Source organism: Triticum urartu, chromosome 4 (assembly GCF_003073215.2).
Source record: "Triticum urartu cultivar G1812 chromosome 4, Tu2.1, whole genome shotgun sequence".
Classification (NCBI taxonomy): domain Eukaryota; kingdom Viridiplantae; phylum Streptophyta; class Magnoliopsida; order Poales; family Poaceae; genus Triticum; species Triticum urartu.
This window is the reverse complement of record NC_053025.1, coordinates 11,185,877-11,244,048: the sequence shown is the minus strand read 5'-3', so window position 1 is coordinate 11,244,048 and position 58,172 is coordinate 11,185,877. Positions and strand designations below refer to the sequence as shown.

At 44.0% G+C, this 58,172-nt stretch overlaps 4 protein-coding genes across 4 annotated transcripts; 2 read left to right on the top strand and 2 right to left on the bottom strand.

Annotated features, from left to right (window-relative positions):
- The first annotated feature begins 3,557 nt into the window (after positions 1–3,557).
- LOC125554503 (ankyrin-3-like) lies at positions 3,558–6,489 on the top strand. The gene is made up of 6 exons (XM_048718042.1): positions 3,558–3,880; positions 4,801–4,932; positions 5,376–5,515; positions 5,597–5,707; positions 5,843–5,968; positions 6,334–6,489. The coding sequence occupies exons 1-6, from the start codon at positions 3,766–3,768 to the stop codon at positions 6,487–6,489; spliced, it is 780 nt and encodes a 259-aa protein (XP_048573999.1). The 5' UTR covers positions 3,558–3,765.
- Positions 6,490–20,895: 14,406 nt separating this feature from the next.
- On the top strand, positions 20,896–36,611 carry LOC125553402 (poly [ADP-ribose] polymerase tankyrase-1-like). The gene is made up of 12 exons (XM_048717188.1): positions 20,896–21,072; positions 21,175–21,243; positions 21,865–22,029; positions 22,793–22,924; positions 23,812–23,951; positions 24,359–24,469; positions 24,629–24,754; positions 25,149–25,301; positions 26,916–27,023; positions 35,227–35,397; positions 35,487–35,566; positions 36,202–36,611. Exons 1-12 carry the CDS (start codon positions 20,991–20,993, stop codon positions 36,263–36,265), a joined length of 1,401 nt encoding a protein of 466 aa, XP_048573145.1. The 5' UTR covers positions 20,896–20,990; the 3' UTR covers positions 36,266–36,611.
- Positions 36,612–37,245: 634 nt separating this feature from the next.
- On the bottom strand, positions 37,246–37,979 carry LOC125553401. Its single transcript, XM_048717187.1, has one exon. It carries the CDS (start codon positions 37,892–37,894, stop codon positions 37,574–37,576), a length of 321 nt encoding a protein of 106 aa, XP_048573144.1. The 5' UTR covers positions 37,895–37,979; the 3' UTR covers positions 37,246–37,573.
- An 8,837-nt stretch (positions 37,980–46,816) lies between these two features.
- On the bottom strand, positions 46,817–48,484 carry LOC125553399 (myrosinase-binding protein 1-like). The gene is made up of 4 exons (XM_048717186.1): positions 48,097–48,484; positions 47,806–47,995; positions 47,435–47,638; positions 46,817–47,261 (listed from the first exon to the last, which is right to left on the bottom strand). Exons 1-4 carry the CDS (start codon positions 48,405–48,407, stop codon positions 47,007–47,009), a joined length of 960 nt encoding a protein of 319 aa, XP_048573143.1. The 5' UTR covers positions 48,408–48,484; the 3' UTR covers positions 46,817–47,006.
- Between the last annotated feature and the right edge of the window lie 9,688 nt (positions 48,485–58,172).

Below are 58,172 nucleotides of genomic sequence, written 5' to 3'. Positions count from 1 at the left end.
CGAGTGACGATCAGGGCCCTCGGCCGGCTCCTTCTCCGGTGCGTGGCGGCACTCCGCCTGCGCCGACGCGCCCGAGCAGCCAGCCTCCTCCTTCTCCGCCTCGTCAGCAAGGGCGGAAGAGACCTGCCGCCGCTCCAGCTGCTCCGGCGCATCGTAGTCCTTCTCCTCTGCCTCTTAAGAAAGTAAAGAAGACAACCGCTCCGTCTGCTCGGTCGGCGTCTAGCAGTACAACCAGAGGCGGGAGGACATACAGATTCGGTCCTTCTCTGAAGACTCCAGAGAAGTTACCATATGAGAGGACCCTAGAGGAGAACGCCGAGATCGCGCGAGAAGAAGTGAGGAACTTCTTTGAAGGGGTGAAAGCAAAGAAACATCCACCTCCGGAGGAGAAGGTAGATCGGGTGAAAGTGAAGCGCACTCTGGCTGCCCTGACAAAACCACTGAAGTCTGATCCGCCGAAAGGAAACTATGACCGCATTATTGGAAAGGAATTTGCCGAAGAGGAGCGGTCGGGAAGTACTGTCAGTGATCAAAGGCTGAAAGAACGACGAGCTGGGAAACAAATTGCCCAGCTCGGCGAACAAGCGAAGCAATCGTGCCCCCCGCTCAAGGTGCCTAGCCACAACGTCGCTAATGATCCGAGGATGGTGCCCGATTATAGCAATCTTGCAGATTACCTGCCCGACGAAGTACATTATGAACCCATGGACGTGCAGATACAAAGATACGAGTACGGGAAGCCTCTGGTCAAAGATGAAAGATCTCTATCAACGATGATGCGAAGATTGCATGATTGGTACATGAAAATCTGCAGAGACTCTGGGGGGAGGAGTACTTTGTATGTGAAAGTTAAAAAGGAGTATGACCTCGTTGGAATTGATCTGTTGCCTGTTCCATTTGAGGAGTTCTATCAGTTTTTCAATCAATTGGCCCTCGATAAAACAACGGTCGCCTGCTACTGTCTATAAGTAGTACTACTTCTGTCATTAAGTTTCTCTATATAGTTTAGCTCTTTCATTGCATGTATTTATAATCATCCTCACTATATTATGCAGATTGAAGATCGCCGAATTGAAGAAAAGACAAGTCGGTGATATTGGGTTCATTAACACATATCTCATAGATGCAACTCAAGTTAAACTTCATGCCGCAGCTACCGAGGCCAACTTGTTGCGATCGTTCATAATAAATCAAAACAAAGATATAATACTCTTTCCTTACAACTTCAGGTGAGTGTTACTGTCTTGTGCGTATTCGGTTTCCCTTATATATTAGTCAAGGTTATAGTAATGTAATTCATGAGTTATGCATGTGTGTGCAGTTTCCACTATATTCTCCTAGAGATTAAGCTTGAGCAGGGAGTAGTAACCGTCTTGGACTCTAAACGAAAAGATCCCCAGGAGTATGCGGACATGACTGAAATCCTCAAGAAGTAAGTTAAATCGATCATTATCCACCATATCAGCAACTTTGTTCATTTCCTGATATCAAGTAATTGTTTTCTTTGTCCGGCAGGGTTTGGAGAAAATTCACCAAAACAGTTCCGGGACTGCCGAAGGAGCTGGAATTTAGACACCCGAAAGTAAGTACTATAGTAGCATGTTCCGCACATCTCCTAGTGATTCAAGCGCTAGTTTCATCAATACCATTTAGCATTCTTGCTTATCAGTTTGATTGACCTCTATTTCTTGTAAAGTGGTTGTGGCAGGAACAAGGGAATGATTTCTGTGGATACTACATCTGCGAGTCCATCCGCCACACGACCTGTGAGCGGGGCGGGTACTCTAACGAACAATATGAAGTACGTAAATAACAACATTCACAATTTTATTTTATTACCATCATTTGTGTTGAGTTTCATTCATTTATATATATATATATATATGTATTGACCCCTTTCTTCAAATTAGATGTTTCGGAAGCGGGATGAACTCCTAGCACCAGCTCGCATGCGAGCAATTCAAGAGGAATTGGCGGCATTCTTTCTTGACCACGTGATCCCTGAAGACGGAGAATTCTATGTGGACCCTGAGTCCGTATGATTATATTTGTAAGAGATAATTATTATATATATGTAGCCGGTAGTGTCAGATAGATATACGAGAACTTGTTGTTCGACCAATCTCTCGGAGAAGGAGAGGTGGTCGATATCACTTCTCTCTGTATGCATATATGTTCATGACGATCTTCTGTTTCCTTCGTTTGCTTACTAGCTAGCTAGCGTGTCTAGTCCTCTCTATACGTATGTATAGTACGTAGCGTCGACCAAGCACGGACATAATAGAGGACACTTCTCTCTATTAATTATAGCTAGCTAACACAATATATGAAACACCTAAATTAACCCCCCAAAACCCCCAACCCCCCCCCCCCTTCCAAAAAAAAAAAAAAAAACCCCCCCCCCAGAAGTGCTGACGCGTGGATGCCTATTGGTCCCGGTTGGTGCCAACCGGAACCAAAGGGTCTCCTGACTGGGCTCTGCGCACTGCCCACGTGGAGGGCCTTTAGTCCCGGTTCTGGATTGAACCGGGACTAAAGGGGGGAGGTATTAGTAGGCCCTTACGAACCAGGACTATAGGCCCTTTTTCTACCAGTAAAAGGCCTTGTTTGTTTCAGCTTTGCTTGGATTTTAATCACATGTGGGTTCACTTCACTGGCGAATCTGATTCTAAGAATCAGCTTCACCATTGAAGTACACTTTGAGGTGCTTCAGGAAATTGCACTATAAATGGTCCAAATCCAGATTCGGATTCACCGGCAAAGCTGATTCCAAATAGCTGTTTGTTTCAGATTCCAGATTCGGCTTCACTGGCAAAGCTGAATCTACTCCCAGAATCCGAAACAAACAGAGCCAAAGTACAATGTTACATAATGGGGCCCACCAAGCTAAAATAATGGTTCAATGGGGAAAAAAAATCAAGATCCACATGAGCAAGTTTCATTTCACGACAAATGCGATGCTGTAGAAAGTATAACACACTAATTTAGTGGAAATCATATCACACTCCGCAATTCTCTGTGGCCCACGAAGTTCTCAAATTGACATATTTTACTTGTCATGTTTTAGGTGGTTTTCTTCACATTTCATACAAATAGACATTCAACTCAGCGCATTCTCCATTTTTGTACGAATAGCAAAGAAATCAGCAAGGCGTTGAATAATGGAGAATTTAGAATGGACACCAAGGTGTTGAAGGAAGTTAGCGCTCTCTGCCGCATCCCTGATTTATCTGCTCAATCACCAAAGTCTGGTCTTGCCACTGGTCGTAGCGGTGTCAATGGATTCGCCCCATGTTGAAGCTGCTGTATAGCATCATTCTGCTTGTTGTTTGTTACTCCCTCCGTTCCTAAATATAAGTCTTTGGAGAGATTTCACTATGGACCACATACGGAATAAAATGAATAAATCTACACTCTAAAATGCATCTATATACATCCGTATGTGGTTCATAGTGAAATCGCTACAAAGCCTTATATTTAGGAACGGAGGGAGTATTTTGCAATCTCGGGCTATCTAAGAGTGGATAGGTGGAGCTCATTGGGACCTTGAGGGAGAGAATGTAGGAAGGGTAGTTCGGGAGCAGGCTGGGAGCCTGGTACAAGCTCACGTCTTTGTCCAATTATTATTTTGGTGTATTTGTACATTATAGATATTACATAGTAACCCCTTTATTTTGCCAAAATAATGGCTGTCCTACAGTTGCTCCACCCACTATATTTGGTGGTGCGGATGGGGACCGCAGTGAGTTGAATGACTCTGTGAAGATGGAGGACATGGGGCCACTGCATGAGGCAGCATGCACGGGGAAAATTGAGACATGCCAATACTTGGTGGAGCAGCTTGGGTTTGACATCAATACTGAAGCTAATGATGATTCAGGTATCTGCAGTGTGTATTCTTGCTAGATTAAATGGTTCATTAATTTGTTTTTGTTGGTGAGGTAATGCAAGCTGTTATATATTACTCCCTCCGTTCCTAAATACTTGTCTTTCTAGGCATTTCAACAAGTGACTACATACGGAGCAAAATGAGTGAATCTACACTCTAAAATATGTCTACATACATCCGTATGTAGTAGTCATTTGAAATGTCTAGAAAGACAAATATTTAGGAACGGAAGGAGTATGATGTAAATGTGTCCCTTATACAATTCCTAAACTCCCTTTCTGAAAGAAAAAAAATACAATTCCTAAACTTGACCCTCTGGTTCTCGTACAGTATCGTTTGTTTACTATCCCGTAGTGTTGGCATGCTACCGTTATAAATGACATGCAAACACGGAAATTCAATTTGACTCCCGGGAGCACATGCTCCCTGGGCCAATTTTTTTTTCAAATGTCAAAAAAATTGTGACATTTTTTTGTGATCTTTGTCACATACAAATGCTACCTGTAAATTTTGAGGCAAAAAGGTTAAGCATTTTGGCCTGTGCAAAAAAGAAAAATCAAAGACCAAATGTCACCCCAAATTTGTTTTTTTCACTGATGAAATACCGCTGCTCCATTCCACATAAAAATTGTCAAGCATGCTTGCTACACCAACACAATCATCTACAAAAAAACATCAGATTTTTTTGAAAACACATACTATTTTTTTGGGGTACCGTAAACGTCGCTCCCATGCAAACACTGACAATGTGTTGAACACTTGAACTTTAGCTTGTTGTACTTTCAAGTTGTAATTGTGTTCTGTACACTATGATGTGTTTGCTGAACTTTATGCTTCACATTATACTGTGGTAGTCTGGTAAGTCATCTATGTAAGATCTGATTACATTGCTTAATTTTTACCATTGGTAGGCATGACACCTTTGGCTTGTGCGGTGTTGCGCGATAAATCAGTTACTATGGAGTATTTGCTTGACAAAGGTGCTAATCCCAATAAGCAAGATAACAAAAGATTTACTCCTCTGCACTACGCTACAAAAGAAGGTTCTCTTTCTGCACCTATTAACAACATAAATATATACTTACTATTTTTTGCTCACAAAAGGAAATTGTTAATGTTAGTGTCTCTTTATATTTAATGTCCTGATGATCTGATTGAATGACCATTGTCACTTTGTTTTTAGACTGCATATTTACATGTTTGTATTTAAAAGAGTGATAGTACATTATGTCTAACATGTGTAACATTCCTCATGGATTCAATTCTACCTCTTTGGCTCTTTGTACCCTCCAACATGACATTGAATTCAATCGTGTATTTGCGTGTTCTTACATAAAGTTTGGCATGTGCATTAGGGTATGTGGATATGTTGAACGAAACACACTATACTTGAATGATATAGTCCTGATCTATTTTTCTGTCCATTTGTTCTTAAATAACCGACTGAAATAAAATATTATTCTTCATGCCACTGCTTTTTACCTAGGGAATAACCGACTGGTACGACTCTTGCTGTCAAAAGGAGCTAGTGTTGATGTATTGTCTTCTGAAGGGACACCACTACATGTCGCTGCCTCTTATGGGAAGTCTGGCATCATACAGATTTTATTGCAGCACAATGCAGATGTAATAATAATTTAATTTAATATTTAGTAGTTTAGGAGCATCACTACCTGTCAATTGACCTCTTTCTCTAAAAACATGTAGCCAAACACAGTTTCGGCAGATTTAGGCACACCCATGGCTGCAGTTCTTTGTGTTGCTTCTGGAAGAATTACTGAGTCTGATGCTTTAAAGTGCATGAAGCTCCTTGTCAAGGTCTGGTGGACACTTCACCCTCCTTTTTTTATCTTATAAATGGTTCAGGAACCCAATAGGGATTTATTTACTGGATTCCTGTATTTTATGTGATCTGAAAATGTCCATACGCTCATTTATTATATTATTCCACAGGCTGGTGCCGATTTGAATTGTGCAAATCCTGATACTCCATTGGTGATAGCAACTAGCAAAGACTTATCTGAATGTGTTGAGTATTTGCTGGAGGTTGGCGCAGATGCCAATATTCCAAGCAATCAAGTAAGTTCATGATTCTTGCTATTACTGTTGTTAATTGATTTTTATGGTCATTGGTACCCCCTCCTAGGTTCACAAGGCCCGCACACATATTGATACTTAATTTGACCGCCAATTTGACTAATAAAATATTAATTATATTCCATAAAAGATATATCATTGAATTGGTATTCAGAAAATGTTTCCAATGATGTTGTGTTGCCAACTCTTGGAGCGCAAGGAAATGCTATATCTTGGTTATTGCTGCTTTGCTTTATCCTTTTGTTTTTAACATGCTAACCAGGTGGACCATAAGTTTTATGTTGACACATATTGTAATCATGGTATATAAATATCTCTGCCTTGTTCTGTTTTTTTTTACATAACAGGGCCGTATGATACCAATAGAAATGGCTGCAAACTCTGGAAGAAGAAAGCTTGTTGAGATTCTGTTTCCTTTCACTTTACCCATTCAATCTGTGTCAAACTGGAGTGTTGAAGGAATCATTGCCCATGAAAAGTTAAGACAATCTAACAAGGTATGAACTAAAGCCTAAGCTCAGTTACTTAGACACCACAATTTGTGGCACCTTATATTTTCCTGTTTCTGAGATTTAAGCGTGAAGTTGTTTGTTATCTGTTCTGTTTAGTCTTGACCATGTATGTTTTCCACTAAATTTTCCTAGCAGCTAAATAAAAATATATGTAGAAATATAAGTTCGGAAATATCATTTAATTACATTGTTACCTAATTTAGAAACAAACTTCAGGACGTGAACACAAAATTGGGTGAAACTGTGGCCAATACTCGATAGGGAACCCAATATTAAAACAGAATGCTAATATCTGCTTAAAAGAAGCCAGAACATAAATGGGTTGCTCATGGAGATTACATCCTGATATTTACTCATGCAAGCCTGCCAAATAAATTTTGCTGCAGATATTCACACCCATTTTTGGCTGGTTTTGAGGTGATGCCATTTCAAAAATTTGCGAAGCTATGGCTTGTAGAGGAAGTGCCACAATTAGGGCATTCCAATTGTTTATGTCTAAACTGCCCATGAGTTCAAGTGGAAAATGATTGTTGCTCTGAATAAAGTGCTTGAATTTTGCTAGTTTGAGTTTTTTAAAGCTGTCACTTAAGCTTCTTCATGTCTGTTGACTTGAATTTTTTATGTGTCATGGCGTGCCCAATATTGTGATTAAGGGTAAGCAAAGTGATAAAGACAGCAATGTTCAGCTGAAATTAAATGCAGAAGTAACAACCAATAAAGAAGACTCTGGTGCACCAAAGAAGCCCTGTGCCAAGGTAATATCATTGCACATCTTCCCTATTTTAAAGCTGATTGGTTCATAGTACCATTGTTTTTAAGGCATCCTGCCTTGGACGCTTAGGCGACGCTTAGGCGATAAGGCGCCCAGGCAGCGCTTTACAAATATGCCCGCCTTAGGCACTTAGGCGTCCGCCTTAGGCGCTAGAGCGGGTGGTGCTCGCCTTAGGTTGCCTTACCGCCTTAAAAACAATGCATAGTACTTAAGCACAAGGTGCATGCTGCTGATATGCATGTTTTTTTTATTGGTATAGGACAAGGGAGGTGATAAAGATAAGAAGGCTGAAATGAAATTACTCGGTGCAAAAGCAGTCGAGCGTAAGGACTACGCTGCTGCATTAAAATTCTACAGTGAGGTAGTATGTTACCAGAGCGCTCTGTTTCCATATCTGTAGTGCATTGTTAGCTATTCATCATGAATGAAAATGAATTATGATTGCTTACTTGATTCTGGGATGATGGATTGTGATTCTTCCTTTTTTTATACCCAAGTTGTGCTTGCCTTTTGAGAATTAACCATATGGTTTGTTTCGATGCAGGCAATCAAAGTGGATCCTGAAGATGCAACGCTTTATTCCAACAGGAGCCTTTGCCATCTAAAGAGCGGCGAGGCGCATGATGCTTTGGCTGATGCCATTGTATGTGTAAATCTGCAGCCTGATTGGGCGAAGGGTTACTATCGGAAGGGAGCTGCCCTCATGTCGCTGAAGGTGAGATAAAAATTGCAGTCTGACATTCTTTTGCTGCTTTACACGTCGCTCCGGCCCCATGTAGACAATCTGCTTCTTGTTTTTATCCTTCCTTCAGGAGAGTAAAGAAGCGTGTGATGCATTCCTGGCTGGAGGGAAACTGAATCCTGCAAGCGTGGAGATTCACGACGCATTTTGGTAGGCCTTCCATCTGCCGTCTTTGTTTTCTTGAACATCTGTTCTCGGGAGCAAGGGTTTGGTTAAATAGACTGCGATTTGATTCCAAACGTACCCTTTTCATTCATGTTATTATTATGCATATAATACTGGCCAGAGTTAAGCAAGTAAATCATGTCTGTTTGATCCCATTGTTTGTACGCCTTATCATTAACATATAATTGTTGTCAACTTCTTTATTTTGTTGCTGCAACACTGTTAAGCAGACATGTTGGTTGCCTTGGAGGCCTTAACAGTTGGTTATGCCTGACATTTTCAGGGAGGCGATCGAGGCAATGAAGAAGCAACATTCGGACCGACAAAGCGCAGGCCCGGTCTGATTAGAGCCTTCCCGGGCAAGTTCATGCATGGTTCGGTTCGGCGGTGCTCCTCTTGGGCTTCCCGTTTTTGTGTACGTGTGATGAAGTGGCGTTCTCCCTGCCTTTTGGTTCTAAACACATGGAGAAGTGGCGTTGAGCCGTGAATGCTCGGTTCTTTTAAAATATGTGTAACATCCCGTAGCACGTAGGTTTATAGATATCTAAAGTAGTGATTTAAGCACTCTTATATTTCTTTATGGAGGAAGTACTTGTGATGGACGAAGCGGTTTTCTCTTTATCGATACTCTAGGTTGTATGATGAAGGCATGACAAGTGCAAGTGTGTTCTGTTCCTCACAAACTTAAAAACGCAAACAAGCTGACGGTCATACAACTGCAGAATAGTAATAGACCATACTGAAGCCCTCCTTGACATGCGATGGGGAAATTCGCTGCCCAACAATTCCCTGCACCACAAACATCTCATGCCGTCCACACAAGTAAGATCATACGACAATAAAAAAACACAACCATAACCAATACACAAGTAAGAGTTTCTGTCGTTTTTTTTAATGTTGTGTCGTTTGTTGAGGATTCCTTTTTTTATGGTTATGAACATCTTTCGATCTAACGTATTTTTCAAAATAACAATTGTTCGGCAATTGTACGCACCTATGTTTGGTGTCCCCTCTCTCACATCCTCAACTTCTTTTTACTATTAGAACGTCCATGTGTTGTAACGGGCTTTTGAAGATAAATAAAACACTACTCACGGAGCTGAAATAACCCAGAACAAATGCCGCCTCAGTTAATACATATCTTTTTTTGACAATCAGGTAACACACATCATATTACCAAACAAATATCTATCGCTGGTCCAACGCTTACATTTTTTCTCATATTGTGTTTGCTAAGTTACTATTACTGCTACTGTTCCAATAATTACAAAACTGCTGATGTTAGTACTTGTCGTGGATATGGGACACGGGTATCCTCGTGGAGGTAGGCCACGACCCATCATGGGAGATGGCCCAGTAGGCTGACTTAAACAGTTTGAATAAGACCTGGATTGCTATCGTCTTGTAATAGAAAAGAGACTAGTCCTAATCCTATTAGGACTCTACATGTAGGCCGGCCCCTTCAACTTATATAAGGAGGGGGAAGGCTCCCCAAAAGATTGACAAGTTCCACAAGTTGGACAAGTTAGGTTTAGACAATAGCTCTCGAGATAGAGCACACTTGTAACCATGATCATCATCATCAATATCAATGAAGCAGGATGTAGGCTTTTACCACTAGTGCAGAACAAGGCAATAGCACCGGTTCGTAAAGCCCTTTAGTGCCGGTTTCGGAACCGGCACTAACATTTCGGCACTAAAGGCCCCCCCCTTTAGTACCGGTTCAGCACGAACCGGTGCTAAAGGGCAACCACGTGGCACGAGCCAGCTCCGGGGGCCGGGAGCCCTTTAGTACCGGTTGGTAACACCAATCGGTACTAAAATGTTTGGGGGATTTTTGGTTTTATGATTTCTTTTTCATTTAATTTTGTGTTTTCCATTTTAATTCTTTTTCGTTTGCTGGTATTTTACGGTACTACACATTGTACACGTTATGCATATATATATATATATAAAAGTAGAATTTCTAGTAGAGCCAATCATATATATATATCATCAATGTCTCACAAACCACCATATTAATTTATACATACACACATGTATAGCTATATACAATTTCTCCTACATATGCATGTTGCCTTCGGAGCCAGTGGCATTAGCCTAATTGGTGCCTTCGGAGCACGATGACAATTGGAAGTGGTTCATGACATGTTCGATGGGGGCGGTAGCGGGTAATAGTATTCTCCCTTCGGATTTATGACCTGGTCGAGCAAAAATCCCGCTATTTCCTCTTGAAGTGCTTCTACGCGCTCCGTTTCTAGGAGCTTGTCCCGCACCTCTTTGAACTGTTAAGAAGGAGATCAATATGCATGTGTATTAGTTGTGTGACTAGATATCGATAATGGTGTAAAAATTGTGAATAGTATTCTGACAAGCGTACCCATTCCTGTCTTTGAGATCTGCTCTTTTCGGACGCCATCATGCGAATGTTCTCGCAAACGCAGTATGCACACAGATTAGTCCCCTGCGCCTGCTTCAGGGCCTTTATTACGAGAATGGAATTTAATTTGATCAGATAATAATTAATCAAGCATGATAATTAAAGAGATGGCAGCTAGCTAGTACTACTTAATTACTTACCTTGGATCGAAACCATTTCAGCTGTGGTTTCCATTCGCCTTCCGTGACGCTGATGAACCTTGCCCAAGCCTTGCCCGCCGACAAAGAAAATGAATAGAGGGGTTATTAAATAGTTCATATCATGAAATGACGAACTAAAAAGGCCGAGATGTATAGTTAATAATGATTGAAATTACCTGTTGACTATCCCATACAAGATGTTGTAGTCACTATTTGCTTTGAGTAGCGAGTCCAGTATTTCAACTGTTTCGGCGTCAACTTTAATGATACACAAGATCCAGTGAAATCTGCATGCACACACGTTTGCATGTCTTAATTAAGCGGGCATATGTAAGCAAAAACATGTAGCTAGCTAGTAGGCAAAAACAGAGAATTTGTAGTACAAGAAAGTGTGACTCACTCGAAGTTGTAAGGAAGTAATATATCTTCATTGTATTTGAGGCACTTCAAGAACTCTAGCATGCTGTCCTCTACCTGCTTTTCATAATACTTGCTCATTTTCCATGTGTATTGATTAACGGTGTTTGGGTCAATGAACCCAATGCCATAGCGTCCACCTTTTCTTATTTCATACATCTTCATCCTGCATAATATCACAGAAAAGAATATAGTGAGGATAATTACAGGTAATGATTGATCAAAAGGATCACTACAGCTAGCTTGAGACTTAAATTACAGAAAGAAATCACTTACAGACAATAGCAACTGACGATAGATTTGTCGAGTGCGTCTTGATTGTATAACTGAAACAGTTCAGAATACTCAACGGCCACAGCTTTCTCATGGTAGTAATTATCCTTCTTGACATACACCATGAGGGACTCTCGATCGGATCTCTTGGTAATGTCCATGTACCATTGATGCAATTCATACATTCTCGTTGGGAGCTTCTTGACATCTTCTGGCTTGACCAAAGGTTGGCCCCGGACATATTTCCGTTTTATTTCCTCCTCTGTAATCACAGGCATGTCCTCGATCTCGAGGAGTTGTCCAACAGTGATCTTGAGTTCTTCAGCCTGCATTATATGCTCCTGGGTTATTACCACATCGCCCACCTCGGGAACGTAAACTGTTTGGCCACAATAATATTGGGCGCACGTACTGTCACGTGTTGTCGGCACAACAAGCGGGGGGGTCAATTGCGCCGCCTGTTCTCCCAGCTGGGCAACGGTTTTCCCGCATTTTTCGACAGCTGCTTGTTGTTTGCTCGAGCTCGAGCTCGCCTCCTTCTGTAGACGTTGTCGATGTAACTTCCTGATGTGGCGCTCATAGTCTGTGTCAACAGGCTTAGGAGCTGGTTGTTGAGCCATACGAATGAAGTGGTCAACTACTTCCATAGGCACTTTCTCCCTTGGCGGCGGTGGCGGTTTCGGTCCAAAATGGGCGTCGACTTCTGCCCGCACTATGGCATTGGTTTGCTCCTCGGTCCTGTCGTAAGCCCTCACAGGAAGAGGAGTAGTGAGGTTTGGACCATATTTATATCGCTTGCCTCCGCCTGTACTTCCTGTACTATGACCTCGACTGGTACCGCTACGCACCATAGCTGCGGGGTGTCTCTTCTGCGATTGCTGACGTGGCGGAGACGGCTGACGGGGCTGAGTTGGACGAGGAGGAGTGGCCTGAAGCTGTGCCGGACTTGGAGGAGGAGTGACCTGAGGTTGTGCCGGACTTGGAGGAGGAGTGGACGTCTGACGCTGTGTCGGACTTGGAGGAGGAGTGGCTTGACACTTTGCCGGACTTGGAGGAGGAGGAGTGGCCTCACGCGTTGGTGGACTTGGAGGAGCGGGAGTCTGCTGACTCGGTGGCGGACTTCGACGAGGAGTCGGGTGACGCGGTGTCGGTGGCCTTCGAAAAATGATGCAATCCTTTCTCCATAGGATGATACGATGTTTGGCATCTCCGAGTGTGTGCTCCTCATCACCTCCAGGAATGTCAAGCTCTAGCCCCGAATATTGGTCCACCACCTCATCAACCAAGACACGAGCATAGCCCGCTGGAATCGGGTTGCAATGGAAGGTTGCCTCGGGGGAATTTGAAAAAGCAACGGCGTCCGCCACCTTCATGGATATGTTCTTCATTTTGAAGTGTAGCTCGCAGTTAGTGTTCTCCGTGATGTCATCCACGGGGTATCTATCCAGCACTACTGCGTCGCCCGGGGCGGAACCCACGCTGCTTCTCGGCATGGATGGGGCGGTGGTATCCAATGCTGGATCATCCGCTAGCTGCTGCAGCTGCTGAGACCCCCTGAGGTGCGGGCGGTGGACACCTAAAGAGAAGGAACCATCACTGGATCATAGCTCGGGTGATCTCCCCAAAGAACCTGCCAGGTATTGGAGAACCTGACGTCCATAGCAGCCATGTAGCGATGGACGTGCTCGTCCTCCTCCCTGACACGGCGACGTGCCACCTCCGGCGGGGCCGGCTCCCTCCGCACCGAAAGTGGCCCACGTGAATGCCACCAAAGGAGATGAGGGTCGACGACGGGACCCGGGGTCGGGTTCCTCACCAAGCGTCGCGCCCCTGAAGGTAGCACCTCCCAGTGCCAGCCCGGCGGAGCCCAGTCCCGGACATGGGTCCTCTGAAGCAGGACGTCGTCGCGGACGTGTCGACGACGAGGATGCGGGCCGGGCATCGTCGACAACAAAATACTATATGCCGCAAAAGTAAAGTAACATTTTTTAAATGATGGATTGTGATGATTTCATATATGCAAATTCTAAATTTTATAACTAAAAATTATAAGAAACTAAAAAAACATCGATCATCGTCTAACAATTTGAAATTAATCTAATTCATCTAGCTAGCTAAAACTAACATTTCCAAAATTTCTAACATTTCTATATAACTAACATTTCTATAACATTTGACATTATATATATTATAACTAACATTTCTACATACTATTTGACATTAATCTAATCTAATTAATTAATTCATCTAAAACTTTGTATGAAAAACAGAAAAACAGAAAAAACTAAAAGCTAAAAACAGAAAAATTGTGTGTGTGTGCGCTTCTAGTGTGTGTGTAGTGTGTGTGTGTGTGCATGTAGTGTGTGTGTGCGGGCGCGCGTGTGTGTGCATGTAGTGTGTGTGTGCGCGCGCGCGTGTGTGTGCGCTACGATCGATTGGAGGGAGGAGAGGGGCCGGGGGAGGGGCTCACAGCGCGCGCGGGCAAGGTCGAGGCGACGGCGACGGCGAGGGCGAGGTCGATCCAAAGGCGACGGCGACGGCGAAGCGAGGGGATCGGCGACCGGGACGGCGACGGGGGTGCCGCGGAGTCGACGGGGACGACAGCGACGGGGGGCGGGACGGGGGCGGCGACGGCGCGACGGGCGGCGGCAGAGAGAAGTGGGAGATGAGAAACTGAAAATTTTCGAAGTGTTTCTTATATAGGGGACACCTTTAGTACCGGTTGGAGCCACCAACCGGTACTAAAGGCCTGTTTTGGCCAGGCCAAGCGGGGGGGGGGGGGGAGCACCCCCCTTTAGTACCGGTTCCTGGCTCCAACCGGTACTAAAGGCCCCCCCTTTAGTACCGGTTGGTGCCACGACCCGGTACTAAAGGGGGTGCGCTGCCAGGCGAGGGGCGCAGAAGTTTAGTCCCACCTCGCTAGCCGAAGGGCGCTCACACCTGCTTATAAGCCCCGCCGCCGCTGCTGTCTCGAGCTCCTCTCTAATGCAGGCCTTCTAGGCCTACCTCTGCTACTCTGCCCTGTGGGGCCTATTGGGCTTTCGGGCCTGCATCCTGGCCCAACAACAGGTTGGGTTTCTAGTCGTATGCAGGCCGCTGTGGCCTGGTAGGTGGGCTTTTTTCATTTAGTTTTTTCTTTTCTGCTTTATTTATTTTGTTTTATTTATTTTTAGTTGTTTTTTGCTGTATTTAGAGTTTCTTTGTGAATATTTTTGATAGTTTTTAGAAACTTTCAGTTAGTGCCGGTAGTTTTTAAATTTGAATAGTTTAAATTTTGAATTATTTGAAATTTGTGTGAATCACTAGTTTGTGAATAACTTAACTTTAAAAATACATTTTCCAGTGATTCTTTTTTCTTATGTTTAATATTAGTGTATTTTATCATTATATTCAATTTGGTAATGCTTAAGTTATTTAAAAATGAAATGCCTTTTTAACGGATGAGTTTTCGTCCAAAACCCCGATACTTCGAAACAGATTGTTCATTTTGTACACGAAGTGTATCCAGTTTTTGCGGTAACTCTCTCTACTTTTTTGCACATGCTATGTGGGTGAAATTATGATACATGCCAACTTTCATCCTTTTCTGAGTTCATTTGGAATGCTTTTCAATTTCAGGGGCATTTAGCTGAAAAAATCAATAAATGCATGAAAGAATTTGCTTGCACATAAAATTTCTTCGCGTTTCAAATGCCAAAACACATAACTAGCTACCCTAACTATTACAGAGATTCCCTCCTGGGTGTGAAACACAGAAGAAAGTGATGATAGCTAAGCCGATCACATCCCAGATCTTTGGGTGTGAAACTTTTTCTTCGCGTGTGTCCCTTTGCGTCGTAGCCATGGAAAATCTTCATCATTTAACGGGATGCTCGGGTCAATATTCACTGTGAATGGAGCAATTTCATCAAACTTTTCATAATCTTCTGACTTGTCTGTCTTGTCATCCACTCCCACGATGTTTCTCTTCCCAGAAAGAACTATGTGCCGCTTTGACTCATCGTACGATGCATTCGCTTCCTTATCTTTTCTTTTTCTTGGCTTTGTAGACATGTCCTTCACATAGAAAACCTGTGCCACATCATTGGCTAGGACGAATGGTTCGTCTGCATACGCAAGATTGTTGAGATCCACTGTTGTCATTCCGTACTGCGGGTCTTCCGTTACCCCGCCTCGTGTCATATTGACCCATTTGCACCGAAACAAAGGGACCTTCAAACCACGTCGATAGTCAAGTTCCCATATGTCCTGTATATAACCATAATATGTTTCCTTTCCCGTCTTGGTTTCTGCATCAAAGCGGACACCACTGTTTTGGTTGGTGCTCTTCTTATCTTGGGCGATCGTGTAAAATGTATTACCATTTATCTCGTACCCTTTGAAAGTCATTATATTCGAAGATGGTAACTGGGACAGCAAGTACAGTCATCTTCAATAGAGGTGTCATGCATGGTACGTGCTGCAACCAGCTGGCGAAACTCCTGGTTTGTTCACGTGTAATCCAGTCATCAGACCGCTCCGGGTGTTTGGAGCGTAGCAAATTCTTGTGTTCATCCATATACGGAGCCACCAAGGCGGAATTCTGTAGAACTGTGTAGTGTGCTTCAGTGAGAGAATGTCCGTCCATACATATTATTTGTTCCCCTCCTAGCGTGCCTTTTCCATCCAGTCTGCCCTTATGCCGCGATTCAGGAACACCAATCGGCTTAAGGTCAGGAATAAAGTCAATACAAAACTCAATGACCTCCTCATTTTGACGGCCCTTGGAGATGCTTCCTTCTGGCCTAGCACGGTTATGAACATATTTCTTTAAGACTCCCATGAACCTCTCAAAGGGGAACATATTGTGTAGAAATACAGGACCCAAAACGTTAATCTCTTCGCATAGGTGAACTAGGACGTGCGTCATGATGTTGAAGAAGGATGGTGGGAACACCAACTCGAAACTGACAAGACATTGCACCAAATCATTCTCTAACCTTGGTATGATTTCTGGATCGATTACCTTCTGAGAGATTGCATTGAGAATGCACATAGCTTCACAATGGCTAATCGAACATTTTCCGGTAGAAGCCCCCTCAATGCAACCGGAAGCAGTTGCGTCATAATCACGTGGCAGTCATGAGACTTTAGGTTCTGGAACTTTTTCTCTGCCATGTTTATTATTCCCTTTATATTCGACGAGAAGCCAGACGGTACCTTAATACTGAGCAGGCATTCAAAGAAGATTTCCTTCTCTTCTTTGGTAAGAGCGTAGCTTGCATGACCCTGATGTATGCCGTCTTTTCCGTGCATACGTTGCTGGTCCTCCCGTGCCTCAGGTGTATCTTTTGTCTTCCCATACACGCCCAAGAAGCCAAGCAGGGTCACACAAAGATTCTTCGTCACGTGCATCACGTCGATTGCGGAGCGGACCTCGAGGACTTTCCAATAGGGCAGGTCCCAAAATATAGATTTCTTCTTCCACATGGGTGCGCATCCGTCAGCGTCATTCGGAACAGGTTGTCCACCAGGACCCTTTCCAAAGACCACCTTCAAATCCTTGACCATATCATCTACATCAGCACCAGTACGGTGGCGAGGCTTCGTCCGGTGATCTGCGTCACCTTTGAAATGCTTGCCTTTCTTTCTTACGGGATGCCTGCTCGGAAGAAATCGACGATGTCCCAGGTACACATTCTTCTTACAATTAGCCAAATATATACTGTCGGTATCGTCCAAACAGTGCGTGCATGCGCGGTATCCCTTGTTTGTCTGTCCTGAAAGGTTACTGAGAGCAGGCCAATCATTAATGGTCACGAACAACAACGCCTTCAGGTCAAATTCTTCCCCCATGTGCTCATCCCACGCACGTACACCTGTTCCATTCCACAGTTGTAAGAGTTCTTCAACTAATGGCCTTAGGTACACATTAATGTCGTTGCCAGGTTGCTTAGGGCCTTGGATGAGCACTGGCATCATAATGAACTTCCGCTTCATGCACAACCAAGGAGGAAGGTTATACAAACATAGAGTCACAGGCCAAGTGCTATGGTTGCTGCTCTGCTCCCCAAAAGGATTAATGCCATCTGCGCTTAGACCAAACCATACGCTCCTTGCGTCATCTGCAAACTCCTTCCCGTACTTTCTTTCGATTTTTCTCCACTGCGACCCGTCAGCGGGTACTCTCAACTTTCCGTCTTTCTTACGGTCTTCTCTGTGCCATCGCATCGCCTTGGCATGCTCTTTGTTTTGGAACAAATGTTTCAACCGTGGTATTATAGGAGCATACCACATCACCTTGGCAGGAATCTTCTTCCTGGGGCGCCGGCCCTCGACATCACCAGGGTCATCACGGCAGATCTTATAGCGTAATGCACCACATACCGGGCAAGCGTTCAAATCCTCGTACTCACCGCGGTAGAGGATGCAATCATTAGGGCATGCATGTATCTTCTGCACCTCTAACCCTAGAGGGCAGACAACCTTCTTTGCTTCGTACGTACTCTCGGACAATTCGTTGTCCTTTGGAAGCATATCCTTTATCATTACCAGCAACTTTCCAAATCCCTTGTCAGATACACCATTCTCTGCCTTCCATTGCAGTAATTCCAGTGTGGTGCCCAGCTTTTTCTTGTCACCTACGCAATTCGGGTACAACAATTTTTTGTGATCCTCTAACATGCGCTGCAACTTCTTCTTCTCCAAATCACTTGCGCAGTTTCTCTTTGCATCGGCAATGGCCCGACCTAGATCATCAGGGCTCATCTGATGCCTCTTCTTCAGCTTCTTCCCGCATTGCCGGCTCAGCTTCTTCCGCATTACCGGCTCAGCTTCTTCCCCCATTGTTGTATCATCGTATTCAGGGAACCCATGGCCAGGATAGCTGTCGTCGTCCTCTTCTTCTTCATTGTCTTCCATCATAACCCCTCTTTCTCCGTGCTTGGTCCAAACATTATAATGGGGCATGAAACCGGTCTTAAACAGGTGGACGTGAATGGTTCTTGACGTAGAGTAATTGTGACCATTCTTACAGCGAGCACATGGACAAGGCATAAAACCATCCGCCCGCTTGTTTGCCTCAGCCGCAAGCAAAAAAGTACTCACGCCCTCAACGAACTGGGGAGAGCATCGGTCATCGTACATCCATTGCCGGCTCATCTTCATTACACAACACCGAATAGACCAAATTAATACAAGTTCATACATAAAGTTCATACAACACTTAAATGCAACAAACAAATAACTCTCTAGCTAAAGCATTTAAATGCAACAACAAATACGATCAAGATCGCAACTAAGGTAACAATGGATCCAACAGCATAATGATACCAAGCCTCACTATCGATGGCATATTTTCTAATCTTTCTAATCTTCAAGCGCATTTTCTCCATCTTGATCTTGTGATCATCGACGACATCGGCAACATGCAACTCCAATTCCATCTTCTCCCCCTCAATTCTTTTCAATTTTTCTTTCAAGTACTCGTTTTCTCTTTCAACTAAATTTAACCTCTCGGCAATAGGGTCGGTTGAAATTTCAGGTTCAGATACCTCCTAGAAAAAATTTCTATGTCAACTTGATGGGCATAATTTGTCATAAACACAAAATGCAACTAGTTTTAAAAGAGAATATACATACCACATCCGAATCATAACAAGGACTAGGGCCGACGGGGACGGATATCAAAACCATGGCACTATATGTATAACAAACAACGTACGGGTAAGATAATTATACGAGTAACTATATATCCAAATCACACACATCAATTTTTATATAAAATTTCATGAACAAGAGGCTCACCACAAGGTGGTGCCGGCGACGGGACGGTGCGGGCGATCGACGGTGGCTACGATGGAGATTTAGAAGGCACTAAGTAAACCACACCTACATATGCAAACTAAGTGTTATTTTTGACCTCAAATTGCATATAAATCAAATACTAGCACATATATATATATATATATATATCCTCCCAAATTACTAAACTCACTAATTAATCACTATATAAACCAATGCAAGAGCTAATCTAGCAATGAGAGATGAAAGGACAAAGTTGCTAACCTTTGTGATCATTTGAATGGATGAGGGCCTTCAAATCTTGACAAAATTTGGGCAAATTTTGTGATGAACTCGAGAGGAAGAAGGGAAGAATAGAGGAGAGGTCCGGAGAGGGGAAATGGGGAAGAACAGAGTACTGGTGGACGAAGGGTTTATATAGTATGACCTTTAGTACCGGTTCGTGCCAAGAACCGGTACTAAAGAGGCTGGAGGGGCGCCTGTCTGACAACATCCTGCCACCACTCTCATTAGTACCGGTTCGTGGCACGAACCGGTGCTAAAGGTTCGCCACGAACCGGTACTAATGAAAGCGGCCCGGCTAGCCGTTGGAACCGGCACTAATGTATATATTAGTGCCGGCTCAAATACAAACCGGCACTAATGTGCTTCACGATTGACTCTTTTTCTACTAGTGTACCTCCACCGTGAGGGGCCGAACCTGGGTAAAACATCGCGTCTCTCGTCCCGCTCAATCCCTCTCAAGCTACCACATAGATGCGTTGGCCTCGCGACTAAGTCCTGACATTAAGGACATCTGCCGTGACAATTCCACGACAGTACTGCTACTGTTATCAGTACTATCAAAACTATCAAATTACCGTGCTACTAAACACTTGCTGCAGAGAAATAACTTTCCAGGTGTGGTTGAATTGACAACTCAACTACTAAGGCTTATAAATATTGTTTGACTCCACTTGTGTCGAATCAATAAATTTGGATGAAACACTACCCTTCAAGACTGTTGCGACCCTCTGTACTTGTGGGTCATCATCGGGCCGCCTCGTCTCCGGTGGCCTTAGCGCAATGAGAGCGCGGTGGACCCCGGCCCTTGCCGGTGCGAGAGCTCCGTTTTTAGATGTGTTTGCGAGTTTTGTTAGAATTTTGAGTCTTGCTCAGGAAGGCGAGACAACGGTGACTCGGAATAAGATTTTCCCCACCTATTTCCGTTTCGGTGGTGCATTTAGCATAGGCGGTGGGCGTGTGGAGGTGTGTCTCCCGGCGGATCAGTCTCTGGTGGATTTTCTCGGATTTTTTATTCGTTTATTCACGTTCGTGTGTTTTCAGGTTGGATCCTTTCGATATACGCTACTATTCACCGGCGGCGGGCGCTGTTCTGGTGCGCTGATCCTATGAGGCCTTAGCACCACGACTTCTCAACCACCTACTACAACAAGTTTTGCCCGGCTTTGACGAGGAAGGCATGACGACGGCAGCACACTTTCGGTTCGTTTCAGTATTTGTAATCGTCGCTAGGTGATCTATGAATTTGAATGTAACTTTTATTATTTCTGCTATTTGTTGTACTGCCCTGATGAGCGAGGGTGCTAAAGGGGGTGGAAGTCAAATTTCCACTCGATAGCCCCCGGTGCCGCGTAGCCAATCCCACTCCCGGCCTCTCCCCATTCCCGCCCCTTTCCCTCCCACTTCCACCTTCCTTCCCCTCGAAGCCCCCGCCCAAGCCCATCGGCGCCGCCGCCCGCCGCCGCAGAAACCCTACAAATGGAGTCGTCGTCGTCGCCGCCGCCGCCGCGCCCCGTGGACAAGTCCTACTTCTACAACTGGCTGGAGCACCGCACCAACGGTATGCGCAGCACGCCTCCGCCACCGCCCCCCGAAACCCTAGTCCGCGTCGCGGCTTTCCCTGTCCAGCTGCCCCTAACTAACGTCCATCTGCTTCCTCCAGCCGACCCCGGCTCGCTGGAGAGCGAGCTGCTCGAGGCGATCCAGGACGGAGATGTGGACGGCCTCAAGGGTGAGTACGCACGCCTCTTCACCTCTGCCTGCGCCGCCGCCACGGCGCCAATCTCGCCCAACACGGGCGTGGTTTCGAATTTCGATGCGGCCGTGAGGTGGTGCACCTGCTCGCTACGAGGGTCTCGTTGCTTGCAGCAGTTCCTGTTTCGGTTCGCGCGATTTTGACTGTATTTCTCAGGGATGTGTATTGGGCATATATGCATCGTGATTGACACCATGGTACTAATTGCCCTGTGATGGATTCATGTTTAATCAGTCGTTTTCAGTCAGGTTTGGTTGCGTGATTCTGCTTAAGATACCCTTCATGCTTACTGACAATTCTTACCCAGATTTATGCCATCATTTCGAAACTGCAGTTATATTTTTCTTACAGTTGCGTTTTCTACGATTCATCTGTACATTTTTGGGTCTTGTAGATATGGTGAGTAGCATGGACAAACATGATAGTCGTTTTCAGTCAGATTTGCCCGTGTGATTCTGCTTAAGATACTACTGACCCTTCATGCTTAGTTGCAATTCCGAACCAGATTTATGCGATCATGTGGAAACTGCAGTTACATTTTTTTTTCTTACAGTTGCGTTTTACTATGATTCATCTGTACATTTTTGGGTCATGTAGATATGGTGAGTAGCATGGACAAACAGGACAGGGCAAAGCTTGCTGATATGCATATAGATGGCACGGGGTTACTACAATTGGCATCATTCCTTGCTGAATTGGAAGTGTGCAAGTACTTCGTGGAGGAGCTCGGGTTCGACGTCAATGCCGGTGACCTCACTGGTGGTGCGTACTTCTCGTGTGCTATATCAACTCCCTTTCCTTTTTGTCTTCTTGGCCTGCTTTCATAGTCTGTACCATTCAATCTGTTATCTGTTGCAACATGTTACATGCGTGTATAATGACTTTTCTTTGCTAGTCCTTCACAATTGTTGTATCGGATCGATTCAGGAAAGCGAAATTGGATGTGAAAAGTGATATTGTGCTGTAAAATTAGTACATTTTGATCCTTGTTCGTCTCTGTTCTGCACTTCTGTTATCTGGTGATTACCAGTACCAGCTATTGGCCTGCAACTAATCAGGCTTCAGTTTTTTTTTCTATATATGATATATACGGCACTTCTGGGAGTTAAATTTAATATACCGGTCAACTGAGAATGATACTGATGTAGGTTCTTTTGAGAAGTTTACATATAATATTTTTCATTTGTGGTACCCATAGCTTGAGTACAAGTTGCATTTTATATGATTTTGATTAAAATACATGCTACCTGGATATGCTTCTGTCACTTTTGGATGATCCAATATGTAGTTTCCACCACATCATTCCATATACCTACACAATATTAAGTAATAGGTAATTGTATGGAATATGATTTGTATGGCATACTTATACTCTAGGAATTCATCTGGTAGTTGCAGATGCATGTGAGCAATAAGCGTGGTATACGGTATACCATGCACTATTCTACAGTTAGTGTTTTCACCTTCTAGACTGGAGATCTGGGAGTGGTATTGATGATCTGACAGGGTACTTGTTTGTTTCCAGGTGTAACACCTCTGAGTTCTGCAGCATTGTTTGGAGAAGTTGCCGTTGCAAGATATCTTCTAGACAATGGAGCTGACCCAAATAAGCTAGATGAGAGAGGCTCTGTTGCTCTTCATAATGCTGCAAAAAGTGGTCTCTCTCTCTCTCTGTTGGCATATGTTAATTGATCTGTTAGTGGTTTTCATAAATGTTGTTGTGTTGCTAACAAGAACAATTGAATTCAAAATTGTAACCATAAAACCCACCAACTACATTTTTTTGTATCAAAAATTACTGCAAGTAATTTGGTCTGAGAAAATTGTATCGGAAGGAACTCCCTAAACTATCACCAACTTTCTCCTTGTCTCCCTTGGCTTGATTTTCTGTGCTGGGCTTCCCTGAACTTGTCCCCCTTACTCACATGGCTCCTTTTCAATCCTGGACTAACAGAAATGCATGAAGTGGCTCTGGCTCGTTTTGCCTTGTCAGCCTCACCTAACGGTATTTTTTTGCTAATGGTGAAGAGGAGCTAATGAGAAACATAGATAAGTTTAGTGCGGCCCGACACAGAAAACGCAAGTCTAGGAAATCAAGGGAGAAGGTGATAGTTTAGGAGGTTCCGATGCATTTTCCTCATTTATTAGTTTTCATCAGTAACTATTTGTTTCATGGTTATTATTTCTTCCACTTAAGTTGCCCTATATTTAGTATGCTGTACACTTGTTTTGTCTGGCCTCAGGATGCAATCTATAAACCTTCTGTGTATCCGAATATTACCTGTCAAAAAACATTTCTTGATCAATCTTCTTCGTGGAGCTATATATTGGTTGGATTAATTTTATAACTCGTCTAGCCTACCTCACTACTTGACCAGCCTTTGGAATCTTGTGGTTCTTTCTTGTCATGCTTTCAGACAATGGTGTCTGATCAACATATACCATTATAAGTTCATCTTGAATGTGCATCTTCGAGAAGCTTGCAACATTGGTTTATTACTGGGTCTTTATGACATTATCACGCGATTCATATATCTTATCCAGGGAACGGGGAAGTCGTGGATCTGTTGTTATCTAGAGGGGCCAGAGTTGATATAGCTGTTACTCATGGAACACCACTACATATTGCTGCTTCCTATGGGAACACCGGTGCTGTGAAGATTTTATTGGATCACCATGCAGATGTAATGTGTAACTTCCATACCTTTTCAGTTGACAAATTTTTTACCTGGTTGTTGCCGAGCTCTTCAATTTTTTAACCATATTTTGTGCTGACAAACCTAATAATTCGTTTATATATTTCTAGTCACCTCCAGTTCAAAACCATGTTAGAGATACTTAATTTTAAAGGCTAACTAAGTTTAAGTCGTTTATACAAGCAATGCCACCAAATTTAGGGTTTTTTGGTTTTTGGTAATCTTAGGTAATACAGAGTGCACGAATATGAGTTACATATTATGTTGCTGTATATAGTCAAAACGTGTGACCTGTGTATTATTATTTTCTTGTTGTATCTGTAGTTGTATTGCTGTGACCTGTTGAATTATGTCACTTTTGTGTAGGAAGTGATTTTGTTCTCTTAAATTTGTAGCCAAACAGGGTTTCAGAAGTTTCAGGCACCCCTCTAGTTACGGCTCTTCATTGTACTAAACATGGAGTGAGTGAATCTGATTCATTGGAATGTGTGAAGCTACTTGTGAAGGTCTGTTATCCTGTTTGCTTTGTTTCCTCACGTCTCGATGATTAGGCAGGACCCGATTAGTTATTGTAGAGTAATATAGGTTGTTTTGTTAGTTGATCCCTCTAGTTATATGATTTGCTGTGTGCAAGACATTTTGCTTTGCATAATATGGGTCCACAGGCTGGCGCTGATGTGAATTCTGCTCATCCAAGTACTCCCTTGGTGGTGGCAACTACGGTTGGTTTGGCTGACTGTATTAAGTACTTGCTGGAGGCTGGCGCGGATCCTAACATTCCGGATGAACAGGTGAACTTTTGTTCTTCCTAATTTCTTGCTGTTTTTACCTTGGTGGGAAATCTAATGCATATGGTATATTTTTTATGCACAGTGCACGGGTGCGTGCTTGTGGCATAGAGTTGCATGTGTATGATTATATCTGTCTACACATTGCGCACACACATGTTGGGTTCACATGGAATTGCTTGTTTTCACGATGATGTATTGTAGCTATGTTTTTTATTTTCTTTGTATGTTATAATCAGCACTTAGCAGAACTTCATAAATTCTCTTAATGAATATATTCCGATGGAAAATCCCTTCCACCATATTCTTGTTAATCAAGCTATTAAGTTTGCTGGTGTGGCATATTGAAATATGTTCTTTCCATTGAGTGTTTCTTCTTTGTTTTGTTACTTTACAGCAGGGCCGTATGCCAATACAAATTGCTGCAAGTTCTGGAAGAAGAAGCCATGTGGAGATTCTATTTCCTTTCACTTCTCCCATCAGAGCAGTGGCAAACTGGTCTGTTGAAGGAATTATTGGTCACGAGAAGTCAAGATGCTCAATTTCTAAGGTTCGACTTGACTTGAAAGTTCTCAAATCATTATATATTTCTATGATTGTTTATATGCATGGATGCCCTCCACCTTTATTACAAACTTCTGTGCATAGGCTTCAAATTGACAAAAATAGGGGGAGGGGGTGGGGGTGAATGTCACCATTGGTGCATGTCTCCCCCATGAACCTTGTGGATATTAATCAAAGATAGTGAAGATGAAAATAATATAGATGGACGAGAGATATGCTGGAACCGGGCGTTGGCATAGCAGCACCAGAGAAGAGTGGAGAATGGAGGAGAAAGGCGGGTGTGTGTGTGTGGGGGGGGGGGGGGGTTTTTTTTTCTGGGGGGGGGGGGGGGGGGGGGGGGGGGGGGGGGGGGGGGGGGGGGGGGGGGGGGGGCTATTATTTCTCGCGGGATGGGGTTTGGAGAAGGGATGAGCGCTGAAAATAAATCTGGAGGGCAGATGGGAAGGAAACTGAAAGAACGCATGGAGGGTGATCACTGAGGAGTAATAGGTGAGGTGAGAGCAAAGACATGATTGGAACTATGAACTATCTATGCAACTGTACTCTAAATTGTTATATAAGAACATAAGTTGGTGCATGTGTAGGTCCATTGTTACGAAACATCTCTTCTCAACCTCTCCAAACCAGCGCACTCCTAACAAAAATAATACTCCCTCCGTCCCAAAATAAGTGTCTCAACTTTATACTAACTTTAGTATAAAGTTGTACTAAGGTTGAGACACTTATTTTGGGACAGATGGAGTACATTCGTTTGACCAATGTCTTTGTACATCTCTTCACTCTATGTAGAAAAGGTCGATATTGTGAATATCCTAATACTATTATTCTTATCTAAGTTGATGCCGGATGTAGAGGAGGCATAATATGCTGTTCACACCGCACAAACGTTGTTAAAGTGTGCACTTGTCCACTTTATTACCCTTTTAAATTGATGCCAGTAGTTCGAGTCACATAGCTAAAGACAACTTGTCGTGCCCTTTATATATTTCTTTCATCACCCCGAAATACATGATATGATATCATTCACCTGTTGTAGCATATTTATTGTTCTGTAGCAATACATGGGCAACTTACTAGTTATGTTTATTTAGAGGTATAATATCACAAATTACACACTTGACTTGAAAATGACATTAAGAATTTCAACAAATCACACTCCCAGGGAATACTCCATTGCAGCACTTGATTCAAATAACTCCCTTATCCCAAAATCTGGTTGCATCCTCTGTTCCTGCCACAAACCGGTGATATCTTCACTTGTGCCCCTAGGCTGCCACTGGTTGGCCATGACAGCCTGTCCTAGTTGCCTGTCCTGACATTCAAAACGTTCAGAAGGCAAAGAGTATTTTTCACCTGCATGTGTGCTATTAAGTTTTTCATGACAACTGGTGTTGCCTGGTCTCAAGAAACAACGTCTCCTGGCATTAAATAAGTGAGAAACTCTCTTGCAGTCCTCTGCAAGCATTGAAAATATTCCAATGGCTGAAATCATTACTATTTTCAGTGATCTGCTGGTGTGCCATTTTTCCAGAATTGCTGCTCCTCGTATGTCATTTTGAAGTCTAACCTTATTTTCCCCTAATTTATGTTCATGATTTAGGAAGAGTCTTGTAACAAGATCGACGATAAAGTAGCCATGCTGAAATCTCAAGGAAAAGAGGCAGTTAAGAGAAAGGACTACCTTGGTGCTTCAAAGCTCTACACTAAGGTACGTGCTTGCATACTAACATTGATTCCATTTCTGTTGGGCTGTATATGTGTGAATCTGGCCCACATGGCCCATGTAAACCAGTATATGTATTGTACAGACTAGAGAGGAAGAGAGTTATCCAGAAATTTCCCAAACCCACCACACTTCATGGTGTCAGAGCACAGGCGGGAGGCGATGCTGGGTTCTGTAGGTCGCCGGCGGTGAATCGGCAGCGTGGGGCGGAGCTCCGGGCACCCAGGGTGATTGTTGGCGCGCGTGTGCTGCGCGGGGCACTGGAGGCGGGACCGGCGGCGGTAGAGGCGCGCCTGGAGAGGGCCGGCGGGCGCGGCTGCGTGCGAGCGCGCGGGCTGCCTGCGGAGCGCCTGGAGGGGATTGGAGGCTACAGGCGGCACTGCTCTCTCCCGTGAAGAGGTGCGCGCGCGCGAAGTGCTCCTGGTGCTGCGGGTGCTACTGTGTGGCAGAGGGCAGAGGAAGGAGGCGGCTGCGCCAGGGGAGAGGCCAAGTACTGGCTGGTTTGCTGCTTGTGCGGCTGGCTTGCTGCTGCTGGAGAAAGACTGAGAACGGTCTGCAGTTGCTGCTGCTTGCTGTTGGTGCGGCAGAGGGTGCTCTTTGCACTGCTGCTGCTTGTGGCTGCTGTGTGCTGGAACTGCTGTTGTTTGCAGAGGAGAAGGAGGAAGAGAACTGCTGTTGTGTGCTGGAACTGCTGTTGTTTGCAGACTGAGAACTACTGTTGTTGTTGCTTGCAAGTGCTGCTGCTGACTCTGTTGCTGCTGGTGGTGTACTACAGTGGAGTTAGCAGAGAAGAGGAGGTAAGAGCTCCTGGATTGATTTGGTGCTGCTGTGTGAGGGGCTGCTAGATAGCGTACTGAGGAAGAAGGAAAGTTCTTGCCTGCTGTGATTGAGGCAAGACATGGGAGAAAATCAGGGACTCGAGAAGGCAATTGAAAAATTGGCTGAGCTCCTAACAGCCAAGGTAGGAGCTGCAGCATCTCTAAATAATGCAATTGTTCCTCACATTGAGACAATTCAGAAAATTGACTTGATGCCAAATGAAATTAAGCTGGAAGGTGTTAAGAATTATTTGAGCTGGTCAAGAAGGGCGCTACTCATCTTGAGGACTAAAGGGCTTGAGGGCTTTGTCAGTGGTGAGGCAGAGGAGCCAGGAGACAAGAAAACTTCAGAATGGAGGACATGGAGCAGTACCAACTCTTTGATAGTGGCATGGTTGTTGAACTCCTTGTCTCCAACCATTGCTGCAACTGTTGAGACTATCTCAACTCCTACTGAGGTATGGAAAACCCTCTCAAAACTGTACTCAGGTGAAGGGAATGTGATGTTAATAGCTGAAACAGAGGAGAGAGTTGGTGAACTCAGACAAGGGGAAAATTCTGTGATGGAGTATGTTGCTGAACTGCAGCGTTTGTGGGCTGATTTAGATCACTATGATCCTCTGGATTTGCCACATGCAGATTGCATAGCAGCTGCTAGAAAATGGATTGAACGCAGACGAGTGATGCAGTTTCTCAAAGGATTGAACTCTGAATTTGAGGCGAGACGTGCTACTTTATTTCATCAACCTACTCTACCTGCCTTAGAGGATGCCATAGCAGCAATGGCACAGGAGGAGGTCCGATTAAAGTTGATGAAGAACAATACAATGACTCCATCTCATCCAGCCTTCATAGCAACCGACTATAAGAGCAGAGAGTGCTTCAACTGCGGTGAGAAGGGTCATTTGATTCGTTCTTGCACGGCTCCACGTAGGAACATGCGTGGAAGGGGGAGAGGATATAACCGAGGTGGATTAAGGGGAGGCCGAGGCCGGGGATACTCTGGTGGTCAAAGGGCAAATGTGGCAGTCTCAGAAGAAGGATCCTCACTCGCAACCCAAGAAGAATCAAAGAAAAGAACAGAAAGCACAGGTGATAAGGATCATGAGGATTGTAGTTACGGCAACTTTGCTCACTTTGTATCTACAGATGAAGGTAATTGTGCTCATGCATCTATTCTCTCACAAAGATCACATCCTGATTGGATATTAGATTCGGGGGCATCAAAGCATGTTGCCGGCACATCAATGGAATTTGAGTCATATATTCCATATCCACCCACATGTAAGGAGACTATCCAAACTGCTGATGGCACCTCACAACCCATTAAAGGCATTGGCACAATACAATGCACACCATCTATTAAACTTTCATCTGTTTTGCATGTTCCTGCCTTTCCAGTCAATCTTATGTCAATGAGTGCTTTGGTTGACGATGTGGATTGTTGAGTAATAGTTGACCGCTATTTATGTCTAATTCAGGAGAGGCAAACGGGGAAGAGGCTTGGGACTAGAACCAGGCGTAATGGGCTATGGTACATGGATCGCGAGGTGCCAAATAATGCGGTGTCTACGATGTTAGCAAAAATGATGGGAGAAAAGGAAACAAAGGTAATGCTTCACCATTGTAGAATGGGACATATGTCTTTTGAGAAGATGAGTAAAGTCTTTCCCGATGTAATGTGTGGGGTGGATAAGAACAAGCTTGTGTGTGATGCATGTGAGTTTGCTAAACACACAAGGACATCTTATGTGAGTAAGGGTCTTAGGAGTATTTCCCCTTTTATGCTTGTTCACTCAGATGTGTGGACATGTCTTGTTATCTCTCTAAGTGGAATGAAGTACTTTGTTACATTCATTGATTGCTATACTCGTATGACATGGGTGTATCTTATGAAGCATAAGGATGAGGTTTTTAAATGCTTTCAGTATTTCTATGCTTATGTGAAAAATCAGTTCAATACACAGATACAGATGATCAGGACAGATAATGGGACAGAGTATGTGAATAAGGAGTTTGTCACATTCCTATCAAGTCAAGGTATATTGCACCAAACATCCTGTCCGGGTACACCACCTCCAAAACGGAGTAGCTGAGAGGAAGAATCGCCATATTTTGGAGGTTGCTCGGTCACTAATGTATACAATGAACGTGCCAAAATTCTTGTGGAGTGAGGCTGTAATGACAGCTACATTCCTCATCAACCGGATGCCGTCAAGGGTGATTGGAATGAAGTCGCCATGTGAGATGTTACTAGGTGAGAACAAATTCTTAGTTCCTCCTAAGGTATTTGGATGCACCTGCTTTGTCCGGGATCATAGACCCTCAGTGGGAAAATTGGATCCACGAGCAGTAAAGTGCATCTTCATAGGTTACCCATCTGGTCAGAAGGGATACAAGTGTTGGAGTCCCAGCGAGCGGAGAACATTTGTGAGCATGGATGTGACATTCAGGGAGTCTGAACCGTTTTATGGAGAAAAAACGGATCTCAGCTCGTTATTTGACTTCGACTCTCCTAGCATGAGTGGTGCTAGTCGAGAGGGCGGGAGTGAACCACCAAGGACAAAGGAAGATGAACCACCGAGAGTTGTGGTTAGTTCAATTCCATGTCATGCAAGGGAAGAGAGATGGAGAAAGCCAAATGAGGAAGAAAATCTAAGGGTGTATACCAGGAGGCAACCTATGACTGAAGAGAAATGGAGAAAGCCAAATGAGGAAGAAAATTTAAGGGTCTATACCAGGAGGCAACTACAAGATGAGCAGCAACAACAACAATCTCCAATAGCAAGTGACACACATGTGCAGGGGGAGCAACAGGCTCCAACAAGTGTTGAAATTGTTGAATTGTCTGATGGTGAGACATGTGCCACTCCAACTCCATCTAATGTAAACGATTCAATGAACTTGCCTATTGCCTGGAGGAAAGGAACCCGAGTTGGAGCTGGAAAACCTCCAGAGAGGTATGGTTTTGAGCATGACATAGCTAATTACGTATCATATACATCTCTGTCTCCGAGATACAAAGCATTCATTGCATCATTGCAATCTGTGGTGACTCCAAGAGATTGGAAAATGGCAAAGCAGGATCCAAAGTGGTACGAGGCAATGTTGGAGGAAATGAGAGCACTTGAAAAGAACAAGACATGGGATATTGTACCTCTTCCAGCAGGAAAACGACCGGTTAGCTGTAAATGGGTGTATACTGTGAAGCAGACTCCTGAAGGAAGGGTAGAAAGATACAAGGCAAGGTTAGTGGCTAGGGGCTATAGTCAGACATACGGGATTGATTATGATGAGACTTTTGCACCTGTCGCAAAGATGGGCACAGTGAGAACCTTAATTTCTTGTGCCACTAACTTTGGTTGGGCTTTGCATCAGTTAGATGTAAAGAATGCATTCCTGCATGGTGATTTACATGAGGAAGTTTACATGGAGATTCCACCTGGTTTCTCAAAGCCCGAGACATCAAGAAAGGTATGCAAGTTAAGGAAGTCTTTGTATGGCCTTAAACAGTCTCCACGAGCATGGTTTGATAGATTCAGACGTGCTGTGTGCAATATGGGATATAAACAGTGCAATGGGGATTATACAGTATTCTACCGGCACTCAAATTGTCAGATTACAATCCTTGCGGTGTATGTGGATGATATTATAATCACCGGAGATGATGATGTGGAAATATCACGACTGAAGAAGAGCCTGAGCAAGGAGTTTGAGGTAAAGGATTTAGGCCAACTGAAGTACTTTCTTGGTAGATCCCCTAAAGGAATTGTTCTGTCACAACGGAAGTATGCTCTCGACTTGCTTAGTGATATAGGCATGCTTGGGTGTAGGCCTGCTTCAACACCTATTGACCAGAATCATAAGTTATGTGCTGAATCTGGGGAACCAGTGGATAAGGAGAAGTACCAGAGACTTGTTGGAAGGCTCATCTACCTATGTCATACACGACCCGATATCTCATATGCAGTGAGTGGTGAGCAGATACATGCATGATCCTACGAGTGGACACTTAGAGGCTGTCTATCGAATCCTCCGATATCTGAAGGGTAATCCAGGAAGGGGGCTATGGTTTAAGAAGAATGGGCATCTTAATATAGATGGGTACTGTGATGCAGACTGGGGAAGTTGTTTGGATGACAGAAGATCAACTTCTGGTTATTGTGTGTTTGTTGGGGGAAACTTGGTGTCATGGCGAAGTAAGAAGCAGCCAGTGGTGTCCAAATCAACAGCTAAAGCTGAATATAGAGCTATTTCACAAGGCTTGAGTGAGATGTTATGGGTAAGAAATCTTCTCTCTGAGTTAAAGGTAATAAGGAAGGATCCCCTAAGGTTATGGTGTGATAATAAATCAGCTATCAGCATTGCTAATAATCCAGTTCAGCATGACAGAACCAAGCATGTCGAGATAGACCGCTTCTTCATCAAGGAGAAGTTAGATGATGGCATAATCAGGATAAGTTACACTAGTAGAAAACGGACCATTAGTACCGGTTCGTAAGGGCCTTTAGTGCCGGTTATGGAACCGGCACTAAAGTTTCGGCACTAAAGGCCCCCCCCCCTTTAGTACCGGTTCGGCACGAACCGGCGCTAAAGTGTCACCACGTGGCGTGAGCTCGCGCCCTGGTACGGGGAACCGGCGCTAAAGGTTTTTTTTTTGAATTTTTTTTTGAAAATTTTGGATTATTTTTGTTTTTTAATTTTTCTGAATTATTTGATGATTTAGTCTCTAATCACCTTTCTTAACTGCTCAAGTGTGGATCACTCATTCCAAATCATCTAACTTCCCGACCGGTCACCCATCCCTCTCACTACTCCAGCCCGAGCACGCTTAACTTTCAGGTTCTATTCTCCTTCGTTTCCGAGTCTGCATTTGTTGTTTTCCTGACAATAGTAAGATGTCAATCCTATTAACCTTCAGGAATTTTGCTTGAGCATGAAGTGACACATTTCACTGTTTGAGTTTGAAACTATTGTTTTAAAAAACAATAATTATTTAGTAACACTAATATTTCTTGAATAATTAGTTTGACCATTGTTTGACCAGATTTGACCAAAATTGAAATAACTAAAATAATTATTTAGTAACACTAATATTCTAGAATAATTAGTTTGACCATTGTTTGACCACAGTTTGCCCACTGTTTGAATATTTTTCAATTTTTTCCACTCTAGATCTTAAAAGCCCCGTAACTTTTTTTCTATTAGGTTTTTGAGGATTTTGCAAATGTTTAACGGGGTTCCCCAGTTAAATTCGGATGTAACTTTTCGAGTAGATGATTTTTCATATAAAAAACTTTTTCATCCGAGTTAGTATGCAAAAGTTATGCCCATTTTTACAAATTTCAGAGAGATTTTGCAAATAAAGTCAAAATTCACATTTGCAAATTTTCCCAACAACTAGACCACATATCACATGAGAAACTTATTTTCTTTTATTTTTTTGACATTTCCATTATTTTCTTTTATTTTTTTTAAAACTGAAAAGGCGGTTCGTGGCACGAACCGGTACTATAGGTTAGACCCCTTTAGTACCGGTTCGTGCCACGAACCGGTACTAAAGGTGATCGTGGGGCCCCGGCCTGACGCCAGCCTGCCACCACCCCTTTAGTACCGGTTCGTGCCACGAACCGGTACTAAAGGTTCAACACGAACCGGCATTAATGCAAATCCGTTCGAACCGGCACTAATGGTACCATTAGTACCGGCTCAAATACAAACCGGCACTAATGTGCTTCACGTTTGACCCTTTTTCTACTAGTGTTATATGAGCTCTAGAGAACAAGTGGCTGATTGTTTAACTAAGGGTTTAAGTGTCAAGGAGCGTAATTCTGCGTGTGACAAGATGGGAATGATAGATATCTATCACCCATCTTGAGGGGGAGTGTTGGGCTGTATATGTGTGAATCTGGTCCACATGGCCCATGTAAACCAGTATATGTATTGTACAGACTAGAGAGGAAGAGAGTTATTCAGAAATTTCCCAAACCCACCACACTTCAATTTCAATGCTATTTTAGGTGTCTTATGAAGTCACACTGATGTTCCATATTCAGTGTTGGTGCAACCTATTTGGTCATGCTTTTCTTTTTCGAACCCATTGGCACTTGCACTGAGGTTGTTTTTCCATAAGCGAGCAGCCTACAAAGGCTAGGCCTCGGATGCAGCTGGTTGAGCACGCTGACGGTTGGTGGTACAGTTTGTGTTTTGCTGACCTTTTAGTTAACCGAGAATTGATGGCTGTGTAACTAATACGGCTCGGAACTAAAATAGCTAGCCGGATTATAAACATAGTAAATTATGCAAAACCACATGTGACACATAACCGTAGATGCTATGGTACTTATAGTTTCACCAAACCATATGTGGTTAAATTTATAAGCATGATGGCTTCAGTTGCCACCTGCTGGGCCATCCGATACCTCGTTCCTCCATCCCAGCATAAGAGCGTATTAGTCACTGTTTTGGACTATTCCATTCACTGTCGCTGCGTATTATTCCAGAAACCGACTGATCTGCCTCATGTTACGCACTGCCTGCTAAGAAGAGTTCTCCACCAGTCCACGCCTAATTATCCAATATACTATCTGATGGTATTAATACATGAACGAACCAATGGACTAGGACATATCTTCTTTCCTTGATTTTGGGCCATGTTCGTGCCAAGCAATCAAACTTGGGCAGTGTGACTGGCTCTTTGGCTGGGTTGGTGCAGTACCGAGTGGTGACGCTACGAGAGTACAAGTTTTCACTTTTGGGCAGGCACAGGAGTTGTTATGCTGGAGAGAATCTCTTGATCTGTATGCATGTAGGATGTAGCTATCTGAATTGCACTAATAACGTACTCCTACTATATTGGCACATCAGATTGCCTCCGTGCTAGGGAGAGGCAAACAACATGGTGGTGCCGCTGGGGCCACCTTATTACCCTTGTGCCATTAACCGAAGACCTTTACATCAAGATAATATAGCCTGGGGTTATATGTCACATGCCAAAATACTCAAGGTTTTCCGCAAGTACGACCACAGAATGAGGGTTTTCCAATATTTACTCTATTAATTTCCACTATGTAAACTACATGTTGGATCAACTCTAGGATGTCTTCCGGGTTTGTGTTAGAATAATTTCATGAGTAACCTACAAAGAATAGAGATAAATTAGAAGGAAAACTAGCTCTGCTGGTGAAATTTGCAAAGTAGCGCTGTCTGCCTTTTGTCCCAAAAAATTGCGATGTAATCTTCATTGCTGCATACTAGAGTACAGAAACTACCAAAGTTTAAAATGACCGCAAAGTAAAATCCTCTCTAGTCGATAGTTTTATTCTGGGGCATGACTCATATTATGTATTTTCGTCTTCAATTTAATGCAGGCACTTGAACTAAGGTATTTAGATGAAACATTGTATTCAAATAGGAGCCTTTGCTACCTGAAAATAGGCAAGCCACAGAAGGCTTTGCTGGATGCTAATCTTTGCATTGCAAGAAAACCCGAGTGGGTGAAAGGTTACTACCGGAAAGGAGCTGCTCATATGTCGCTCAAGGTCAGAAATCTCTGACAGTTTGGTAGTTATCTGTTGCCCTTTTTTACATTTGGCGTCGATTCATCTGTCCAACGTTCTGTTGTCGGCAGGAGTACGAGGAAGCATCCGAAGCTTTCCAAGATGGACTGGAACTGGATCCTGGGAACGATGACATAAAGAAAGCATTGCGGTAATGTGTCTATCTTTTATTCATCTAACACAAGGTTAGGACAAATCATTTGGATGCAGCCATCTCAGTAATGCATGCTGTGGCTGTTGCTTTCATACAATGACCAAGTCTTCATAAGTTTAGCTACTGCGGAAACACGAAACTGACAGTACTGAATAATTGCGGCAACCTTGTGGGGTGGTGGAACCATGTGGGTACTCCGAGGTGAGGGGAAATTCAGCAGGCTAGTCTTACACATCTGTGGGAACCTCATCAGTCGCTTTCAGGATTCCAGGAAAAAATCATAGCAACAGAGCTCATCACGACTAATTTTGTCTGGCGATGATGCTCCCTGTTCTGCCCAAAAGCTAGCACATCATTGATTGGTATCACATGACCATTACACACGTACAACGCATCACACACGCATACACCGCTGACTGATCTGTGCAGCATATATCCATGACAACATATATATCTTGCAGAAGCTTTGGAGTATATTTGTATCTATCACCATTTCTCATTCGCCTTTTTTCCCCCAAAAGAGGGATAACACCCTCGGCTTCTCATCACCGAGTGATGCATACAGCCCTCCATTATTCAATTTGAAGTTTCAATTTCTCATGCGTGTTTGATTGATACCCTTCTGTCCGCAGGGAGGCTTGGGAGGCGATGTCAAAGGATCAAGCCGCTGGAGGAAGCATCGAGTCCACAGATTAGGCCGGCATTGCTCTGCCTGCACATGCCTCGTTGCGTTCCTTCTGATTCCGTATCGGCGGTTTGATCGTAGTTTTCTAGTGGAACCTGTGTAGAGTTTTTTTTGAACACAGAATAGACGTAGATGCTCATACATACACATGGAACCTGTGTAGAGTTATTTTGTGCAGAACCACGACCCTGCGGTTGCATGTCTAGTGTATGGCGAGTCGAAGGGTCAAATGCAACTAGAGTTAATCTCAGACTCTCCGGTCTGACCGTTCTGGAAATGACTCTTTCTGCTAACGTGTTTGTGACCTATTTATGTGGTCTGCTCTCGAGGATAGGGTCGATTGATCCGGGACTGTTGTGATCTGAGATGTGATCCGGGACTAGTGCACGGTACTCTTTGAAATGTCAGTTTGATTTTCAAATGTGGAGTGCAATACCAATTAAGGCTGCGTTTGGTGCACAGGAATTATGCAGGTTCGATTTCCACGGGAATATTTTCCTGTAAGCCCATTCGCTCCACAGGAATCAGCACTGTTCATTTCACAGGAAAGTGCCCTCGATCTGTACTTTTCATGGGAAAGAGAACATCTACTCAGACCAAAGGAAACGCCCTGTTGAAAACCTATGGTTTGCACTGTTCACCCACCTTCACTTCCTATACTTTTATCCATTCCTTTGCTTTGCTCTCCTCCAGTCCCTAAAAGACTCCTTTTGAAAATCCCACAATTGCTTTTTTGTGTGATGAAAACATATATTAACTAACATAAACCATTAGAAGACCTTTATAGAAATTGTAAAATACATGCAAATTTTCAGGGGTGCTGAAGTCTTCTCTGTCTGAGCGGAGCAAACTTGTTTAAACCCAGAAACTTGTAGAAGCAGCCGTTGGGAAGTCGACAATGTAATCTTATCATATAAACTTGATCAAACGTAGAGAAGTTTGATTTAAAAAAATAACAATACACTTTATAGTAGTACTTCTGAACTGAGAGAGTATTTGTTCTTTTCACCTGCAAAGTTCGAATGAGTATTTGTTTCCCTGATTGGTAACGGGAATTATTGAGAAATACAACAGGAACATATGACGCAAGCACGGCCAGAACAAAAGAAAAACGAAGAAACTTATAAGATGGCTGGTGGTTAATTACAAGGGAAGTAGCCATACATATACTGATTTTACATCTTCCTTTTCTCATTTTGCGTCCAAACGAAACTAACGACAGCAAGGACGGAAATCAAGCAGAGTTTTGCGCATGCAAATGATGCCAAGATCACGGCCATCGGCCGGCTTCCCCTAAAAGCTCCGCCCGGCCGGCGGCCTCACAAGAAAGGCCGCGTGTTGGGGACGAAGACGAACGGCGTGGCGAAGCACGGCTCCACGCCGACCCACGCCGGGCACGACGCCGGCGGGCCTTTCAGCGCCGCCATGTAGATCGCGGCCAGCTTGCGGACGGCACGGCGGAGCCAGCGCAGGCGGAGGCGCCGCAGGAGCCCGCGGCAACGGCCACGGCCACCGCCTGCCCTGCCACTGCCGCCGCCGAGCCGGGCGACTTGGAGCTTACGGCGCCGGCCGAGGCCGAGGCCGCGCCACAGCACCCCCCGGCGCCGCGGCGTGAGGCTGCATGGCGCGCCCTCCCCCATTCCTCTCGTGCCTCTTCTCCCTTTCTCCTCGTACGTCTCGGTGGCTATGCCTCTATGCTATGGCCTGCAGCTGCCTCGTACGTCTTGGCGTGGTGCTTTAGGAGGAGTCAACTTTGGGAAGCAGCCAAAGGTCCAGGTACTGCTGGTGCTGTAGTTGGCGTCATGCAAAGCCATATCTATCTATCCATCCATCTATGGTCTATCTCCAGCAGCCCTAGCTATATCTCTAGGGGCATTGCCGTTGCGTGGCTCACCCTACGTTGGCCGGGTTCCAGTTCCAGTACTAGCTGGCCAGTGTCATCCCACCCGGCCACTTTGGCTTTGGAATGCTTTCCCTGTCGATCATGTCCACAAGGCGGCGGGTCATGGCGCGCACGCACTCTCGTACGTACGTGGTGCCGGAGCGGTCACCGATGGGACAACGCTACACCTAAGTAAATTCTTCTATCTATCTTACGAACAGGCTTATGTGGAAATGTTTGATTGGAAAAGAAAAAGGAGAGGGGGGATGGGAGGTTTTACTTAGCTTTTCGTAAAGCAATACGTATCGGATGCACATAGCAGGCAGGGTGATAAGTCTGGACAAAGTCACATTTTGAATGCCAACCCGCCTTGCGGAAGCAACTTCGTCGCCAATTGTGCTCATTGTGCTCAAAGTCGAGCGTGTGTCAGGTTTTGTTCATTCCAAGGAGCCATAAATAAGTCGTTTGAAAATTAAAGTCTGGCCAGGCGATTTTCTGGCCATTGATTGCTGCTCTAAGAGCATCTCCAACAGCTGCCCAATGCGTGGAGCCTAAAAAATGGGTTTACAGTGCGCAAGTAGTTTTTTTAGGGCGTTAGAAGACGTTTGCTTCAACAAGCGCTGTAAAATATGCAGCGCGTGAGTCCAGCGGTCCCAATCAAGCGATCCCATCTGCAGCAGCCCAGAGTTTGCAGCGCGCGCGACCGGGCGCACTAAATATGCTGCGCGCGATGCCTTTTTAATGCGCGCGCTGCATTAGTTATAGCGCATGCGTTTTTTGTGCGGCCGCTGGAGACTTCAAATCAGGTCCGCGCACGCTAAAAGCAACTTTTATACTGTGCGTCACTTATATAGCGCTTCTGTTGGAGATGCTCTAAGATTTGTGCTCTGTTTTGTATTTCTGTTATGTGGTGTGTCTTGTTTTAGACTCAATTTTCTTGACCCTTCCCATGTTTTGGGTCAGTCAATTCCTTCACGATATGCCTCTATTTAGCCCATCTGACTCCTCAGCCCTCCTCTCTCCCTTTATTTTTTTTGTTTCTATGTATTTTTTTCTTTTCTTTATTAGTTGTTTTTCCTTTTTTCTGTTTTATGGGTATTTTTGGATGTTGGGTGAGTGTAAATGTATACACGTAAATAATATACAATATATGTGAAAATTGCATTATTATATGATTATTTTTTGCATAAAAAGTAGTTCAATTCACGTGTATAGTTGTGTGATGTTTTTGTTTCATTTTTTTCTTCTGAAAGGATAATACATTCCTTGTTAGAAACTCTTTTTTTTTGTAGAATTTCACTACTGTATGTATCTTTCTTGCATATTATAAAAAATGCAATTTATGTGTAAATTATGTGCAAATTTTGTCATTATTTGGTTTACTTTAAATTTTGTTTTCTTTTTCTTGGAAGGTAATACCAATGTCACTAATTCATTCATGTGACGGAGCGGTCACCGATGGGACGCGCATAGAAGGCAAGGCTACCATTACCAAGTACGGACGGGGTCACATTTTGAATGCCAACCCGCCTTGCGGAAGCAACTTCGTCGTCGACCATGTGTCAGGTTTTGCTCGTTCCAAGGAGTCACAAATGGATCCAACGCGCGCGCGGGGTGGTGGTGGTGGTGGGGGGGGGGGGGGATATGCCCCCAATCCTTTTTTTACTACACGTCACTTGGAAATCAAATTAGGGTCATCGCCATCTCCTTTCGCGTCGCCGCCTGCGGCCTCGTCTATGGGACACTGCGCATGGTGGCGAGCAAGGCCCGGAAGCGTGGAAACAAAGACAAGACCAAGAGGTATGAGGACTACGCGCGCAAAATGAATGATTGGATCAAGCCCCTCCTAGACCTGGCCAATCCGATCTATAACTACATCGACGGCTGAACAAGGAACACCGGTAACTTTCAAGAAACTACCCTGCTGCCTACTTACTAGTACTATGCAGCAGATCTCCGCCCAATAAGTTCAAAAAACCCAGTTAATTAAGACCGTGTATGAGCGCTACTATGTCTGAGAACTTACGTACTTATATGATGTGCTTTAAGTGTGTGCATGGAATGAATGGATGGATTTACTAATATTAATTGGTCTATGCTGTGTTTTAAGTGTGATAAAGGAATGGATCAATATTCGCACAATAATTCATGTATCAGATCAACTGTTAAAACATGTTGTGTGCACCAAAGATTTTTCATTATGCTAATGATTAAAGCCACATATACGAGCAATAGGGCAAGCACCATTTCATAAGAGATGTATCAGATCAATTGTTAAAACAAACATGTTGTTCATGAGCTCCCAGGGCGGGCATGCGAGAAAAAGAGATGCGTGGACGCTTGAGGAAAAAGAGGAGGACGATCACGTACCTGATAGAGGAAGTCGATGGACCCCGATGTAGCAGCATGGGTGGAGCCAAGCCCTGGGCACCTAGGGCCCAGGCCCGGGGCATGGTCTTTTTTTCTAGCTATTACATAGATAGATTTTCATATAGGCCTGGGGTACAACCCATGTGTAACGCAGAACAGACGAAGGCCCAGGCCTACTGGCTCACACCGATGACTGATCCACGTTGCTTTCCGCCACTGCATGCACACACAAGCACGATGCACGATCTAGCTCGCAACCTCCAACGATCATGCGGTCGCGCCGCGCCGCCGCCTCCCTGCTCGACCGTTCCCGTTCTGCCGCCGTCCTCTTTTTTTTAGAAATGGAGGATGACCTCGGACTCTGCATCTGGAATATGCATACAGCCACTTTATTGATTATTCTCGAGGACCACTGCTGCCGTCCTCTACCAGCCGTCATCCCGGCCTCCCCACTTCTGAGCACCCCTGGTTGATTGGTTCCCCACCTAGTCCCGCCGACCTGCATGACTGCGCAGCCCCAGCCCACGCCTGCTGGCTGTAGATTCTGTCCATAGTATTTTGCCGCCCGCCCTAATCCCTAGCACGGCAGCACCCCTCGACCGACTCTGAAGCTCTTACCATGACGCAGGTATTTGAAGGAGAGCTCCTTTCGTTCGTGTTTGATTTTGGGTCATATGTCGTCTGATATGCCTTCTGATGTGAGAATTCTAGCATGCTTTTGCGCGTGTGATTCAGGGAACGGGAGGTGAAATGGGCAACAACATGAAGCAGCCTTTCTCCCCCTTACTAGCTTGTAAATCAGGTATGTATCCTTTTTTAAGGGATTGGATGCTTATTTTGGGGGAATGCTTGCGGATCTTATGATTTTGCAGTGGAAATTTCTTGTTACTATCTATGTTCAGCAATGTGGTGTTGTACTGAATATGTTGTTTGTGTGGGTAATGAAACATATGGTGTATAGGAACAAAAGGAAAGCTATTTCAATTACATTAGTGGGCACAATTCACCTTTGGTTGTAACAGTTCGGTGTCTTGGGTGTATCGATGTATGCATGTGTATGTTAGTATGTCGGTATGGATAATTTCTAGCATGATTGGTTTGATGTCAAAAATTGGCATGCCAACATTTGGCAAATGAGTGCCTAGGGAAGTTCTCCCCTCGCGCTGGAACAAAAAAAAATTAAGCCCCGTTCTTGCTCCAATCCTGGCCCCGCCACTTGGTATTGGTAGCAGCAACGTGTAGCGGTCCTTGTAGTAATGGCGCCCCGACTGGTCGTAGAGCGTGTCCTGCGCGCCCAGGAATCGGCACCCAACGAACGCCGCGTTGTCCGCCGACACCCGCAGCGCCACCGCCTGCTTCCCCGTCGCCCCGGCGTTCGGCACCGGCGTCGTGTTCTGCCAATGCAAGCGTGCGCGCGAATTAGGACACCCAATCAACATGCTTAGGGCTAGACATGGGGTAGCGAGTAGCAGGTACAGCAGCGGCGGTACCTTGAAGGTGATGTTCCTGGGGATGTCACGGCAAACGACGCCGAGCCGTACGTGCCGAGCGGGCGCCCCCTCGGCCTGGCGGGCGTGTCCGCCGTGTCGCCCCACTACACAATCGTCTGGTCGGCGCCGGGGCCCTCCAGGGTGATGAACGCGCCCCATACGAGACCATCACGAAAAATAACTAATGAGTGACTTTTGTACCTGGAGTCAATCCTTACCGCTGATCCGTGACTTACCGCGGATCTGTGATGGACACATAATCATTGTTGCCATGCATTAATCAAAGAGAATGTCATTGAATCGTGTCCACCATAAGGTGCCTCCTGGTATTTTGCATGACGAATATAGTAGGGTCATATGAAACTACAATTGTATGATACCTGTATTTTTTTTAATGTAATATCTACTCTCTCCGTTCCTAAATATTTGTTTTTCTAGACATTTCAAATGACTACTACATACGGATGTATGTAGATATATTTTAGAGTGTAGATTCACTCATTTTGCTCCGTATATAGTCACTTGTTGAAATGACTAGAAAGACAAGTATTTAGGAACGGAGGGAGAACATGGATAAGTTAGTAGTGGGACCTATGTGTCATCAACTTAATAAAAGAGAAGAATCACGTGTACATGTTTTCTTTAGACCAGCATGTATGTATAGGTTGAAGCACAGCTCAGCCGACGGCCTTGTAAAGCCCATTGAACACAGTGGCCTTACTTATCTTCAGCATAGCCCGCAGCCTAGCAAGCCTAGAATAACGACGTCTCCTGTTTACAGTGTAGGTTGACACTCGTCGACCAAACGTACACCGGGAACTCCTATCCGCCGCATTTTGTGGCAAATAGACTCGCGACGCACACATACAAATCCTTGTAAACACGCACCGAGATATCCAGTCTGCCGCATTTGGCGGCATATAGACTCTTGACGCACACATACGTAGCCTTGCTGCCCGGCCCTTTTCCTGGCACTATACGAGCAAAAAATCACAGAATATGTGGGCATAAAGAGGGATTGGGACTCCTGAAATCGAGCAGCACGAAGTTTTTAAGAACTGTAAGCAGCGACGGATTTGAACATAACTTGAAAATTTGGGACGAGTTTTTTTTTATGAAAAATGATTATATTTTTGAAACGTGAATATTTTCTAAAATTATGAATAAATTCTTAAAACTTGATTATTTTTGAAATTTCTGAAAAATTTTGGACGCCCATGAACAGTTTTTGAAATTCTGAACAATGCGGACATTTCTAAGAACAATTTCGTGAAAATGCAAACATTTTCTGAATCCAAGAACAATTAAAACAAAAACATTTTTTGAAATCAACAAACAGAATTTGAAATTCCCGAACATTTTATAAAAACGCGAACTTCTTTTGAATTTGTCAACATGTGTGTATATGTTTGTTTTAGACCAGCATGTATGTATATGTCCAAGCACAACACAGTCCAAAGCCAGCAAAACGCCCTTTCTTTAGATTTTTCTACGTGGGCTGAAGCACAGCTCAGCCACCGGCCTAGTAAAGCCATAGCGTACTTTCTTTTCTTCAGCACAGCCCGCAGCCTAGCAAGCCTAGAATAACGGCTTCTCCTATCTGCCGCGTAGGTCGACACTTGTCGGCCAAACAAGCACCGGGAACTCCTATCTGCCACATTTTGTGGCAATAGACTCACAACACACCCATACGTAGCCTTGCAAACAATCACCGGGAGCTCCTATCTGCCGCATTTTATGGCAAATAGACTCACGATGCACACATACACAGCCTTGCTGCCCCGCAAACCTCCTGTTGTTATGCACTCAAACCTAGCCTTTGAAACCACTGAACTTTTGTAACCAAACGAGCAGCACGGAGTTTTTAAGAACTATAAGCAGCGCCAGATTTGATTTTTTTTGAAAATTTTGAATGTGTCTTTTTACGAAAAATGTATACTTTTTGAAATGCAAATATTTTTAAAAATTATGAATAAAATTTCTAAAATTCATTTGTTCAATTTCCGAATATATTTGGAACCTTGAAAACGGAAAAAATTCTCGAAATTATGAACAACTTGAATATTTTTTAGAACAATTTACTAAAAAATAAGAACATTTTTTTGCATCTGAGGACAATTTTTGAAACAATTTTTTAATCCACAAATAAATATATGAAATTGCGAACTTTGTTTAAATACTCAAACGTTTGTCAAAAACACAAACTTTTTTGAATCTGCGAACATGTGTATATGTTTTGTTAAGACCAGCATGCAAGTATAGGTCGAAGCGGAACACAACCCATAGCTAGCAAAACGCCCTCTCTTTAGATTTTTCTGAGCTCGCCTTTGCTAGGGTGGGGGCAAGGTGGGGTGGTGTATGCCAGCTCTGGCCGGGCATGGACCTGGTGCTGTTCAAGGGCGGGGAAGCAGGTGCCTTCCCACCCATCCCTTTTTTCATCTTGGTTACAGCCTGGGGCAGGGATGGAGTTGGTGCCATGGATGCCGGGGCGACAGTATTGGTGGTGGGGGCCACGGTGCTCAGGGGCAGAGAACGCGGCTCGGGCGCTGTCTTGTGACCACGGCTCGGGCGCTGTCTAGTCAGATTCGTCTGGATTTGACCCCTGTTCGTCGGGTGCAATGCGGGGTGGTGGCAGTGGCCCTCTGGGTTCCTGCGTGGATGTGGGCTACGACTGCGTGGATGTGGCGCATGGTGGTAGCTCGGGTCGATCCGCAGCGACGGCTAGGCGTGCTCTGGCATCTGTCCGTTGGCGAGCGGCTCATGTGGTTGTCTCCAATCCATTCCAAGTTGTGCTTGTGCAGGACGTACCGATGGGCTGTACTTTTCCCACCTCTGTCCACCGTTGAGGGGTGATCCATTCCAAGGGGCCACAACATCATCCTTGCCTCCTGTCTAGTGGCGGGGTGCCACCGGGGAGCTCCCCTTTGCTAGGGAAGGGAAAGGCGGGGTGGTGTATGCTAGCTCCGGCCGGGCATGGACCTAGTGCTGTTCAGGGGCGGGGAAGAAGGTGCCTTCCCGCCCATCCCTTTTCTCATCTTGGTTATAGCCTGGGGCAGGGATGGAGTTGGTGCCATGGATGCCGGGACGGTGGCATTGGTGGTGGGTGCCACGGTGCTCAGGGGTGGAGAACGCGGCTCGGGCGCTGTCTCGTGATCATGGCCGCGTGGGCGGCGTGGTGGCCAGGGTGTGACGTTCGATGGTGGTGGCCTGGTAGACCGTATCATATATATTTGGTATTGTACATATTGATATATTTTAATATAAGTTTGGTCAAACTTTGCAAAGTTTGACTTGTCACAAATCTAATACGCGGAGTAAAAAGAACAAGAGGGAATACGAATATCTTGTTTCCGGTTTTGGGTGTCCATCGTAATACAATGAAAAGATAATAATATTGTAAATTTTGGATGCATCCTGTCCCCAAAAGTACACCATATCTGGATCTTTACGTGAACTGTACGTGGCATTTGTAAGGTGGCTTAGGTGAGAAATACTCAACCAAGGCTGGAGCACGACAAACTTGATCAGCTTGAGAGTATGCAACTTCCAAATTGCACGTGATTGATACCGACGAAGGCGTCATGTACAAGAAATGCTCGCGGCAATAGGCCAACTAGATCAGATTGAGTATGCGATTCCCAAGTCCCCATGAAAACTGCCTTGCATGAGATTAACAATGACGATGGCGTAGCTCATCACAATTGGCTATAAACTAGCTGGAAGTTTCTCTACACGAGGTCAGATCAGATCAGATGTTCAAAATGTATTGTTTCCAGTTTGGAACGGATGGCCCAAGTGCATCTTCTCGAGAGAAAAGATGCATATGAAGATGCAAGATTATTATAGTGCAAACGCATGCAGGGTGCCAGATTGATGCTTACATCCGGATGTGGGCTGGGTTGTATACGAGTATGCCAACCATATATATCAATCACATCAGCCTAATTCTTGGTATATACTCCAACCTATTTCGCCTTTCTCCATTAATTGGTGGCACCCTAATTATTGTGAAATTTGCCATCTCTAGAGCACAACCACATAATGTCAACGGTAGATCAGAGTATCAGACTGACTCGTCATCGACCGAACCATGTCCAACAAGGTGCGTTTCATCCATTCCGATGCATTGTTTCTCTGTGCTAGACCTAGAGGAGTGAGTTGTGGAACTATTTCCGACTTTTCAGATGATCATCAAACTCGTAGCTCAGGTACTTGGCTTCACAATCTAATCACAGAAGTTTGATCTTCTAACCGAACTTTTCAAAGGTTTCTTAGTTCCGCCTCATCAATTAGACAGAATCCATATGTACTCAAGTCATCAATACAGTCACAAAGTACATGTAACCACTTCATGTTGTCGTGCACACTGGATCAAGAACTACATTCTCTAACTGTGTGGAGTAACCTAGATAGCCATTGGGAGTTTGACATTTTATTTGACATGTGGAGGCTCAACTCATAAAAACCTGTCCATTGCTCATGGAGGCTAGATTAAGATAGTTTATTTCATTAGTTTTAAAATTCCTTAATTGGATTATTAGGAAATTACGGTGTTGAAGCCGGCTTATGACCAAGTGGTTAGTTCGTGTCTAAGAAATTTGAGAGTTTGATTCTCTATCTTTTATGAAAAACCATGATGTTGCAATGCCCATACTATATTTTTATCGATGCATGCTTGATCAATATATATTCCGATTTTATTATGTCTAATGAGCTCTCCCAAATATCATGCACGTGCAGCCCGTAGCAGAACTTCACTATATTCATTAGCACTTATATTGAACATGACACAGGGATATATAAGATTACATTCAACACTCTTATCAATAAGAACTTTATTTCTCAGGCCACACCGAGCCGATAGCCAAAGGCGTAGAAGATAAAAATTAAAGCAAGTACACGAGATTAGGACAACATATATATGCCGCCCTTGTTATATATTGCTGGAACACTGAGAAGCGGAAGCTGACGAGTAAAGCAGTAAGTTTTCCTAAGGAACACTTGCTTCTACTAATTTGGGGTTGGGCGCACATAGGCTCCAAGCTGATCAACAAATTGGCCAGCCCGCCCGAAGAAGCCCACAATGCTGTGACGGTCTGGCGCAGTGGTACGGAAAGGGGTATTACCCGCGGATTGTTTTCCGAATGGTCCATATGTCTTAACATTGGTGACAATGGAAAGTGATGTGACAATATTCAATCCTAGAAAGTTACCGGTTGTGCCAAATATTTCCTTCACGCTCTCTGAAGGACCAAGCTGCAGGATCTGCAAGGAAAGGAATGTGCAAGTGATTATAACACCATATATTATTTGCCTTCGCTCCTAGTGTTAATAAGCACCACAAGGGAGTAAATAATTTGGTGTCAGATTGTCAACATTATTCTATAAGTGATCCATGACCTGAGCTCATTATTCAACAAATTCAAAATTTCACTCACCGGCTGCTTAGTCCCGCCGCTGCCACCAAATGGACCGACTGTCCGCCTTGCGCCGTCTAGGCCGATGTAGGTGAAGGCAATGGAATCAATAACTTCGGCACTCTGAATTGTGACACTTTCTAGACGCTGAGGTAGCTCTGCCTGTGGGATTTCAAATGGTGTCCCTCCATTCCCACCCCACGGCCCAACCTTTGTCAGGGTGTTCTGCACATAAATATACATGTATGTGTGTGTGTGTTAGAGCTAATTAGAAGTAGAATGATGTACTCACATTTTGCATGTGTCCAAACCATGACAAAAATACAAATTAGCTAGCTAAGCTTCCACAATTTAATAGATTAAGAAAGAAGACGAGGAAAAATGAATCTCACCGGCTTTGGGAAGTTGAAGCACACAACACGGAAACGAAGCTCTCTGATGTTTCCACCTGCCAATTCCTTGATTTTCTTGTAGGTGACAACACCTTGTGCAAAAGCGAACTCACCAGTCCCACCCGTAACTACCCATTCACCTTCGTCGGAAACCAAATGTCCTTGCACACTGAGGGAGGACCCCTTAAACCTAAAACACAAGTTTGTAAGCATCACACACGCAAAAAATAAATAAGTATGACAACATAAGTTCAAAGGGAACATTTTCTGAAAAATGCATGCATGGCGAACCTCTCATCGGTGAACACTGTGTTGAACGACATAAACCAGGCTCCGCTGCTCTTGCCGGACCCTTGATGCAGGCCTTGTGCACGCGCAACAACTTTTGCCGTGATTTCAGGACCATCACGGATGTCCCAGTCAGTAGCAACGGTGACACCGAACCCCTGGGGAAGCTTTGGGTTCACTGTAATGAGCTGGTTAGCACCATTTGTTGCTTCGAGCTGCTGCTGCACAAACAGGTGGAAGAGATGCTCCTGGTACTGGACCGGTGCGCTAACCGCAGCGGTGGTTTGGTAATATGAAGGGTTTGCCTTGGCCATGCTGATCGAGATTCGAGAGTAAGGAAAGCTGGTTTGGTGTCTAGGGTTCTTGTGTGGGTTGGGTGTGGAATGAGATGGAGTGAAGGGAGGCAATTTATAGGCATGTTAGGCACCACTGGGTCGTTTGAGCGCCTACACTCCCTCCGTCCGTGTCCGGAATTAACTGTCGTTGAAATGAGTGTATCTACACGCTAAAACACGCTTAGTTACGCTCATTTCAACAACGGTTAATTCCGGACGGAGGTAGTACTATGGAATTTTGAATTCTGGAAGTGAACCCATCAGGCAAGTGCATGCTGCCAAACTTAATTTATGTGATCTTGTTGCTTCCGATCAGGATCACGAGCTTGATAAACATATCTATGTAACCACGTCATTGCTTCAGATCAAGATGTACATCCACACTATGGTGACATTCGCTAAGTTAAAAACTGACAGTGGTTTAAGTGTCCCCACGTATTGTGGATCTCCATACCATTTTGGGAGTACAAAACTCCCTGCGATTGTATACAATTCTGCAGTCGCAGTTGTGACAGATACTAGCCATGCATCGTGATCACATGCGTATCAAGTATTTTGATGTAGGAAATGACAAATAAAAATTCGAAATTTCTGTATAAACTATGTGTGACGAATTATAGGAACGAGGTATATGAAAATAACATTGCTTCTAAAATTTAATTGAGTATGTACTGTCTAACTAACCTCAATAGTTCAGATCACAATTTACCATTAAGTGCAGCACCAATCAGATGTTCCTCTCAATGTTAAACTTTCAAGTGTTGTCAACTTATGCATAAAGGACTGTACAAAATATCGGCTTGTTCGAGGCTTAGCGATCGTGGGAAGCAAGTAGACATTTCCTGGTCGTGCATGTGAATATTTTGTATGCGCTTCCGTTGCATTAGTTCTTTTACATAGCTGCAGTTTTTTGTAGAAACGTACTAGTTGCAGCTGTCAACGATTAAGGCACGACTGATTTTACATTGTACTGGAGGCAGTGAGAGACAATAGATCTAATCTAGGCAGGCAACGTGCCAACTTGGATGTTACATCGAGTCAAAAATCACGTGACGCCATGACCCAATGCGTGCACCGTGTCTACCGCCTCGGAAGTATATATATATATACTCGTCTGGGTTGGTGAAGCTCATCCACAGCGAAAGTGAATCACGTGCAGGCATTGGGGCATGCATGACGTGTCCTGCACGCCTACATATATATGCATGATGGTCACGTGCATGCTTTGCGTTAACTGGCGGATTAAACCACTACTTCGGTGGATTAGAGAGCACAAACTTTTGAGTTTTTAACCCGATGCATCACTCGTTAATTAACCTATAAATCAGTCAGAGACTCAGAGAGTCGATCGGCGGTTACAACGGATCTGGTCGCATCATACTGTAGATCTTGATCACTAGCGCGATTAATTTATACAATTAAAACTAGCGCATATAGGGACATGTTAGTGCGTTGCAACGGAAGAAAATGTAGACCTACATTTAAATTTAACCAAAATAGTCCATGTATACAATAGATACAAAATAATTTCAAGATTCCACGTGGTATTGGAGATTTTACCAACCAACTGTGATGCACTATTGAGCTGTAGCTAGCTCTCAATCCGTCTGCTTCTGCCTCTCCATATCTTTCTTTTGGTGTGAAACGGTTGGGCAACCCGGCTCCAATGAGGGAGTGGCGATGACGGCGGCGCGCTTTCAGCTCTCTGCGGTGCTTGTATTCATCGCTAAGTGGTCAATGAATCTGGATGTAATTTATACTTCTGATGTTCTTTATACTATCTTGATAGTTGATGAATAGATCCGAAGTTTTCTTGCAAAATAAAATGGTTGGGTAACCTTGCAACTATTAAGATGCAAGGTTAACCCTTAAAAGATTAAATAAAAACTATTTAGAAGTCTATGTGGAATTGCGCTATAAAGTTTTCATCGAATACAAATTACAATAATACAAAAATGAGATATATGTAATGCAAGGACAATCTTTTACAGCAAATGAAAGTTAATGGATCATCTTGCTGTCATGTGAAGTTATCCTTTTCGTGTTATCATATTTGGCTTGTGTGTGTACATTGTAAAGCTAGATGATGCTGTCAATTTCGGCACAATATATTGATGTATGCTGACAAATTGTAGAGGACAAATTTGACAAGGAAATATGAATTAGTATGATGCTTCTAGAACATTGTTGTGCATTTTGCCAAGAAAATAAGTATGCATCTGCTGCCAAATTGAAGAGGACAATGGTGAGAATAATGTAGTTCATAGATATGAGTATGCATAGGCTGTCAAATTTGCCAAGAAAATAAGAATGCATCTGCTGCCAAATTGAAGAGGACAACTTTGACCATTGTCATATCCAGGGAATTGTCATAACCAGGGCATTAAGCATTGTCATAACTAGGGCATTAAGTACCTTCTAGTACTTATTAGACTAGCCACAATGGGTAGTAACATAGAGTAGTAACATGCCCATGTTACTACTCTATGTTACTACCTCTATAGTGGGGAGTAACATGTGTGTGGTAACATGCAATACTTCATTTATTATGCTATCGACTCATCTTGCCTTGATATGTGTGATGTTACTCATACTAGTAGTAACTAGCTATGTTACTGCATGTCTCTCTTTCTTTATTTATTGCTTGCCACATCATCTATTTTATCTAGACATGTATGATGTTACTACCTATGTTACTCCCACTGTGGGTAGTCTTACAAAATGAGCAACAATTGATCCATACTCATGTGTCTACATCATTATGGATCAATTGCAACATTTTCCTACGTTACCACTGAGTACATACGCATGAGCAAAATAACTACATTGGATACTACATCGATGTTCTGTTGACCTTCTAATGCATCACTGTCTCATCACCTGAAGATATCAAACATGGACGTTCTGCTGGCCTTCTTATGCTGCCTTGCCTCATCATCTTATTGTTGTTGTGAATCAACATGTCTTTTACCCATTGCAATAGATAGCAGCCTAAGCTCCTAATTTCTTTGTGCTGCAGCAGCCTCTTTCTCTGCTTTCTTATCCGCTTTTTTGTTGTTGTAGCAGCTTCTTTCTCTGCTAGCTTCTTGTTCTTTTTTAGCCTTCTTCTCAGCCTCTTTCCTTGCTTGGTACTCAACAGCTACAGTTCTCATCATTATGGATCAATTGCAACATTTTCCTACGTTACCACTTAGTACATACTGCATTGGAGCAAAATAACTACATTGGATACTACATGGATGTTCTGTTGACCTTCTAATGCATCACTGTCTCATCATCTGAAGATATCAAACATGGATGTTCTACTGGCCTTCTTATGCTACCTTTCCTCATCATCTTATTGTTGTTGTGAATCAACATGTCTTTTACCCATTGCAATAGATAGCAGCCTAAGCTCTGATACGTCCATTTTACATCATGCTTTTATATCGATATTTATTACATTATGGGCTGTTATTACACATTATGTCACAATACTTATGCCTATTCTCTCTTATTTTACAAGGTTTACATGAAGAGGGAGAATGTCGGCAGCTGGAATTCTGGGCTGGAAAAGGAGCAAACATTAGAGACCTATTCTGCACAGCTCCAAAAGTCGTGAAACTTCACGGAGGCAGTTTTTGGAATTAATAAAAAATACTGGCAAAAGAATCAACCAGAGGGGGCCACCCACCATCCACGAGGGTGGGGGCGCGCCCTACCCCCTGGGCGCCCCCTGTCTCGTGGGCCCCCTGGTAGGCCTCCGGTGCCCATCTTTTGCTATATGAAGTCTTTCGTCCGAGAAAAAAAATCAGAAGCAAGCTTTCGGGACGAAGCACCGCCGCCACGAGGCGGAACCTGGCGAAACCAATCTAGGGCTCCAGCGGAGCTGTTCTGCCGGGGAAACATCCCTCCGGGAGGGGAAATCATCACCATCGTCATCACCAACGATCCTCTCATCGGGAGGGGGTCAATCTCCATCAACATCTTCACCAGCACCATCTTCTCTAAAACCCTAGTTCATCTCTCTTGTATCCAATCTTTGTCCCAAAAGATTGGTACCCGTTGGTTGCTAGTAGTGTTGATTACTCTTGTAGTTGATGCTAGTTGGTTTATTTGGTGAAGATCATATGTTCAGATCCTTTATGCATATTAATATCCCTCTGATTATTGAACATGATTATGAATTGTGAGTAGTTAAGTTTGTTCCTGAGGACATGGAAGAAGTCTTGCTATAAGTAGTCATGTGAATTTGGTATTCGTTCGATATTTTGATGAGATGTATGTTGTCTTTCCTCTAGTGGTGTTATGTGAATGTTGACTACATGACACTTCACCATTGTTTGGGCCTAGAGGAAGGCATTGGGAAGTAATAAGTATATGATGGGTTGCTAGAGTGACAGAAGCTTAAACTCTAGTTTATGCGTTGCTTCGTAAGGGGCTGATTTGGATCCATATGTTTCATGCTATGGTTAGGTTTACCTTAATACTTCTTTTGTAGTTGCGGATGCTTGCAATAGCTGTTAATCATAAGTGGGACGCTTTTCCAAGGAAGGGCAGTACCCAAGCACCAATCCACCCACATATAAAATTATCAAAGTAACGAACGCGAATCATATGAGTGTGATGAAAACTAGCTTGAAGATAATTCCCATGTGTCCTCAGGAGCGTTTTCCTTCATATAAGAGTTTGTCCAGGCTTGTCCTTTGCTACAAAAAGGAGTGGGCCATCTTGCTGCACCTTATTTACTTTTATTACTTGTTACCCGTTACCTTATCACAAAACTATCTGTTACCGATAATTTCAGTGCTTGCAGAGAATACCTTATTGAAAACCGCTTGTCATTTCCTTCTGCTCCTCGTTGAGTTCGACACTCTTATCGAAAGGACTACGATAGATCCCCTATACTTGTGGGTCATCAAGACTCTTTTCTGGCGCCGTTGCCGGGGAGTGAAGCGTCTTTGGTAGGTGGAATTTGGTAAGGACAAATTTATATAGTGTGCTGAAATTTACTGTCACTTGTTACTATGGAAAGTAATCCTTTGAGGGGCTTGTTCGGGGTATCTTCACCCCGATCAGTAGAGAAAAGAGTTGCTCCTCAACCTACTAAATTTTTTTACTTTGAAATTCCTTCGGGTATGATAAAGAAACTGCTAGCTAATCCTTTTACAGGAGATGGAACATTGCATCCCGATTTGCACCTAATCTATCTGGATGAAGTTTGTGGATTATTTAAGCTTGCAGGTATGCCCGTGGATGTTATCAAGAAGAAGGTCTTCCCTTTATCTTTGAAGGGAAAGACATTGACATGGTTTAGGCTATGTGATGATATTGAAGGAAATATTCCCTAGAGGCAATAATAAAGTTGTTATTTATATTTCCTTATATCATGATAAATTTTATTATTCATGCTAGAATTGTATTAACCGGAAACTTGATACATGTGTGGATACATAGACAAAACAAAGTGTCCCTAGTATGCCTCTACTTGACTAGCTCGTTAAATCGAAGATGGTTATGTTTCCTAACCATAGACATGAGTTGTCATTTGATTAACGATATTACATCATTAGAGAATGATGTGATTGACTTGACCCATTCCGTTAGCTTAGCATTTGATCGTTTAGTATATTGCTATTGCTTTCTTCATGACTTATACATGTTCCTATGACTATGATATTATGCAACTCCCGAATACCAAGGAACACTTTGTGTGCTACCAAATGTCACAACGTAACTGGGTGATTATAAAGATGCTCTACAAGTGTCTCCGATGGTACTTGTTGAGTTGGCATAGATCGAGATTAGGATTTGTCACTCCGATTGTCGGAGAGGTATCTCTGGGCCCTCTCGGTAATGCACATCACTATAAGCCTTGCAAGCAATGTAACTAATGAGTTAGTTGCGGGATGATGCATTACGGAACGAGTAAAGAGACTTGCCGGTAACGAGACTGAACTAGGTATAGAGATACCGACGATCGAATCTCGGGCAAGTAACATACCGATGACAAAGGGAACAACGTATGTTGTTATGCGGTTTGACCGATAAAGATCTTCGTAGAATATGTAGGAGCCAATATGAGCATCCAGGTTCCGCTATTGGTTATTGACCGGAGACATGTCTCGGTCATGTCTACATAGTTCTCGAACCCGTAGGGTCCGCACGCTTAACGTTCGGTGACGATCGGCATTATGAGTTTACGTGTTTTGATGTACCAAAGATAGTCCGGAGTCCGGGATGTGATCTGGACATAGCGAGGAGTCTCGAAATGGTCGAGACATAAAGATTGATATATTGGATGACTATAGTCGGACACGGGATGAGTTCCGGGGGTCACCGAATATTTATCGGAGTGTCGGGGGGTTATCGGAACCCTCGGGGGATATAATGGGCCAACATGGGCCTTGTAGGAGAGAGAGGAGAGGGCCTAGGGCTGGCCGCGCCCCCCTGGGAGTCCGAATTGGACAAGGAGGGGGGGTGGCGCTCCCTCTTTCCTCCCTCTCTCCCTCTCCTTCCTTCCCCCTTCCTCCTTCCTAGTTGGACTAGGAAAGGGGAGTCCTACTCCCACTAGGAGGAGGACTACCCCTCTCCTTGGCGCGCCCCAAGGCCGGCCGGCCTCCCCCCTTGCCGCTTTATATACGGGGGCAGGGGCACCCTAGAACACACAAGTTGATTGTTCCAAGCCGTGTGCGGTGCCCCCTCCACCATAATCCACCTCGGTCATATCGTCGTAGTGCTTAGGCAAAGCCCTGCGTCGGTAGCTTCATCATCACCATCATCACGCTGTCGTGCTGACGAAGCTCTCCCTCGAAGCTCAACTGGATCGTGAGTTCATGGGACGTCACCGAGCTGAACGTGTGCAGATCGCGGAGGTGACGTACGTTCGGTACTAGGATCGTTCGATCGTGAAGACGTACGACTACATCAACCGCGTTGTCATAACGCTTCCGCTTTCGGTCTATGAGGGTACGTGGACAACACTCTCCCCTCTCGTTGCTATGCATCACCATGATCTTGCATGTGCGTATGAATTTTTTAAAAATTACTACGTTCCCCAACAGTGGCATCCGAGCCAGGTTTATGCGTAGATGTTATATGCATGAGTAGAACACAAGTGAGTTGTGGGCGATACTAGTCATACTGCTTACCAGCATGTCATACTTTGATTCGGCGGTATTGTTGGATGAAGCGGCTCGGACCGACATTACGCGTACGCTTACGCGAGACTGGTTCTACCGACGTGCTTCGCACATAGCTGGCTGGCGGGTGTCAGTTTCTCCAACTTTAGTTGAATCGAGTGTGGCTACGCCCAGTCCTTGTGAAGGTTAAAACAACACATACTTGACGAAACATCGTTGTGGTTTTGATGCGTAGGTAAGAACGGTTCTTGCTCAGCCCGTAGCAGCCACGTAAAACTTGCAACAACAAAGTAGAGGACGTCTAACTTGTTTTTGCAGGGCATGTTGTGATGTGATATGGTCAAGACATAATGCTAAATTTTATTGTATGAGATGATCATGTTTTGTAACGGAGTTATCGGCAACTGGCAGGAGCCATATGGTTGTCGCTTTATTGTATGAAATGCAATCGCCATGTAATTGCTTTACTTTATCACTAAGCGGTAGCGATAGTCATAGAAGCAATAGTTGGCGAGACGACAGCGATGCTACGATGGAGATCAAGGTGTTGTGCCAGTGATGATGGTGATCATGACGGTGCTTTGGAGATGGAGATCAAAGGCACAAGATGATGATGTCCATATGCTACCTCTTGAGCTTGCGTTGGATTTCCCCGAAGAGGGAAGGATGATGCAGCAGAGTAGCGTAAGTATTTTCCTCAGTTTTTGAGAACCAAGGTATCAATCCAGTAGGAGTCCACGCGCAAGTCCCTCGTACCTACACAAAAACAATAGCTCAACGCAACCAACGCGATTAGGGGTTGTCAATCCCTTCACAGTCACTTACGAGAGTGAGATCTGATAGAGATGATAGATAATAGTTTTGGTATTTTTGAGATAGAGATGCAAAGCTAAAAGTAAAAGGCAAAGTAAAAAGCAAAGCAAGATTAAAGTGATGGAGATTGATATGATGAGAATAGACCCGGGGGCCATAGTTTTCACTAGTGGCTTCTCTCAAGAGCATAAGTATTCTACGGTGGGTGAACAAATTACTGTTGAGCAATTGACAGAACTGAGCATAGTTATGAGAATATCTAGGTATGATCATGTATATAGGCATCACGTCCGAGACAAGTAGACCGACTCTTGCCTGCATCTACTACTATTACTCCACTCATCGACCGCTATCCAGCATGCATCTAGAGTATTAAGTTAAAAACAGAGTAACGCCTTAAGCAAGATGACATGATGTAGAGAGATAAATTCATGCAATATGAAATAAACCCCATCTTGTTATCCTCGATGGCAACAATACAATACGTTCCTTGCTGCCCCTTCTGTCACCGGGAAAGGACACCACAAGATCGAACCCAAAGCTAAGCACTTCTCCCATGGCAAGAAATCCAATCTAGTAGGCCAAACCAAACTGATAATTCGAAGAGACTTGCAAAGATAACCAATCATACATAAAAGAATTCAGAGAAGATTCAAATATTATTCATAGATAGACTTGATCATAAATCCACAATTCATCGGTCTCAACAAACACACCGCAAAAAGAAGATTACATCGAATAGATCTCCACGAGAGAGGGGGAGAACATTGTATTGAGATCCAAAATGAGAGAAGAAGCCATCTAGCTACTAACTATGGACCCGAAGGTCTGAGGTAAACTACTCACACTTCATCGGAGAAGCTATGATGATGTAGAAGCCCTCTGTGATGACGGCCCTCTCCGGCGGAGCTCCAGAACAGGCCCCAAGATGGGATCTCGTGGATATAGAAAGTTGCGACAGTGGAATTAGGTTTTTGGCTCCGAATCTGATCGTTTGGGGGTACGTAGGTATATATAGGAGGAAGGAGTACGTCGGTGGAGCAACAGGGGGCCCACGAGGCAGGGGCGCGCCCTAGGGGGGGCGCCCCCCACCCTCGTGACCGCCTCTTTTGTTCCTTGGTGCAGGGTCCAAGTCTCCTGGATCACGTTCGGTGAGAAAATCACGTTCCCGAAGGTTTCATTCCGTTTGGACTCCATTTGATATTCTGTTTCTTCGAAACACTGAAATAGGCAAAAAAACAGCAATTCTAGGCTGGGCCTCCGGTTAATAGGTTAGTCCCAAAAATAATATAAAAGTGGAAAATAAAGCCCAATATAGTCCAAAACAGTAGATAATATAGCATGGAGCAATAAAAAATTATAGATACATTGGAGACGTATCAGGCATCCCCAAGCTTAATTCCTGCTCGTCCTCGAGTAGGTAAATGATAAAAAGAGAATTTTTGATGCGGAGTGCTACTTGGCATAATTTCAATGCAAATCTTCTTAATTGTGGTATGAATATTTAGATTCGAAAGATTCAAGACAAAAGTTCATATTGATATAAAAAAATAATAATACTTCAAGCAAACGAACAAAGCAATTATGTCTTCTCAAAGTAACATGGCCAAAGAAAGTTCATCCCTACAAAATCATATAGTCTAGTCATGCTCCATTTTCGTCACACAAGAATGCTCTCATCATGCACAACCCCGATGACAAGCCAAGCAATTGTTTCATACTTTAATAATTTCAAACTCATAAACTTCCACGCAATACATGAGCGTGAGCCATGGATATAGCACTATGGGTGGAATAGAATATAATGATG

Excerpts from the sequence above, each read along its gene's own strand:
- LOC125554503 (XM_048718042.1), top strand. The coding sequence starts at position 3,766 with ATGGAGGACATGGGGCCACTGCATGAGGCAGCATGCACGGGGAAAATT. Across the intron at positions 5,516-5,596 it reads TATTGCAGCACAATGCAGAT|CCAAACACAGTTTCGGCAGA; the intron begins GTAATAATAATT and ends AAAAACATGTAG. Across the intron at positions 5,969-6,333 it reads CCAATATTCCAAGCAATCAA|GGCCGTATGATACCAATAGA; the intron begins GTAAGTTCATGA and ends TTTACATAACAG.
- LOC125553402 (XM_048717188.1), top strand. The coding sequence starts at position 20,991 with ATGGAGTCGTCGTCGTCGCCGCCGCCGCCGCGCCCCGTGGACAAGTCC. Across the intron at positions 25,302-26,915 it reads CAAGATGCTCAATTTCTAAG|GAAGAGTCTTGTAACAAGAT; the intron begins GTTCGACTTGAC and ends TTCATGATTTAG. Across the intron at positions 35,567-36,201 it reads GACATAAAGAAAGCATTGCG|GGAGGCTTGGGAGGCGATGT; the intron begins GTAATGTGTCTA and ends TTCTGTCCGCAG.
- LOC125553401 (XM_048717187.1), bottom strand. The coding sequence starts at position 37,894 with ATGGGGGAGGGCGCGCCATGCAGCCTCACGCCGCGGCGCCGGGGGGTG.
- LOC125553399 (XM_048717186.1), bottom strand. The coding sequence starts at position 48,407 with ATGGCCAAGGCAAACCCTTCATATTACCAAACCACCGCTGCGGTTAGC. Across the intron at positions 47,996-48,096 it reads ACAGTGTTCACCGATGAGAG|GTTTAAGGGGTCCTCCCTCA; the intron begins GTTCGCCATGCA and ends CTTGTGTTTTAG. Across the intron at positions 47,639-47,805 it reads GCTTCAACTTCCCAAAGCCG|AACACCCTGACAAAGGTTGG; the intron begins GTGAGATTCATT and ends ATTTATGTGCAG.